Source organism: Dryobates pubescens, chromosome 12, assembly GCF_014839835.1.
Source record: "Dryobates pubescens isolate bDryPub1 chromosome 12, bDryPub1.pri, whole genome shotgun sequence".
NCBI classification, from domain to species: Eukaryota; Metazoa; Chordata; class Aves; order Piciformes; family Picidae; genus Dryobates; species Dryobates pubescens.
The window spans coordinates 22,914,858-22,986,946 of record NC_071623.1 but is presented as its reverse complement, the minus strand read 5'-3'; the positions used below and the strand labels follow the sequence as shown (position 1 = coordinate 22,986,946).

Here is a 72,089-nt window from a genome sequence, read left to right as displayed (position 1 = left end):
CATGGGTTGCTACAGCCCTAGAAGGAAGGAAGGGAGGTCTCAGAGTCCTCACTGTCTCCTCTGGCTGTGCTTGCACTGCTGGATGGAAGAAGAGCAAGGACCAATTTCCGTTTTAGCAGCCAAACAGCGTATCTCCTGCGCACAGCTATGGGCCATCCCACTCTGCTGGCAGATGTACCTTGGAGGGGGTGACAAACTGGTCACCAGTACTGGTGGCTCAGCGGTAGAATTCCTGCCTGCTACGCGGGAGGCCCATGTGTGACTCCCGGCCAGTGCAGCTGATCTTTGGATCAGGCTTGCCCTTTTGACAGAGGGTCAATCCACTGGTGGCTTCAGAGGCAGGAGAAGACAGGAAGGATGGAAACCTGTGAGATATCTCAATGGAGCCACCGTTTCAGAGTGGTCAAGGTGAAGATCTCGGAAAGCAGCAACGCTGAGGGCTGCTGGGAAAGGTCTAAAGCCAAGACCAAGACAAACAGAGGACTTTGCTGGTGGTGGTAGGCGCACAGCCCCAGGCAGGTTCGTGCGCACAGCCCCAGGCAGCAGGCAGTGCAAGGAGCTGCCGTCGCAGTGAGGCCATGCCTACATGAAACAGGCGTGGTGCTCTACAGGTAAGGCAGGGGGAGTCCCAACCCACCCCTCAGGCAGAAGGGTTGAGCACTTGACAGCAAGCAAGCAGCAAGTTCTGGTAGGACTGATGCTTCCACCCAGATGGAAGCTTCCAGTATCTTAAGGGAGCCTGCAAGAAAGCTGTTGAGGGACAATTTAGGGTGTCAGGTAATGATAGGACTAGGGGGAATGTTAAAAAACAGAAGTGGGTAGATTCAGATTGGGTGTTAGGAAGAAGTTCTTCACCATGAGGGTAGTGAGACACTGGAACAGGTTGCCCAGGGAGGTGGTAGAAGTCTCATCCCTGGAGGTTTTTAAGGCCCATCTGAATGTGTCTCTGAGCAACCTGATCTAGTGTGAGGTGTCCCTGCCCATGGCAGGGGGGGTGGAACTGGATGATCCTTGAGGTCCCTTCCAACCCTAACAATTCTATGATTCTGCAGAACTACCAAAGGTAGAAACTGTGCAGACCCTGAGCTGTGGGCAGTGCTTCAAGCAAGATGGGGGCAAACTTACCTACAAAAGGTGTGTTCAGGTAGAGGACCTCCTGCATAGTGCATGGCTGAGCTGCAGAAAGACAGTCAAAAATGTTCTGTAGTATAAGGGAAGCAGAAATGAAAGTAGGCAGCTGGACTCAAGTGCAATCTGTACTGAGCCCACAGCCTGTGGCCAAACAGCCCCAAACTCCACCACCAGCACAGCCAGAAACAGGGAAAGCCAAGGGTGAGGAATAGCAATTTGCAAGGACCTAGAACTGGAAGGAGGAAGAAACCTCCATCAGTCTGTGGTTACCCTGCAGTACCAATTCAGTGCTCTGCAGGTGGAGGACAAGGAGCCTGCATCTGGTAGGTCCACAGACCCAAGCAAGACAGCCAGATTGGCTCTCTCTTGTACGACTACTTCAGCCACAAAGAAAAAGCAAAGATGGACAGCAGTGGGTGACTGATGAGTGGCACGGAGGCACCCGTTTGCTGTCCCAACCTGCAAGCTAGAGAGGTGTGCTGCTTACCAGGGCTTGCATCAGGGATGTAATGGAGAGGTCACCTGGCCTTGTACGTCCCTGTGATTATTATCCTCTGCTGCTGTCTCACATGGGCAGAAACAACACAGCAGGGAGCAACCTAAAGGCCATCACAAGGGACTGCAAGGCACTGGGACTGGCAGTGAAGGATTCGGGAGCAAAGAAATTCTCCTCATCAATTCTCCTGGTTAAGGGGAAGGAGACTGAAAGTGCTAACAGAATGGGGAAAATCAATAAATGGTTGAGGGAGTGGTGTCATAGACAGGGCTTTGGCTATCTAAGCCACAAAATTTACTTTCAGAAATCTGGTCTTCTGGGAGCTGATGGCATCCATCTTTCAGAGAACAGGAAGAATATCTTTGGACAGAAGCTCTCCAATTTAGTGAGGAGAGCTTTAAACTAGAGTTGCTGTGGGAAGGGGCAATCAGTCCATCCCACATCAAAGCAAATGACACTAACTACCCTGGGCCTGAAGCTGGATAGCAGGCTGTGAAGAAAGCACCTGAAGAGCAAGATAAGGGAACCACCAGTCAGTAAACCAGCTTCAATGAAGCCCCAACTTAAATGCCTGTACACTGATGCACAGAGAGCATGGGGAACAAGCAAGAAAAGCTACAGACATGTGCATGCCTGCAGGGCTATGATGTCATTGGCATTACTGAAACGTGGTGGGATGGGTCCCAAGACTGGAGTGTGGGATTAGATGTGTATAAGCTCTTTAGGAAAGACGGGCAGGGAGGAGGGGGTGTGGCCTTCTACATAAAAGACCAAATGGAGTCCATGGAGCTTTACCTAGGGACACACAAGAGATGACAGAGAGCTTATGGGTGAGGGTTAAAAGGAAAGCAGGGGAAGGTGACATCATAGAGGGGGTCTGCTACAGGCCACCTGACCAAGAAGACCAAGTGGATGAGACCTACAGGAAGGCTGGGGAAAGTGTTTAGAAGGGTTTGTGGCAATAGCATGAGGGGCAATGGTTTTAAACTGGATCAGTATAGATTTAGTTTGGACATAAGGATGAAGTTCTTTAAAATGAGATTGGTAAAATACTGGAACAGGTTGCCCAGGGATGTGATTGAGGAATGTCCCTGGAGACATTCCAATCAGACTCAATGTGGCCCTGAGGAGCCTGATCTGTTTGGCGGTGTCCCTGCTGACTGCAGGGGGCATTGAACAAGATGACCTTTGAGGGTCCCTTCCAACCCAATACAACCTGTGAATCTTTGAAAGCATTGACCTAATAATTACTTAGTGCAGATAATTAGGTATTTGAATTTACTCCCTGGTCCTCCCATAATCAGCAAGTGCAGCCATACCTTCCACCTTCTTGAGGGGCTAGGGACAGAAGTGCTACCCTGCAAGCCAGAATATGTGCTGTAAGATTTGAGGGGGAAAGGCAGAAAACAGGCAAAACCAGGCCCCAAGTTAGCTTCTCTGGAGAGGTGTCCTCCAGGACACTTTAAACAACCACATACCTTTTGTGAATTCAGGCTTTTATGAATTTTTCTGTTTGGACTCTAAAGCTCTGAGAAGCTTTGCTGCAGGCAATTTGCCAACACAGGCTTGGCTAGCCCAAGAGTTCAGAATTGGCTGGGCTGAGAGCATACCCATCCATCTTGTCCTCACCTGCTGTGATGGATGTTAGATCCTATAGCTCAGAGGGGAGCAGAGGGTGTTAGGTGTTGTTGAATGCTTGTGCCTATTGATTTGTTAGTTCCATTACATCTATTTACACAAACACTTTTGCTGTCCTCCCATAACTCAGCCCTGCCAGGCTGATGCAGGTAATAAGTCACTCTACCTTCTGATTCCAGCAAAGGGCCTCTCCACGGTGGGCATCTGTTTGCTGCCTACAGTCAAACTACAGTCTGTGTCTGTGCTGGAAGCAGGGGGAGTAAAATGGCTCTGTTCCAAGCACAGTATGTATGACCAGCCATAGGCACTGCTTTTGCAGGGTTTGACTGAGCAAGGGGAGAGGAAAAATCCTTGGAGGCTGCTCATGGAATGCAGCTGCTGCAACGTTAAGTGGGTGCAGGAGCAGTACTGGCCTTACTAAATCCTGTTATGGGATTAGCTCATCTGTGTCCTAGGCATTTTGCTTTCATTTTTGAGGCAGAGTGGATTGTTTAGTGGTCTGTATAATCAAGAAATGGTATATTGGAGGAGCCAGGTGTTGCCTAAATTGGCATTGCCATCTCATGCACACAAAGGGATTTCTGTTACATCAGGTTGGTACATTCCTCTCCTCTCTGTCCTGGCAAGGTCCTACATGTTGCCAAAGGCCAAGAGATCACGTCCTGCCATTTCTGCTGAAGCTCTTGATGTTAAGTGATTACTGCAGTATTAGACAACACACAAAATACCTCTGTGCCATTCACCCTTTTTCCTCAGACAGATCAGCTGAACACGACAGAATGGTTCTGTGTTCTGCAGTGGATGGGAGTCTTTGCACCTTGTTTTTACTCAGTCTGGTGTAAGATGCCATATAAAGATCTCCTCTGTGTCCACAGCAGAATCAGAGCAGTCATTTGTACAAATATGAAGGCTTTCTGCTCTCCATTCAGACTAGATGTTTTCAACCCTCATGCTACAGATTCTCACATCCAGAAAACCATCACCTATCCTCTGCTCTGGGTTTCCTAAAGAACGATGAAAGGAGAAGGCAGGGACAGGCATGCATGTGTATAAAACAACCAACATGCCCTGCTCATCTTACTTCTTTTTCTAGCTACTCCAAATTTTGCAGTATTTTAGCCAATGAAGAGCAGTAGTGTGGAAGGGAGATTCTGTCAAACAAAACCTGGACCACTAATGCCATCCAGTGGCTGGCACACAGTAACACACTTGCCGTTGCTAATAAGCCCTGAACTGACTGAAACAAGCTCCAAACTCTTCCCCCTGCACTGTTTACAATCATTCACACAGGTTTTTTGCATTTGGTCCCATCAGAGCCTAGGCTTATACTGAAAAAAATGTAAGGAAGCACACATGCTTGTTTTAAGTAATTCTTCCTTTCACACTGCTGTTTTCTTTAGAAAGTATCATCCAGAGCTTAGTCTCTGTGAAGCAATCCCCACAAATGCTCTACATGCTGCTGAGTTTGTATCTGATCTTTCTTGATGCACCTGATGCAATAAGCTGTCCTGCCCTTCCAGAGTGAGCACCTTCAGCCAAGAGTCATGGGGGGGATGCATTAAAGCAAATTTGGGGTACAGAGCACAAGTGACTTTGTTTGTGTGATAGGATGTCACACAGTCACATACTGGTGCCCCTACAGAGTTCACCAAGCCCCTGTAAAACAGCTAGGTGCAACAGGAACGTTCAGCTGGCAGGAGCCATAGTTACAATGGCTAGTACTAGAGAGAGTAGCCCAACACCTACTGCAACATCCTCAAAAAAATTAGCCAACAACCACCACAGTAAAATCAGAGTCATCTGCATCCTGTTCTGGTCTGCTCCCCTCCCATGTCTGCTGAGTAAGAGCAGGCAGAGCTGCAGGTTGACAAAACCTCAACAGAACAAGTTCCTGCTGAAGCATTTGTGTGTGACACTTGCAGTGCACTCCTAGCAGAGCCCTAGAGGAGTCCTCTGCTTCCACAGAGAGGGAAGAAAGCAGAAAGGTAGTCCCCTGTGGGGAAATCTTCTGTTTTCAGACAGAAAACATTTCTTTCTTTTCTTTTTTTTTATGAGGAGTCCCAGCCTAGGCTGCCTGGACATGCAGGATGCTGCCTGCTCTCCTAGGCACAGAGGAGTTTGATGAGCAGAGGTTGCTGAAGTGAAATCAATGAGAAAACTGCAAAGAAGCAAAGAAGTGGCTTAAAAGAAAGAGGAGCTGAAAGTCCCACAGTCAAACCAAAGCAGGGATAGTATCTGGAGAAAAAGGGGGCATGACTCACTGACTGGCACAGAGTCATTCTGTGACAGAAGCTCCTGTGGGCTAAGGCTAAGGTCTGCATATGGATCTGAACAGGTAGGCTAATGGCTCCTTTGCTATTTCCAGGCATACAGCACATCCTGGACATCCAAATCTTCTGTGCTAGCAACAAACCAGCTCAGAGGTACCACCTAGGGGCCCTCAAGAGGACTTGAAAAGTGCTCAAGTGCTCCATCACAGAGCTAAGTCATAACCAAGACCACAACAGAGATGTTGATCAGCAACAGGACAGCATGGTGCACATAGATGATGTAGCTGACACGGCTGCACAGGAACTGCCTCTCTACAAGTTCCCACAATGTAGTAGAGGAAACTTACCACAGTGGCAGTGATTGCTCCTCCCTCAGGTGGCAGGGTGAAGACAAGTGTCCCCACAGTGACCCACGAATGGCTGCTGCAATTGCTGTTTCTCCAGAATACAGTCATGATGCTCACGATGTCACAAAAACTGCAGCAGCTCCAGGGGAAACTAGGCAGCAGATGGCTTTGCATGCTTCCCAACAGCAGCTGCTTCAAGCTGCTCTCCAGCTCTGAGCTGTAGCAACCCCAGTCAGTGGGTGTCAGGCAGTGTCAGAAAGCAGGGCTGCTGAGGGCAATGCTCACCCATTGCTGAAAGAGAGAGGGGCCCAGAGAGAATGAAAATTGAACATGCAGAGGTAGTGCCACAGAAGCAGCCCTCCATATCCTGAAGCAAATGGACTATTCTTGGTCATTACACTTCTCAGGATAGCCTGTTCCTGCAAGACACAAGAACTACTTTATGGAAGCTGCCTGGACCAGTTGTTCAGCAGTGGGATGCCAGCTGAGGCTGCAGTGATCATTCATGGGGAGGACTGGGTCTGGAGAGTTGTCTGACACTATGCAGAAAGGGATGCATTGCATCCACCTGTGCTGAACAGCTCCTTCAGTCTGCTCTGAGCAAAGGTTGCCATCGTCCCTCAGATCTCCTGTCATAATTGCACATGGAACTGCTTCATAACCATGTTACATCAGAGTGATCCCAGCCAGAAAATCCTTGCTGTTAAGTGTGCAAATTAGCCTGAGTCATAGTGACAGGACCAGATGAAGGAGTAACTATGCATGAAGCAAGGAAGTGATGCTGCTCTCCAGTAGCTGGGTGCAATAACCTGTCTTCCTCCACAGCCACGGACAGGAAGGTATAGCCAAACCGTGTGCAGGCATGTGATGTGGCTGCCTGCCAGGAGACGTTAGGAGGTTTAAATGACTCCTGTTCTGGAAGGGTTCGAGGACTGTCCCGCCAGGTGCACGCGTCCATTCACAGTCCCTGGTGCCAACACACTCGCCAGTGTGCCAGCAGGGCTGGAGACCATTCAATGCAGACACAAGTTACAGTGGATGCTGCAGCCTGCTCCAGGACAGCAACAAAGCTTGGCCCTAGCAGAGACATACAGGAAGGCTTTTAAGAGTCTCTCAGCACTTACAAGTGAACGTCGAAAGAGATTTTTCTCTTCTGTCCACCAAAACAAAGAGTCACGGTGCCCAAGTCCCCACTGAGAACTTCCACATCTGCTCTGGACACACTTTATGAAGGCATTCAAGATCACATACACCCCGAGGGGACAAGGGTTGCTGGCATGCACACCGGGCGCAAAGTCTGCAGGCTTTCTCCTCCGGTGCCCTCTGCCCTTTTGGCAAGGCTGCAGATATCCGCTGGTCTGTGGAGGGAAGATTCCGAACAGATGCCAAGTGGTCACAACAAACATTTACCACACAGTACTGTGAAAATTGCACTACAATACCTGGCTAATGCATTGTGCAGCTGCATAGCCATTTACGAATGGCTTGTATTAAAACAGCACCCAGAAGCCTCATTTCCCTGACAGGTGCACAAGGCCAAGCTGAGGTCATGAAGGAACCCAGCCGCTCCCCAGCCACCCAGCGGCCCCAGAGAAGATACCACGTGTTTTAAAATGCACATAGAAACACACCCTTGTGATTCTGCAGACCTGCCTAGATGTATTCTGTGTGGCAGTCTTCATTTCTCAGTGCAGAAAGGGGACATTTTACCCTCTTGTACCATTTAGGTATTTCCTAATTGCTTACTAATTAGCATTTTCACTGTGGTTTTGTATTGAATCAAATGATTCCATCTCCAGGATCACCCAACACAGTATCACAGTATCACCAAGGCTGGAAGAGACCTCAAAGATCATGGAGTCCAACCTGTCACCACAGACCTCATGACTAGACCATGGCACCAAGTGCCACGTCCAGTTCCCTCTTGAACACCTCCAGGGACGGTGACTCCACCACCTCCCTGGGCAGCACATTCCAATGACGAATGACTCTCTCGGTGAAGAACTTTCTCCTCACCTTGAGCCTAAACTTCCCCTGGTGCAGCTTGAGACTGTGTCCTCTTGTTCTGGTGCTGGTTGCCTGGGAGAAGAGACCAACCCCCACCTGGCTACAACCTCCCTTCAGGTAGTTGTAGAGAGCAATAAGGTCTCCCCTGAGCCTCCTCTTCTCCAGGCTAAACAACCCCAGCTCCCTCAGCCTCTCCTCACAGGGCTGTGCTCAAGGCCTCTCCCCAGCCTTGTTGCCTTCTCTGGACACGTTCAAGTGTCTCTAAAAAAAAAAAACCAAACACAAAACCAAATGAACAAACAAAAAAAACCCCAAACAAACCAAAAACCCCAAACAAACCCAAACTACCTCATCCTTTGGTGTCCTGACACCTGCTGTACTACTAAAGTGTAAATGCAGTAAATACTGAAGGGTGAGCAGGGAACAGTTTGTGTCAAGGAGTGCTGAAAAAATATGTCCAAAAGAAACTGCATGGGGAGGTTACCTCTGGCATATGCTTGTGTGGGTTGGGATTTGCAAAGCTGCTTATATATCAAGTGACATTAAGAGTTTAGTTACACTTATAAGGATTTTACAGATAATATCCTAGGTAAAAATCCAAGAATAAGATGGGTTTGGGTTTTGATGTTGTTGGCTTTTTTTTTTTCCCCTATGCTGTGAATGGAATCTTTATTAGGTCACATTTCATATAACCTATGAAAAAGTAGAGGCTTGAGGGGGGACTCTACTGATTTTTTTTATCCAGTTGATGTTTTAAATGTATTTTCCTACTATATACTTACACACACCCACACAATGCTGTGGTTGCATCCATTCAGGTGCCTCTCAGTGGACAAAATAACATTCCTAAATGCATCAACATTTTTACAGTCTCTAAACAAACAAACAAAAATCTTTCAGATGAGCTTTCTGGACAATGTTCTGTCTTTGACCACTTTCAGAGGCAGTATTCTTAGTTTCTCCTGACAAAAAATGTAATCACCAGTAACATGAAGTGTGCCTTACTCTGTAGTCTTGGTTCTGCTCCCTGACAGTAGCAGCTTTGCTAGACACCACAGAGCACCCTGACAGTGCAAATGGCCATGATGCCAGAGCTCAAGCACTCTCTGCTGCTCTTGGGCTGGCATGGGGCTGGCCAGGAGCCTGGCATCATGCCAGGGAGCTCTTCTGGCACAGCCTCAAGAGATACCTATCTGCCAGAAAAGGGGTGAAGCACTCAAAGGACTTTGGTCTGCCCTACACTAGTCATGCCAAGGGCTCCCTGTTTCTGTGATAGCATAAACCTTAACCCACTGGGCCTGACTGTTGTTCCAGCTGCAGCACAACCCTGGGGTTTGCCCACAGCTTTCTGCCCCAATGCCAGAAGCAGCAGGAGATTTGGGGTTTAGGGAGGCTGCTGTGGCCAGAGGAGAGGTGCCCATCACATCAGTGGAGTACACACCAAGGCAACAGTTTTCTGTGTCCTCTAGTTGTGGTTGTGCTTCTCTGCCTGCAGGCCAAGGTGCCAAACAAACTGCTCGAGGTGGGGAGTGCATGCACTGAGGCTGATGGCACAATGCCAGTTTAAAACAGGTACATGCAGGAGAAAAAGGCCTCAGATGACAGGTTTCATCACTTTAACCAACACATTCTTCTGATTTTTTTAAATATATTCAACCTCAGTCAAAGCAAACCAAAACCCAATCAATAGTTTAAAAGCCATTCTAAGCTTCAGCAAGGTTTCCTTCACGATTCAGCCCAACTTTAGTCATCGCTGTGCTACAGCAACAGCTCCCAGAAAGACATCAGCAAACTGTTTTTTTCTGCAAACACTGGAGAATGCATGTGTGCATCCAATGCTGCTGGTCACTGCCAGCTGCTTTGTGCTCCCAGCTTCAGCCTGTTGGACTGTTCTGATGAGGAAACTCCTCTGAGGGGTACCAGCCCAGAATTCCTCGTTTTAGAATAGAATAGAATAGAACAGAATAAACCAGGTTGGAAGAGACCTTCAAGATCATCGTGTCCAACCTATCATCCAACACTACCCAATCAACTAAACCATACAACCAAGCATCCTGTCAAGCCTCGCCCTGAACACCCCCAGCGACGGCGACCCCACCACCTCCTCAGGCAGCCCATTCCAGTGGGCAATCACTCTCTCTGTGTAAAACTTCCTCCTAACCTCCAGCCTAAACCTCACCTGACGCAGCCTGAGACTGTGTCCTCTTGTTCTGGTACTGGTTGCCTGGGAGAAGAGACCAACCTCTGCCTGTCTACAACCCCCCTTCTCACCCTTTTTTTTAGCCAGAGGTCATGCAGCCTTTTGAGCAGAAACAAAGGGCTACAGGTTCTTTTACAAGCTAGCTCTGCTCTTTAAGGCAGACAGAGGCAAACAATATTATATTAAACTAACCTAATTTAAAAAGTGTCAGCATTTTAGCACAGTGCTAGCAGCTGCTAGGAACCTGGTCTGAAGTCTCCTGGCAGTGGGTACTACCAGGGGCACCCTCTCCTGTGTTTGCTTCTGTTCTGCTCAAGCACCTACCACCCAGTTCCTCCAGAGCACACCCTCATGAGGGTGCAGGGATGAGAGGGGATGTTGAGCATCGTTTTTGCACTGCTCTCACAGAGCATCTGCTGCCGACCACCATATATCGTTCAGCAGGGGATTGGTATGATCCATTGGATCCACTGGAAATACAGACTGGGAAAACATGCACAGGCTTTAGTGGTGCATGAAATATTTCAAGTCCAACCCTTGGTGAATATTAACAAGCAAAAAAAAAACAAAAAAAAAGAGAGAGAAATTACAAATCAGTGGCTAGATCTTGAATAGCACCAGTGCCCTAGGAGGGTTGTAGTAATCTGAGGCTGCAAGCCCCAAGCTGGGTACAAAGGTCTTCATCAACATTTACACAACCTCTCCCTTGAGTCTCATGTTTCAGGTTAACTCAGTTTGTCAAGCAGTGGAAGAGGAGGGCCTTGCAGCCGACAGATTAGCACAGTTCAGCTGTTAAAAGTGAATGCTATTTCTAATGTTGCATGTTCCATGTAAAGGCTTTCCAGCTGACACTGCTTTAATTACATGAATAATGCTTTGGTTATCAGCACCACTGCCCCTTAATTGGAACAGCAGGCTTTCCACTAGGGAGCCACCATCACAAATTTTCTAGGTAAATAACACTTAAATAATTTCCACAGCACATTTCATCTTCAGAATGCTATACAAGCATACACTCAGTTAATTACCTCTCCCAGCATCCCTTAGCGGCAGGGAAGTGCCGTTACCCACGTGTAATCAAAGGGAAAGGCTTCGGTGACACATGATATCTTGTCCAGGACAACACAGAGGCTTGGGGCTCGTTTAGGTTTCTCAGCATAGGCATCTAGTGCTCTTTGTGACACTGGCAGGGCTGGCAGATAGAGAACAGCAGCTCCAGGACCCCTTTGGTAGCAGACAGGGCCAGAGGAGAAAGCCTGGAGTATCCCAGGTGGTGCTAGACGCTGATGTGTAGACAGCTGAGTCCAGAGACAAAGCTTTGGCTAGTAGGAGAGTCCAGCATCTAGACTGTGGGGAATAGAATAGAATAGAATAGAATAGAATAGAATAGAATAGAATAGAATAGACCAAACCAGGTTGGAAGAGACCTTCAAGATCATCATGTCCAACCTATCATCCAACACTACCCAACCAACTAAACCATGCAACCAAGCATCCTGTCAAGCCTCGCCCTGAATACCCCCAGCGACGGCAACCCCACCACCTCCTCAGGCAGCCCATTCCAGTGGGCAATCACTCTCTCTGTGTAAAACTTCCAGAAACAAACAAAACCCAAACAAACCTACAAGCCTCTTCTAGCCCATTCAGAATACAGAATAATGATCTACATGTGATGGAGCACTCTCCTTACTGAGCAAGCCTGTAAAAACACACGTGCTGTGTTCTCTGTGCATTAGGTGGCTCTCAAATGCAGCAAGTCTTCCATGGTGCCACAGCACCAGGTCACACTAACATTGGAAATGTAGCATCCACCTTTCCACAGAGAAATTCTAGATGACAAGACTGTGCACCTGTCCATTACTGCACTGGGGAGCTACCGCTCATCACCTTCACGAAAGAGGAGTTATTCACCTGCTGAGCTAGAAAAATGAGTTAAGAATAGCCAAAGATCAGCTCCAGGAGCAGGGGAATCCAGCCTCACTGGGATACTCAGCTGCTAGAGCACAAGGTTGTGGAGAAGAGACTGTTGTCTGCTTTCCTGCTTGCTGGAATTAGCACACCTGTTCTTACCTCACCAGCAGTCTCCCCTCCAGAGACAGACACCCAAGGACGTAATGGGCCTACAGGAAGGATTAGTGCTCAAAATGCACAGGGGGGTTCTTTTATTTTCTGTTTGCCTTTATTAGTGTGAAAATAAGCATTAGAAATGACATAAAAGCAATTTGTGGACAGTGATTTTCATAAGTAAGCCCCTATGAACATAAGGTCAGGCAATTTGCAATGATGTTTTAGCACTGCAATCTTAGTTTCACTCGCAGTTATTCCAGAAGAGTAATCAGGAGTGGAAAACATGGCACCAGGGATATGGTTGCCATAGAAACTGCAAGCCTCAAAATTCCCACTAATTTTTTAATCCCTATAAAACCTCAGTCAGACATCATGCTACTGTGCCATATTTTTGCAGTACATCAGGATTTGGGATTTTTCATTACTTCTGCAGATTTTGCTTACAAGTTCATTAGCTTCTATCTATACAGATTAGACTTCTGTTAACCTACATCACACACTAATTATTTTATTTGCCCTTTAAACTGGCAAATTAGGAAAACAACAAAGACTGTCTTGAATCCTAGCTGTTCAGAGATCCATATGTGCCTACCCTTACACGGTGACAGCAACAGTTTTGATCGTCACTAAAAACTGCTTTGCTCCCAGGCTACAATGCATATGTATTGCAGGGTGAAGAGACAAAGCTGTCTGTCCTCCCAGCCCTGCATTTGTCCCTCCTGTGTTCACTTCAACCCTCTGGGCTCCAGATCAGGTGACTTTATCAGCAGTTTGCCTACAAAAGTGTGGCTACACCCAAGACTTGGGTTTCTTCCAAGCTCAGAGGGCAGAAGCAGGTTATGGGGCAGAGAGAGGGTGATGGCAAAGAAAGAGGTGCCCGAGTTGCAAGAGATGCCACTCTTTCTCATGCCTGACAGATTCTCTGTCCTACTACCAAAGTTTGTAATCCTATCTTGCTTTTTTTTTCTCTTCTTTTTTTTTTTCTTCTTTCTTCTCTGCTTTGACACTGATACCATAGTATCATAGTATCAGTCAGGGTTGGAAGGGACCACAAGGATGATCTAGTTCCAACCCCCCTGCCATGGGCAGGGACACCCCACACTAGATCAGCCTGGCCAGAGCCTCATCCAGCCTGGGCTTAAACACCTCTAGGGACGGGGCCTCAACCACCTCCCTGGACAACCCATTCCAGGGCTTCACCACTCTCATGGTGAAGAGCTTCCTCCTCATGTCCAGCCTGAATCTCCCCACCTCCAGCTTCATTCCATTCCCCCTAGTCCTATCACTACCTGAGATCCTGAGAAGTCCCTCCCCAGCCTTCTTGTAGGCCCCCTTCAGATGCTGGAAGGCCACAATTAGGTCACCTTGGAGCCTTCTCTTCTCCAGACTGAACAGCCCCAACTCCTTCAGTCTGTCCTCACAGGAGATGTGCTGCAGCCTTCTGATCATCCTCATGGCCCTTCTCTGCACACGTTCCAGCACGTCCATATCCCTCTTGTAATAGGGGCGGATACATCAAATAGGGAGATATCCCTCTTGTAATAGGGGGATACATCAAAGAGCAAAATAATGTATAGCTACCAAACACCCTGTTCAGCTTCTTCAGGGTGGAGTTTTTCATCTACTGGTGAAATTTAAGAAAACTAGTCAAAAGGAAGTACATGGGAGCAAACAAAACCAAACCCTTTCCCTGGCTTCTTGTGTAAGAGCTATGTGAAAGGGTACACATGTAAATTAATACTTTTGTACCTGTAAAAGAAAAGAATAATGGCAACCATTCTAAATGGTAAGGCCATAACCTACATAAAATTACTGATCTCTTTCTGCATGCACCACACAAACTCTTGCGTGTTAAGTCCTTGAAATTCATGTCTCCTTTGGCCTCCTACTGCTGGTCTCTTCAACATTGTGTCTCTCAGCATATCAGCTTTGTTAGCTGCATTCTGCCTGATCTAGGCACTGGGCACCTTCACAGGTAACCTGGCTTCGATGCCTAATGTGATAGATCTCTGAAATCATTACTTCAGATAATATCATTTCACCTCTCAAGAAGCTGACATGTCTGTCTCTTGTCCATCTGTTTATCCTACATTCATCCAGAGGCACAAAGAAGGGCAGATGTTGAAAACTTACTTCCAGGAAGGAAGGAATAAACCTGCTCAATGAAAACACAGGCAGATTTGAAGACAGGGATAAAAATAAGAGAAAGCACTGCAACACAGCACTCGAGATGCCCCTCTTTATGAAAGGGCACAGACAAGTCAAGACAGTGATATGGGAAGCCAAAGGTGACTGAAAGCAGAATGAGTCACTGCTATCCCTTGAAGTCTACCAACTATTTAAAATCAAGTTAAGATTTGCCTCAAGGGCACTGGAATCTTTGCTCTTGATCTAATAAGCACTCAGGATGCTGTGTTGTGCCATGAGCACAAACCTGTTTGCTCACAAGTAACTCAGAGAGTCTCTTCTCTCCAGGCACATCAGGAATGAAATTCTAGGGAGTCTAACTCATGGTGCCAAGATGCTTCCGAGATAGGAAGCTGTCCAGCTTTCATTCTCTCAGATTCTTTCCAGGATTAAACCACAAATTTTTATCTATTTCTCAGGCAAATAGCCTTCACATCTTTAACATGGGGTTTTTTCCCCCTGCTGCTTCTTTGTCAAGCAGAAAAATATGCCATGCAAGCAGACATATTCCTGTTTGTTTCTGTCATATCACCTGAGCCATTACTCAGGCATCATGGCTGAGTCTGATGTCTGAAACAAACCTTCTGTTTCCAACACATAAACCACCTGAGCTACCAGTCATGTATACCTCAGTCACATACACAAGCTACCTGAAGTCCCAGCAACTGTGAAATCATTTTGTGCCTCTGATTTAACACATCTATCAATAACATGGCAGAACAAACAAGCAACATGAGTTTGCCAAAGGAATTAATTAAATGTCATCTGTCATTCTCAAAATGCTTGCAGGTTGCAGATCATCAAAGAGAACTGCAGAGGCATATGCTCCTCAGTTCAGGTGCTAACTTTCCCTTGGAGACTAACATTTGTCACTGCTACCACCATAGAGGGAATCTATTTTGTCATCCCTTCCCTATTTTGTCACCCCCACTTAAGATGCTTTCCACTTTAAACAGAGCTCTAAGCTGCATACTACATACCCAGGCATACCGTGCATACACGTACCCCGAGGGCAGCCTATATGCAAAGGTGTAAAAAAGGTCAGCAGCTGAGCAAGGCAGGCTTCAGGTGGTAACTTTGATGGCTTCTGTACAAAACCTGCTCTGCAAAGGGAAGGCAGCTTCAAAAGCGCACTCCCATTTTAGATGGGAGTTCTTGATGGGATGTGACACACCTCAGTCACAGTAATACTGGGAAATAAGCCTCCAGGGCAGGGAGAAAGATGCAAAGGTTCTGAAAGAAAAACATTTGCAGAAAACAACATGGCAGCTGCTTCTCCCCATGTCTACTTGAGGGCATGCCTGAAAGAAAACGCGCATGCCTGGGTGAAACCCATGACATTGGAAGCCTGAGCCTGCTCTAAAGCACACCATCTCCTTTGGCCCACGATGTGAAACACAGGCACAGAGCTCTCGAAAGGCAACGCAGAGCAGACATAAGTATGGAGGTCTAACTACTTCTGCCCCATTCCTCAGTTTGCCAGTGACGGGCACCAGCGGGCCACCAGACGAGGCGCAGGCCCTGCTCCCCTTTACCGTCACGCCGTGGGTCCCGCCCCGGCCGTGTCGCCCGCGGCGATGGCACCGCCTGTGGCGGCTTCAGCCGCCGGCGTTACACAACGCGCGCCGCCGCCGAGAGAGCCCATTGGCTCTGAAGCGGGTGCCGCCGATTGGCGCACGTCCGCGCGCTGCCGGGACTCGTTCCCCTCAATTGGCCGAACCTCGTGTAATAATTACGCCGTAACCCGCGAGGGCTCAGCGATTGGCCGCGGCGCTGACAGCCCTCCTATATAAGGACTGCGGGAGGGGCGGACCCTTAGTCTTCGGCGGCTGGTGTTTGGGGGTTGTGCCGAGTGCAGCTCTCCGGCCATTGCGGGAACATGGCGACCCTGAAGGCCGTATGCGTGATGAAGGGGGACGGCCCCGTGCAGGGCGTCATCCACTTCCAGCAGCAGGCAAGGGCCGGCGGCGGGCGCAACGCTGTGGCTCTGCTCTTCCCCCGGGGGCTTGCCTAGCCGCGGTGCTGAGTCATTACGCGGGGCGGGCGGCGCGATTCACCTTTCCCCTCCTGCCTGGCGGCTGCGGAGGGCAACGGGCGCAGCGCTGGGCGGGCTTTCCCTTGGCCGCGCTTTCCCTTGGCCGCGGCCCCGCGCTGTGCTGACGGGAGGGGGTGGGGATGCACATCTAGGTGCTGCCGGGGCCCTGAGGCTGCGCCCGCCTGGTGCTCGGAGCGTCGGGGCGCCCGGGACACGGTGTGGCGGCCTGCGAGCCTTAGCAGCGCGGAGCGGGGCTGGGAGCTTTTGCCCTGCCCGAGGGCGTCCCGCCGAACTCAGTGCTGGAGGCGGCCTTAGCCTTCCTACGGAGCTTGTTTACCACTATTCGAGCGGCGCTTAGCTGAGCTTTCATTGCGAAATGGCCAGAGCCCCCTTCATACTCATTTGTACTCCGTAAAGAAGGGGCTGTATACAGGCAAAGTTGTATCTGTGGAGGAGGGATGACTTCAGGGTTACTTGTGCTTCCAAATGGAGATACGTGATCATCCCAAAAGCAAACGTTCTGATAAAAGGCATTCCACTTGTTTCTTGCTACATGACAGAGTGTATTTTAGGTAGTGACCCAATAAATGCAAGCGTTCTGTGAAGTACTCTAGTGGCATATAGAACTAAGTTAATGTAAGTTAATCGTTCATGTAGTGAAAAGTCTGTGCTTCCTGTCGACTAGGGAGCTTGATTTGACACCACCATTTAATGCTGTGGTCATTTTGATGATAAATTATTTCTGTTAAAGGGTAATGGACCAGTAAAAATTACAGGAAAAATCAGTGGCTTGGCTGATGGACAGCATGGCTTCCATGTGCATGAATTTGGTGACAATACAAATGGTAAGATGTCTATCCACGTTTTTAAGTTACAGCTGTAATCTGTTTACTCAGTTTTAAAGATCTTGTAGTGTTGCAGCAGCAACTACTTTAAGTGTACTTCGGGTCTCATGTCTACAAATCTTGTGTAAGGAATTTCTTCCCCTTTTCTACTTGGAACACGCTTTGATTGGTCTTCAAGTTCTGATATATTAAGCACTAACCTAAATACTTGGAAAATGTGTTTAAAAAAAATCGGAAAGCTTTCACCTGAGCACAGTGTTCTAGGGTGAGTACTCCTGATTTTATTGAATTTGTAGATTTCTTACCTCCAGAGGATTAGTAGAACATCTAACAGGAGAGTAGCTGCTTCATCATTAGTGACTTTACATGCTCTGGCTGTAGGAGGATTACCTTGGTGTACTGTATAAGCAACGAATTTAAACTGGCTACTGAAAAAAAGGCCCCACAAACCCCTAAACAACTCCAAAACCAAACTTCCTATGGCTGTGTTGTGTTTCAGGGTGTACCAGCGCAGGTCCTCACTTCAATCCTGAAGGCAAGCAGCATGGTGGACCAAGTGATGCAGAAAGGTGAGTTTAATGCACCTGGCCTTTTACTGGCTAGCTACTTAAAGGAGCAGCCATCTCAGTGCTACTTTGTGTGGAAGGTCATGAACAGTGCCAGGGCAATATCAAAAGAAAACTGGTAATTCCTGCAGGACTTCAGGGGTTACTTAGCAGCTTAGATGACTTGTTGGACATCTCGACTCCAGGAGTGTGGGTGAAATGTAGGGTTTGGGTCATATTCTTGATTATCATAGCTTGGAGAGAAGACAAAATAAGGCTCCTACTGAGTGAAGGTTCTTCAGAATGTGTGTGGGATTCGTGTGTTAAAGCTTTATTTGGCCATTGTTGATCAGCTGCTGTTTCAGGACCTGTTTCTGACTACTGGGACCCTGGACTGTCAATTTTTGAGCTGTATGCATACTTGTTGCTCCACAAGTCAGGATCAAGTGGAAGGTGCTGAGGCTTCATGGGAGACTGTGTGCCTGGGCATGGTGGCTCTTTATTGCATGTGCTTGGATATCCTTAGCCTGTTTGCATAGGTACTGTGATAGCCAGTGTAGTGTGTATGCCTTGGGGACTGTGTGCTATGTCAGCACAGGGTCTGATGCTTATGCTGATTGTCTGCTTCTGTGGGAGCTGAGAGCTAGCTCTTCCCCTGGAAGCAGGTTTCATTGTCCAGTTACCTTCAAGCAACCCTTGCATCTTTGAGACCTGAGGTCTGAGGTTTAAAGAGTATGGTGACTTGGTTTGGAGAGTGGGAGGGGGCTGTGTAAGCACTGAATGCTGCCAGTATGGTAGTGAGTGGAGCTAGGAGCAAGTGCAGAAGACAGGCTGGTCTCACATGGGTAGAGTCTGGACTAGCATTGGAACCAACTTTGCATTGTGATTAGCCTTCAGATGATCGCATTGATCTCCATAACTATACCTTCTGACACTGATAAATTCATACCTGAGGATCAGTTGCATGCTGGACCAAGCAAGCTGGCTTTAGTCATCTGTCTGGATGACAGCAACATGAAATGGTGCACTCACAGGCTTCACTAGCAGCAAACTGCTCCTGTGCTAAAGGTTGAAATTGCATGAACCATCATGGCTTTTGTTTCTTCTGCTCCATCAAATCCTGCTCCTGATGTAACCTGCCTGCACAGGCGGCTCTAGTCTGCTGTACCCTTAGGGAGGATATAAGAACTATCAGTGTAGGGTTGAAACAATTAGACTAAAACTTCTTGAAAGCTTAAATCAAGAAAACTTCTAAAGGGAAAACTGCCTTGACCAGACCATGTGGAACTTTGTTAAAAATAGGAAATGGCTGTCTAAGAAGCTGGTAGTCAGCATTCAGTGAGCTGAGCTGATCACCCTGCATGCATGGATAGTTCTAGAAGCTAGTTGGTATTCAAGATTCTGAGTATGCATAGAAGAGTCTTGCAGAACATCATTGTTTGAACAGTTTCTTTGGGTTGGATGTGTAGGGACAGTATACTACAATGATCCTAATAAAGATTAGTTCTGATGAAGCACTGTGGTAGGGTGGGGAAAAAGCCAAACAAACTTGAATAGTCACCCCTGGTACAGAAGAGAACTTAGCTAGCACTTGATGCAGCTGCTTTTGACCTGTCACTTGATAGACTGCTTTTACTAATCCTATTAAACCTAAAGCCTGCAGCTGCTTGCAGAATATCTGATTTGTGATAGACATTAAATGCTCTTAAGAACAGCAGTGGTGTTTACACCAAACCTTGTATGTGCAGGAAAGCTGTTTTGCCTAATTTGAGAGATGCTCTTTGCTCAGAGGGAGACCCCATCAGTGTGAGGGAACTCTTGACTGTGAGAGTTGTACACCATTGGTTTGACTTGTTGGAGTGGCCTGCCTTTCCCCAGAGCTGATTAGCCTTGTAGTTTCAAGTTCTAAGACTGAATTTTAATCATCCCTTGAATGAAGGAGTTGAAATAGTGGAAGGGTTCAAGGTTAACCAGGGGTGGTAGAACATACGTGCTGTTTAAGGTGGTAGAGTACATGACTGTGGTGTTGTGCAGGCCGTCACTTGGAGCTTTCAATTCAAACAAGTTCTCTATGGGTTTCCCTGCATCTCTGTGTAGGCATGTGGGAGACCTTGGCAATGTGACTGCTAAAGGAGGAGTGGCAGAAGTGGCAATAGAAGATTCGGTCATTTCTCTTAGCGGGCCGCACTGCATCATCGGACGTACCATGGTGGTAAGTGTCTTGGTGCCTACTTGGATGCTTTAAAGAACTCTGGAGCAGATTTGACTGTGCATGGAGACTTTTTGATCCTGGAGGCCAGTCCCTGGTGTTTGTTGTAGAACTTAGTGCAAGATTTCCAACATGGGGAGTTCTTTGGAACTGTGTGGGAGTCCTCTGTAATAGTATGGCACTTGGGTGTCATGAGATCTTTAGTTTTCTGTCTGCCTTCAAAGATGTTCCTCTCCATTTAACTTTGCTTCCAGCTGAGTGACTAAAGCAGTCTGATTTGAGGAGGGAACTGGCAGTCTGGCTCAAAAGTTGTCACTGAAAAGGCATGGTAATGGGCTCTTCAGGACACTGGTAGCTAGTGGTGGTCTGGTAGCTGGTTGCATGACTTGTCATGGCTGCAGTGGGAAGGAGGGAAGCGAAGCTGGAGTGGACTCAGCCACATGTGGGAGTTGTCAGTCTTGTTTTCCTCAGGACTCTGGGTGCTGAGGCCACTGTGCTTGTGCATGAAACAGGGAGCAGGAAGATGTGTAGTGGAGTGCTTTGGTGCAGCCAAGGCACTGTGCCTGCAGTAGAGCAGTCAACCTTGTGTTATGGGTGACCTTAAGTCCAGGCTTGCTTTTGGACTAGTAGGAACTTGAGATATGGGAGTGTAATGACTTCCAGTTCAAACAAGTTGCTTTCAGCTGAATTTCTTTTCAGACAAGCCTAGTTCTAAGCACTTCAGCCAGTGTCAGTTTGGCTCAATGCCAAATACAATGCCAGTTACAATAGGTGCTGTTGTGTAACACCCTGCTGATACCTGGCAGTACTGCTTGCCACTGCTGCTAGTAAGGTGAGTAGTGAAAAATGTGAAGTAGCTATGCAATGACATGAATTAAGAAATCTTCAATTCTCTTCTAGGTCCATGAAAAATCCGATGACCTGGGTAGAGGGGGAGATAATGAGAGCAAATTAACTGGAAATGCTGGTCCTCGTTTAGCTTGTGGTGTGATTGGGATAGCGAAGAGCTAAGTATTGCACCTGAAATGCTTAAAATGACAGTGAAGAATGGGCTGTATTTCATTGCAGATGTTGCACTTGCCCTTCCTTGTGCAAACCAGATTTATGACTTAATCTCATTACTACTCTGCATTCTGGGTATCACTTAAACTGGTGAAGACTGACTTAATTTTGTATGATGTATGTTGCAATTAAAGTGACCCTGATGGAATGTCTCTGTAGCCTTCTGCTAAAGCATCTGTTGTAACCATTAAGTATAAATTCACTGACTGGACTCCTGTTCTGTGTAATGGAAGATGTGTAGTAGATCACAACCTGAGCAGCAGAACTTCTAGTACACCATGTGATTTGGAGGTTTAGCCTTACGAGCTTTGGCAAGACTACTCACCAAAGAGCAGTAGGCACTGTATGTATCAGGGCTTCCTCCTGGCAAAGTTGCAGCACTTGTAGGTTTCAAACTTGTGTAATAAACTTGCTGGGCAAATGTCTTGGTCTTGCTGTCTATATCAGAATAAACCTACCTGCTGACTTCATTGAATGAAGTAGGCCTGTACTTGCTCATGTCAGTAGCTAACTTTCTGGACACCAGTGGCATCCAAGTTGCTTCCAGACAGTCATCCTGGAATATTTAAGACCTGAGCTCAGTCAGGCCATTTGCCTAGTCATGTTTGCTTGTGATAGAATCCCATCAGGCACCAACCTGACATCCTCTGCATGTTACAGCCAGTGGTTTTCTCTACATAAGGGCACTTGGTGCGTTGCAGAAATGCTTTCTTGCTGTGAAAGGTAATGGGGAGGGTGACAGGTATGATTGCAGCTGGGGAAGCCTCGAACACACAATGGTCTGGCTAATGTGTGTCCTTGTGCCTCTCTGCACCTCTGGCTGCAGGGTGGTTGTGCAGTGAAAGCCTGGATGTGTTGAAGAGAACTCCTTTCTTCAGCCTCTGCAAGGGGTGTCTCATGTGCAGTGGGTCTTTCCTTAAAAAGGAGAGCCAGAAGTTCCATACTTCATAAAGCTTCCCAGCAGTCTAATCACTGTATACTGGTGCCAGCTTTCATTAGTTTCTTGTGTGTACCTCTTAAACACAGATCTCCAAGTCTTTTAATAGGTATTATTAATTTTAATGAAGACTTGTATCAACATTCCTTTATCTTGTACAGAAAAGATATTCATGGAAGTAGTTGGTTGTTGATCTAGACACTCAAGATTCCAGTGTAGCATGTTACAAATGGCTTTTGGTAGTATAGCAAGAATATTGTAAAGAAACACTTCAAACTTACATTCATTGCAGGTGGCAAACACTGGGGTGTACACTCTACCCACCTGTACCTCCTCCCATGCATCAGTCTATGCTCTGCTGCTTCTCCTGCAGCAAGATAAAGATAGCAGCTGCACCTTCCAGCTCCTTTAAGTCTGGGCATGCCAAATACTGAACACCCACAGATACCACCTTCACCTCTTTGCATTTCAGAAGTTCAGAGGATGGTTACATGGTCTTCACTTCCCCCTAAGGGTGGAAAACAAGTAATGTGACAATGGTAGGCTGACCCATAGTGCAAGGAGAGCTCTGGACACTCTTGCTTGCTGCTTCTCCCTTGCAAATCTCAGTGCTGACCCCTGCTGCTCCAAAAGCCTGGTATATGCACAGCTTTCCTCCCAAACCTGTTAGATGTCTGATGGCATGTTAGCCTAGATGTCAAGGCTGTATTGAAGGACACAGGAGTAATGCTTGGTTCATGTACAGATCACTGTAACTGGCTGCCATAGGCCTAATAGCCAAGGTGTTAAATAGCTAACAGTGTTTATCAGCGCTGGATGCTTGCACTGAGGTAATTAATCTTTACCTATAGATTTCTGGTTTGTCTTACTTTAAAGCCAGAAAGGTGGTAGTTGTAGAAGGGGTAGGGCAGTTACACTGGTGATGCTGTAAAGATGATGTATTGCTAGTCGGTTTATTACAGAGTCACTGCTTCAGAAGGCAGCAAGAAACTGTTCCACAGAGGAGATCCATGGTTTCAATGGGCTTTGTTTTCAAATTCCTAGTAAGGGAAAGAGCGAGGTTGCATTTGTGTGAACAGATAAAGCCTTCTGTCTCTCTCATTCTTTTCTTCAAATCTTTTAATAAAGTGTATTTGCTTTTAAAAAAAATCTACCTCCTTACAGAATTATGGCAACTTTTACTAAGACAAGTCTTAAACATAAGACAAGTGTCTGGCTTTGTGTGAGAAAAAGTTAGTTCCACTGGCCCAGCATGAAACAAACATTAAGGACACAAATTTTAACACATGGAAGTTGAGTTCACTACAAGTATGTAAACAGGTTTTTTTCTCTCTTTATTCTGCTATTGCAAGAACATAAAAATATATGTCCTCTCCCCAGTCCATAACTCCACATTTGCTTTCCCACTCCCCTCCCCGCCCCAGAAAAAATTCCTCGGCCACAGAGCAGCTGTCAAAAAGTACTGGTGTAAGAAAACAGCTGCCCTTCACTTAAGGGCTAAAACCCCAACTTTAAAAGTAGAACACACCTATATCAAGGAGAAAAAAAAATTAAATATGCACAGGATTTGTACAATTTTTCCTCTACACTTCTAGAGTTAAAACAAGCTTCGAGGGAAGGCCTGGTGCTGGCTGAGCAATGGGGCCACTACGTGTGAGGGCAGAACTGCCCGGGCTCTGACTCTCACAACTGAGCCTGGAGAGCCCACCAAGGTAAGAGCGTCTGCCCTCTTAAAATCTGACAGCATTACCTGACTGATACGGAGAGGAGATGGTAAAAGTTAACACAAATGCAAGAATATGCACCCTTTGTCCATCAGTCTGATTGGGTAAAAATTTCAAACCTACCTCTTGCGGGATTACAGGAGGTAGACATCACATCGTTAACACACAGACAAGGGCAGCAACCCAGATTCACGTGGAGGATCGAGAGGCAGCATTGCAAACTCCTCACACGCCCTCCCTGCCTCCCTTCCCTTCCCCAGCCCTGTTTAAAAAAAATAGGTTAGCATTTTATAGCTGTGTTTTGGTGCCTTTGATTCCTCTTGCCAAAAAGCAGCGATGCCAGGTATAAAAGATGCTGCACCGGTGTGCTTCCGAGCCCGCCGTACGCAGCGGTTGTGTAACATCACAAGCAACGCAGACTTAAAAGTATGCCTGAAAGTGTCCACTTCCTTAAAAAGGCAAATTAGGGCAACATCTACCACAGACCCAGTTGGGAGGGAGGCAAAACAAAATAAAAAAGGAGAGGGGAAAAAAAAAAAAAACCAAACTGAAGAAAAAAGGAAAACCAACCGATTGCATTGCGAACACGAAACGGTTAACTCTTCAATGAACAGTTTAAAACCACTAACTTTCCCCTAGCATGGTCAAGTAGATCATTTAAAACGCAGCAATCTAAATGAAAAAATAGTAGTAGTAATAATAATAATCAAGATTACTATCACAAATCAAAAACTTTGCTTCTGTGAACAGCTACACACAAACACAAAAGATGTATTCCTTTCCACGGCTACGCAGAGAGCAGTCTGGTTCAGACCGCGGGGGTACAGCGTTTCTCGTTCACAGTTCGGACTCCGGGAAGAGGCTTGGGAACACTCCTGTGCCGCTTCAGTGCAGGGTAGGAAGAATAGCACACGTTAAAAGTTTGTTACGAAAATAGAGTTTATTAAAAACACATCCCTATTGTTTCGAGGAGCTTTCACCCTTAACCTTTTTCTTAAATTAAAAAAAAAAAAAAAAAAAAAGAGGGGAAAAAAAAAGAGAGGAAAAAAAAAAAAGGAAAAAAACTTAAAAAGAAGAAAAAAAAAAATAACCCTAGAAAGCACTTCTACCTCTGATTATTTTTTTTTTTTTTTGTAAACTTTTTAAAGTCAAAACTTTAAAAAAGTTACACAGCAAAAAATGGGGAATAGTTTTAAATCATCTCTTCAATAGGGGCACGTTATGTTGTGGCTATTTTAAATAGAAGGGAAAGCAATCAGATTGCTTACAGTTCCCCGCCAGCTACTACCGAGGGGGCTGTGATATGAGCAGAAGCAAATATAATACAGCAGACTGTACAACTCTAAAGCTCTACACTCCCCACAAATGTCACTGTCAGCTTTCAGCGCGTTCCAGTCGCTAACGAGGAGCCTCCGCCACGGAGCCCGTATCCTTGTCTGCCTGTTCCACAGATGAGGTAGCCTCGGGTGTTAACTCTTCAACAGGTTTTACGCTTGCAGGTTCAGACTCTCCCGCAGCAAGTTCTGAAACAATGTCTGCGTCTTCTGTTTTGCTGCTATGAGATTCGTGGTTTTTGTCACCGTCTGCCCTGTCTGTCACCTCTGGTTTCTCCTTGCCTCGGTTTTCTTCCTTGTCTCTGCGAGACTCCCTGTCTCGCGAATCTCTCTCCCTGTCTCGATGGCCGCTGGACCGCCTGTTTCTGTCCTCCAAGTCTCTGTGTCTCTCCCGCTCAGGGCTCCTCCGTCCCCAGTCTCGCCTGTCACGATTACTGAGTCGCTCGTGATCTCTGTCATCGTTGCGGTTACCGTAGCGGTCACGATCGTTTTCTACCCGATTCCCAAAAGATCTCCTTCCAAACCTTTCCTGGTCTCTGTTAGGCGTGAACGTCTGCCTGTCATTCCTAAACTGCCTCCCGTCTCTGTTCTCCTCGGGTCCGCCCGGCCCCCCACTTCCTGGCATTCCCCCAGGTCTCACAAAGTGACCTGGCGGTGGGAAGGGGGTTTTCATTCCATGGGGTGGAGGCATGCCAAAGCCCCCCGGCCCCGGCGGGGGCCCTCTGTGCATCATGTGGGGAGGCATGTGTCGAGGGGGCATCAAGGGAAACCGCTGCAGAGGAGGTGGTGGCATTCCTGGCGGACGCTGGAGAGGTATCAAACCAGGCCGGGCACCCAAGAGGCCAGTGGATGGAGTCTGCAAGCCAACAACAGGGGCTGGTGGGGGTGGTGCAACTCCTTGAGTGCCTGAAGCAAACAAGAACACACACAAAGTAAAATCAGAGGCTGGCAAGAGCATAAAGAAAACAATTTGCTTAATTACAAAAACATTCTGAAATTATTTGACGAACTGAGGGTGGGGCAGGACAGCAAACCTTCCTGTGACAGCTTACAGACTGTGGAGCACAGTCTTGAAACAAAAGTGTGTCACGCTAGAAGCCATCACTGTTTTGCAGGTCAGAGCTCTTCCTCATCTCCAGCAGCTCTGTGTCTTGCCTCCTCAACTGACTGCTAACAAAACACCTTCCTAATAGGTTATGCTTCCCAGGCTTCTAATGAGAGACAGATCTCCTCCTTCAGTTAGCTTTTAAACCTTTCTCTTCTCTTACAAACCAGCAAAATCATCTCTAGTTAAAATACTTGAACTGGTCGTCAACAAGATTTTCAACACACAGAAGAGGTGACAGGTACAGCAAGCTGCAAAGGGAGGGGTAAGGTCAGAACAAGGCTGTGGTAGGAGCCCTGAAATCACAGAGAAGATCAATTCACTGTTCCAGAGAAAAGGGATACAACAAAGTTTAATTTCAGTAGAATAAACCTTGGAATGTAAACTAAAAGGAGGTGCACCAAAGTAACTTGTGGGTTTGTTTGGGTTTTATTTTTTAATACACCATTTTCCATCCTTTATAGCACCTAACCCAGCACCCAGCTATTTGGCAGTTTTATTCCTGGACTTTGTTTTTACCATGGTTGTCACAAGAGGGGGAAAAAAATGAACTCTCTAAAAGTAGTTTGAGAAAACTCATCCCAAAGGCAGTTGATATCAACGTGAACAAGGACTACTGAGCTCCAGACAAAGACTTCATACTGATAAGCATGTGGCAGCTTATCTCCTGTGCCTCCTTTTGACTGGACTATTAAGTGTTGTCTTGTGCTCTCTGTAGTCGCTCTGCTGCTCTTTCTGCTCACTAGCAGCTATTTACCTGCAAACAAGCTGCTTCTCTGTGAAAGCACATGGTGTTTTTCAAACTCCCCATCTGAAATTGAAAGGAATCAAAATTTGCCAGCAGGTCAAGCACTAATCTCTCCTAATCCATCCTGCATTCCTTTCTCTCTGGTGAGACTATAATGTTTTATTTCCACAAAGAATGTAAGTTTCCCTGGGTGAACTGGAATGTGAAATAACTAGAATCATAGAGTAACCCTGGAAGAGATCATCAAGTCCAACCATAACCTAACATCTCCCTGTACACAACTGTTAGATCATGTCCCTAAACACCTTGTCCAAATGTCTCTTAAAATACCTCCAGGGATGGTGCCTCTACCAGTTCCCCAGGCAGCAAGTTCCAGTGCCCAATGACCCTTTCAGTAAATGTATTTTTCCTCATCTCCAGTCTAAACCTCCCCGGGTACAACTTGAGACCACTTCCTCTCCTCCTGTCACTTGTCACTTGAGTGACCAGCCCCAACCATACTACAACCACCTTTCACATAGCTGTAGAGAGCAATAAGGTCTTCCCTCAGCCTCCTCTTGTCCAGCTCTTCTCCCCAGCTCCCTTAGCCACTCTTCACAGGACTTGTGTTCATGACCCCTCACTAGCTTTGTTGTCCTCCATTGGACATGCTCCATCACCTCAATGTCCTTCCTACAGCAAGGGGCTCCAATTCCAAAATCAGTACTTGAGGTGCCACCTTCCCCTAACATCCTGTGATCCTGGGTGAGCTGTGATCCTGTGAGTACAGAACTAAATACTTGGCACTGTCACTGGTACAAACTGCACTTCGCTTTGAGATTAATGAGCGCAGTGGGGCCAACACCCCAATAACCTTCCCCTCAGCTATTGTAGCTTCCCTCTTCCTACACAGGATTTGTTTGGCATTTCCCTCCCAAATATGGCTGAGCCTTCTGAAGGACACACATTGCTCTTTCACCATGACACTTCTTATGCTTAAGAACATCTCTAACAGAAGCCGTTTTTACTGGAGTGCTCATTATGTTCATATTAGATGGGAATTACATTGTGCTGATCAGGAGAACTTGGTGATCTCAAAGATCTTTTCCAACCTGGTTAACTCTATTCTATTCCATTCTAACTTGGGAAACAACGATGTGAATATTCTTCCAGTCCATGGTATCACCTTACCTGCCCCTCCAAGTGGTCACTTTTAAGACATGGCTCGACAGGCCACACTCCTTGAAAGCAATGTTCCAGCATCAACAGTGCATTTTTGGTTGGATTTTTTTGTTTGTTTTCCTTTTAATTTTGAAATGCACAGCCCTCCCCTCTCCTTTTTTCCATAGCAAGGGCTGTATGTCACCTAAACTCCTCTCATGACTTCACAATACAGATCTGACAAGACAGACAGGTGGCTATTGATAGCTTTCAAGATTGTTAATTTGCTCAATTCCAAAGTTTTGGATATTTTCATCGATGAGTAAATTCTTCCACGGAAGGTTCAAAATAAGGCAGGAAAGAGTAACTGAAATTAATGAGCTGAAGAGAATAAGCATGTCCATGCTTCTGCTCCATAGCAGCAGATGTACATTACAGCAACACCAGCAAGAGGGAAGTATGCATAAGTTTGGTTAAGTTTAACAAGCAGAAGCAATTTCATTCCTTAACCTGATTTCTACACAACATGCAGTGCAGCAGCAGCGTAAACAGTATCTGAAGCTCCTCTTTCAGCAGGGTAGTTGAATGCATTTTACTTTGTCAGGCCACTCAAACTGTGAGGCTGAAGCAGACTGTAGAAAGAACGATTCATTTCCTCGTGCTGACACATCAGGCACCCAGTCAGAGTTTACTCTCAAAGAGCCATCCAAAACCACATCCCAGTTTACTGAAAGCACTCAGTGAAATCTGTGGTACAGACTGCAACAGCTAGGAAAATTAAGAGCCCTTTGTTGTCTGATGCTAGAGGAAGACAGCAGATAAAACTTGGGACAGTTTCTCAAACTTGAAAGGGATTTAATGACTCTCTCAGACCTGTGCAAACAAGTGAGGGAAATCGTATGCCCCAGCCTGTATTTCTCTCATTTTTTCATAACTCTAAGCCTTTGTGTAGTAACTAACCTTGCCTTCTTCTTATGGACATGAAATACAACCATCCCTTGCACCAGCTGCTTACTCTGCATAACCTGGCTATGACATGGCTTTCAATGCTGGAGATACAACCCTCAGACCTTGCACACAATACATTATTCTGTCAAATGTGTAAACACAGACCACTTTCACAACTTGTTTTTATTTGCAGCTTTTACCAGTGATGAACAGTGAAAGGTCCTCAGAACTTGCAAAGAGTGTTTAGTATGAGGAACACAGATGCAAGTGTACTAGGCAAAAACACTGCCAAGCACAAGTGTGGTTTCAGAGGTGCAAGTACAACCACCCTATGCCAAAAGTTTCATCATTTCACTTTACTCATAAGGCATAGCCCCAAATGTTACATCTGTCCCGAGGAAGTCTTCTATCCACAGAGGTCACAGGAGCGTCATCCTTACTGTTCTGACAAGTAAGGTAAAAAGCCAGATTGCTGAGTCACTGTAATCCCATTTCTGATTATCTTCTCTCCTGGCTGGACAAAGCCCATGCTCCCTTGTGACAACTCTCAGTGTTACAAATGCTGACAACAACAGAGAAATGCAGCATCTGAGTTTTTAATTTATTCTTTTTGTAACTGAACTCTGCTCAGTGTCTCTTACCCTCTGTTAAATTATTTCCCAGCTGTGCTGTTACAGCAAGCAGAGGAATGGTGTTTTCTGCACCTGACACAGCAAACCTCCTTTTCAAATCTGATGGAAATACCAGAACAAGAGCTTTACAATTCCAACAGAATAGGCTAAAGGTTTACACTTGGAGTTTGATGCTGATGTTCTGCAACAATGAGCACGTCACATTAATTCTCCTGTTGCTCTCCCATGGGGTATATGGCATCTTAAAATGAGAACAGTTTTAAATGCTATCTGGAAATTCTTGATAGTGAGACAATGTTGTAAGTCTTGTGTGTTTTCCTGCAATTTGGCACTGAATCCTTTAGGCAAGGCCAAGATTGTAAAGAAAGCCACCTAAGATAGTGTAGTCATGGCAAGTTTCTGTGCTTTTTTCAGGGTAGTTATTGTCCATCACTGAAGGCAGTAGGAGCTTGCTCCTAATTAAGATGCTTACACAAGGACATGAAAGTCAAAACACATTATGTGTGCAGTGTTAGTTACCCATACTAAGAGTTCTAAAGATCCTGCTTTATAAAACAAATACTGAACTGATCCTGGTCAAGGGAATCTTCAAGCCAAAACTGGATTCCACGAATGGTGCTTTGGAGTTCATATTCCCTTACCTCTGAATTCTCATGCAGTAGCATGATGACAGCAACAGTCACATATATGATTAGCAAACACAGAGTTTTGTTATGCTTTTAAAGAGGGCTATCACAAGGAGATTTTTTTTTATTCCAGCATGAATAAAAAAGCTCATCCTCCCTGTGAAGGAGGAAGTATCCACTCTATGACACAGTCATATCCTGATAAGCTCAGAGAAAATTGTGTGTCTTTTTATAATTCAATACAGTCAGAGAAAGGCCATGTAGTTACTTAAAAACAAAGCAGTAAGGAAAGAATATTTCAGCGTGCAGTAACAGGAAATGAACACCAAGTTCAATGAGAACTACAGTATAATTCATCTTTGAGAATATGTCATGGTCATTTTAAGATTTCTGGTAAAAAGAGCACTAAACCAGGACCTACAAACTGCAATAGTGTATTTAATCAAGATAGCAGATCACAGAATCTGAATATTCAAGAGACAACACTCACAACAGCAGTTTATTACTGGTCCAAACCACGGCATTTGCTCAACACTAAGAACAAGCAGGCAAATAAAAAATGATTTAAAAGCCTGTCACTTTCTGCAGTATGCACATGTGAAGGGAGTCTAAAAATATCTGCTTTGCAGATCACTTAAAAATGACATATAAGCACACACTCACGAAACCTGTTACAGTCTGGATAATCTTGTTCAAATTCAGAACAAGCCGTAACAGCAATGAGTATGATCAAGAATATAGCTAAATCAAAACAACCCAAGGGTGGTTTTCAGAAACAAGCACAAGAAAATTCAGACACAATGTCCACAAGGGATCACTCCTCTGAAGCACAAACATGTCTCTGTTGGTAGTGATGAAAGAATTACATTGGAGGAATGAATGAAACTAGTGGTGATGGAACAGAAGGTAAGTTACATTACCGAGAATGCATGTGAAATCTTACAACAATCCATTGTGAATTACTTTGTAATGTATCTTCCATATAAAAACTGGACAGATAGATAAGCTTCATTTTGAAGTTACAAAAATTAGAAGAGAGTTCCTGTGTTTATACAGGTTACATAAGGTTCAAGCAAGGTTAAGTTTAGATTTCTATGACAGTCTCTTCAGAGCAATCTTCATTCCTTGACTTCAGCCTGCTGAAGTTCTTCTATCCTGCCCAAATATCCAAATAACATTTCTTCCTTCTTCATGTTACACTGCTCAAGCCCCTTCATCCCTATTTCCCCAAGCAGAGTCCTCACGATGCTGTTAAACAAATCTTTCTTCCACCTTCTTATCTCAGCTTGGAGCGCCACATCATGGGAATGTTTAACAAGCAGTTTGAAGACTTTGTGAGAAATCAGTCACACAATCAGTCATCTATTCACATTGCTAAATCATATACTCGTGAACATGAGGTCCTTTAGTCTGAAGTCTTTGATGTCCCTTGTCTGCACTTCCCCATGGCTAACTGAGGGTGATGCTGTGCCTACTCATTTGCTTAGTCCAGCTGATTTGCCTCTGACCTGTTCAAGACTATAGATCAGACACTAAGGCTACATTTACATTGTCCAAGCAGCAAGTGCTTCGGGGCTCCGGGTCTGGGATGCACAAGCAGATCACATCTCATGTCCGTACACGTGGTGAAACTCTGACACACTCCATTTCCCATGCTTTGATTTCCCTAGCAGTGAAACCTGACACACACAATGAAAGGACTGAATGATGATGCAACCCTGGCCAGCTCTTGAACTCAAGAGGATGGGAAGGGCAAGACATCAAGGGACACTTCTCCGCTACCTAGATCAGCATATCACTTCTCTACTATCTAGATCCGAGCGGTGGAAAACATCACTGCTTTCATGGTTTTCTTCCAGCAAAAAGAGAGACCAGCTCTCAACTCTCACATGCAGGGCTAAGCTCACTTGATAAGTGAATCCAAGTGGTTTTAAGAAGATAGTTTTGTTTGTGTTAGCTTACCACATGTTTTAAAAGCAAAGCCAATAGAGACTAGCTTTTTATCTTTAATCATGTAAAATATTCCAACCTTCCTCTAGTTTTCTTGTACCTGGTAAGAGAGTTTGTGAACAGCCCCCCTTTAACTTCCAAAGTCAGGATGGAAGGGTTTTACCTAACTCCTTGATTATAAATTACTCCTTGAAATAAGATGCTCAAACTAAAATGTTATTACTTAGGTAAACACACAGATCTCTAAGGACTAGTGTGTAAGCTCACACATGCAATTTCGTGGAAAGAAAATCTCTCCTATGCCCTTGTGGATGAGACCAAAGGTTGAGAGAAGTCACTTTGACCACACATCTGCCTCAACTACTTTGTAAACAAGTTCATAAAACAAGGCAAGTTCCTGGTCTTCAAATTTATCCAAGTCAGCTTCCTTGAATTTGTAAGAATTGAAAAAAGCTACCGTGCAAGTAACTAATATGAGCAGATAATGGACTTCACCCCAATCTTCATTTTGTAAACTCTTTTCTGATGTGATAGTGATACAGCCAACTGCAGAGCCACACAATACAGTCCAAAGTCTTGGAATGCCTCACAAGAAGCAGTATCGTGAAACTTCAAGAAAAACCTGGTAATACTGTGTTACAGTTATAAAAAGTGTAACTTATTAAGATGTGAATGTCTTAAATGCATAGTCCAGTAATTCTTATCACTACAGAAGTCTCTCAATCCATGGTGTCACTGGATCTATTTTTTAAGCTTTTCTCTCTTTGCCAGGTGTCCATGATTCTCTAAAACAGTTAGTTACAGGCTTTGCATACTCTCCTTGATAGATTTTAACAAAGCAGCTTGACTTTCGGAGACAAGTAGCTCTTCACGTTTTGAAACGTGCCTTACCACGAGGCTGGTGGGAAGCCTCGAGCACAGCCCTGTGAGGAGAGGCTGAGGGAGCTGGGATTGTTTAGCCTGGAGAAGAGGAGGCTCAGGGGAGACCTTATTGCTCTCTACAACTACCTGAAGGGAGGTTGTAGTCAGGTGGGGGTTGGTCTCTTCTCCCAGGCAACCAGCACCAGAACAAGAGGACACAGTCTCAAGCTGCACCAGGGGAAGTTTAGGCTTGAGGCAAGGACAAAGTTCCTCACAGAGAGAGTTGTTAGCCATTGGAATGTGCTGCCCAGGGAGGTGGTGGAGTCACCATCTCGGGAGGTGTTTAAGAGGGGACTGGACGTGGCACTTGAAGCCATGGTTTAGTAGTCATGAGGTGTTGGGTGACAGATTGGACTTGATGATCTTTGAGGTGTTTCCCAACCTTATTGATTCTATGATAAGTTTCCAACATGAATGATCCAAAAACCACTCATCACGGCTGAAAAATTTAGCCACCAAATCCCAGAAAGCACTGAGCTCTCACAGAGACAAATTGTTGGGGTTTATTTAGTGTGTGCTCTGAAGTTCTGGGCAGAATCACACTAAAGCAAAATTATCTTTTTTGTTCACTTATCAGACACTCATTTAGAGGTCTGAAATCCCACAAACATAATAATCTCATTAAAATTGGTATAATTTTTGTAGAATGTGTATAAAACATAGTATTTTGTAGAATGTGGATAAAACTCTTGAGTATATTCATGACACTGACCTCTAAAAGGCCACTCTAAACATGTATTTAGCTGACCTCTGCAACATTGAACAGCATACACTCTCTTTACAAGTCCAACCAAGTTCACATCATATCGTGAAAGACAATCCATGTAAGATAGCTGAAGTTTGCCTGGTTTTGCTAATCAAAATATCAATTTGTAATATTTAAATAAATACATTGTGGAAAAGGATTAAAACCCTGTAATACTGCATGGATGAATAAAAGCATTTGGTTTCATTTTATTAAAAGAAATTATGTCATACATAATCACAGAATCGTCAGGGTTGGAAGGGACCACAAGGACCATCTAGTTCCAACACCACTGCCATGGACAGGGACACCTCACACTAGATCAGGTTGCTCAGAGCCATATCCAGCCTGGCCTTAAAAACTTCCAGGGATAGGGCTTCACCTCCTTGGGCAACCTGTTCCAGTGTCTCACCACCCTCATGGTAAAAGAGTTTCTTCCTAACATCCAATCTAAATCTACCCACTTCCAGTTTTGCTCCATTCCCCCTAGTCCTATCACCACCCAACACCGTCAACAGCTTTCTTGTAGGCCCCCTTAAGATACCAGAAGGCCATAATAAGGTCTCCTCAGAGCCTTCTCTTCTCCAGAGTGAATAGAAACAACTTTCTAAGACAGTCTCCACAGGAGGTGCTCCAGCCCTCTGATCATCCTCATGACCCTTCTCTGGACACCTTCCTGCACATCCCTATCTTTTTTGCAATAAGGGCTCCAGAACTGGGTGCAGTACTCCAGGTGGGGTCTCACCAGAGTGGAGGAGAAGGGAAGAATCACTTCCCTTGACCTGCTGGCCACACTTCTTGTGATGCAGCCCAGGATGTGATTGGCTTTCTGGACTTCAAGTGCACACTGGTGGCTCATGTTGAGCTTCTCATCCACCAGCACCCAAGTCCTTTTCTTCAGGGCTGCTCTCAACCCAGTCACTGCCCAGCCCATAGCAGTGCCTGGGATTGCCCCAGCGCAGATGCAGGGACGTTGCACTTGGTCATGTTAAACTTCATGAGGTTGTCTTGCGCCCACCTCTCCAGCCTGTCAAGGTCCCTCTGGATGGCATGCCTTCTGTCCAGCACGTCAGCTACACCACACAGCTTGGTGTCAGCAAAATTGCTTAAAATGCACTCATTACACTCAGTGTAAGTAGTATACTGTATTTTCACTGATTTTAAAAATACACTAAAAAATATGGGATTTCTGTAAGCTAATTTTACACACGTGACAGTTGAGTCTAAAACATAGTTTGTGTGTCATATAGGTGTTTTGTTGCAAGTTAATTTTCTATAGGACATAAACTACAATTTTTATAAGACAGCATTTTGTTCTGTCTTAATTTTGTGACTTTAGTGTTAGGGGGTTTTTGTGCCTGAGAGAACAAATCTTCAATGATTGAAAGAAAAACAATTACTGCTGCTTCTGTGCAGAAATCAAGCCTCTTAAAAAATTACTTAACCCCCCCTGAAAGAGCAGAAATTTCACTGTGTTTAGAAAAACCTGCTTTGCTTTCCCACAAACTCTAAGTCAGTAGCAAACTCAAAATTGTGTTTTCAATTCAGGGAACAACAAACTGAAGAATATACACAGACATGAACTTACCGAGAAGTGGGATAGCTTGGGTGACAGGAGCAGGTACGTTAGTAGGCGCTACAGGAGGTGGAACAGTCCCATAGATTTTGGAACTATCGGTAGTTTCACCAGTCCCTCTGGCTCCAGAAACCACTGTTGGGATGGGATTGCCTACAGATGAATCTTTTGTAGTGTCTTCATTCACACCAGTTGCTGTAGCTAAGAAACAATGCATTGAGATATTAAAAAGGAAAAAAACAAGTCAGTGTTTTTGCTGGCGTGAGACTTTCCTCCTACTGCTGCAGGCCCGAGATCTAAGCACTTACAATTTGGGATGTTTACTGCTGGAGTGTGAGGAACAGATACTGGAGGAGTTATAGGTGGTGGTGGTCCAGGAGGAAGAAAGCCTATAAAGGAGTACATATTAACAGTCATTATCACTTCACCAAAATGCATTTGTACAGCTTATATGGCAGATGCTTTTATTTGCTACAGAGTCAGAGAAAGGAACTAATAGTCCTAAAATATATATAAATATACCTGGTGGTAAATGCATTGGGTTGAAACCAGGGCGTAAAAATGGAGGTGGTGGTGGTGGCGGCACTCCAGGAGCAAATCCAGGAGGTGGGATTCCTAAAGGTGCTGTGAAAGCAGGTGGTTGGAGTGCGCCAACCACAGGAGGACCTGAAGGATGTGGCGGAACCTAGGAGAAAAAGAAGGGGAAAGAACTGTTACTTTAAGACTGAATGGATTATTTGTTGTTTGGTAGTGGACTGCTGTCTTCTGTGCTTTGTCCACCAAAACAAGAAGCTCCCTTAAATTACTCTGCAACAAAATGGCTTACATAACTCATCTAATTAACAGTCAAAAAACTCCTACAACTCAAAATCTATCAACACTGATCTTGTTCACCGCTGTTCTTAAAGCAAAAATTTCTTCTCTGTGGTAAATCGATATTAATTTATGCTGGTAACTCATTTAAATACACCCTTTACGCAGCAGCTGGAATTCATTTTACCATCCAGCATGATGCACTGTAATGCACACAAGTTTGGAGCAATTAAAAACTGTTCCCTTTTTTCACTACTTGAGTTTGTAGATTATATTATAGTGACTACTGTTTCCTTGCCTTTTTTGTTTGCTGCTGTTCTTCTTTTAATTCTTATTTATATTAGGCTTTGAATGAAAAGTTATTTACATTAAGCTGGTCCTTAGCCTCATATTTATGAGCTTACTACAAAAACTACATTAAATGGGTGGGAGTCAAAAGGAAAAGTTTAATCAGAGTATGTTCTACATTTGAAATGGATCTATTAAAGCAAAGAAGAGCTGCGTACTCAAGCGATCACGACTAACTCGCATCTGTGACTGTCACATTTCAGAACTACTATGCTATTTCATAACTAAATTTTTGTTTCTAGAGTAAAGGAAAAGCTTTTACTATTTATTTTATTCTCAAAACTGAAAGAACTGGCATTAAACCAAAGTCAGAAAAATAGTCTCCTTAATGCTGGAGAAGACATTAAAGCTGCCAAGCACCTAATACCGCTTCAAAGTTCTCCACTAATGGCTAGGGAGATGAGGCACATGAAAACTCACACTGTTTGAATTTTAAAATCAATTGATTACAACAGACTTGAATTCATCAGACTTTAGTGTAGACCAACGCTTTTCATTTTGAGTTTTAAACTGATTGCTTTTTTTGGTTTCCAATAATCTGCTGATTAGGCCCTGGTTAAACTTAAGCTAACTGAGCAGGATGTGAGAAACTAATAGATGTGGTACAAGAAACTGCCAGATAGGACAGGTATCAATGTGAGAAGGTGAAAAAAGTGACAGAAGGCACCGTGGGGGATAGCTGGATTCTGCAGGTGGTTAAGGAGGTGTTAGGTGAACAACAGCCAAACTTCAGACAGGAGTAGAAAGGCGCACTGTGGACCCTGTGGGGATCAGGGCCCTTGCAAAGCCAGCAATGCACTGGTAAGCGTATCTAGGAGTACCATTTAAGGCCAAGACTACCTGGATGAACATTAACTTTCAGTAGCCCCAGTGGTGTTTCTGTTAAGTGCAGTTAAAGCTTTAGAAAAGGTGCTCCAAAACCACAGTAACCTAATGGTCTTGGTAGGGTTTTCTTTGTTTTACAGGTCATTCATTCAAAAACCAGCAGCTAGACATACTGACTGATCTGCCGTCACAGTAACGTGCTGTGAAGCAAGCACTCAGGTACTGAGTATGTATGCAGCAGAAGGGATTGAGGAGGGCTATGGAGAAGGTAAAAGGGTTTTTTAATAAAAAGGAAGAGTGAAAACTTGCTAAGTGCTGTCAGTCCTTAGGTAGTTAAAAGCTGAGAAAACTGCATGAAGCATGTGTATGCAAGGTCTGGAGAAGTTACAATGAACAGTGCAGTATCGTGACAGAACCGGCATACGAGTAACCTCGAGGGAAGCTAGTTTAGAATGATATTAGAGGATATTCATTGCCTAATTATCCAAGTTTAACTGCTGTACTACTTTTTTTTTTCTAAGAACTTGCTGCTTTATTTCTAAAAAGTGAACCCTCTTAATATGTAATTGTAACATGTTAAATCCTTTCCATTAAGCAGAAAGAAAAAAGGAAGGCCACAAAAATCTGTGTATAAAGATACTGTGTCACAGTATCTAATTTAAAATACAATTTGAAGTGTGAAGTTTCTCTGTTAAAGAGATGGAACCAATGGCTAATAAACATTGACAGATAACAAACACAGAGGACTGGTGAACAGTTTCAGAAAAACAGCTAATGAACTGGATAAAACAAAGTAACAAAAAAGCTACAGGAGATACCCTTTTTTGATAGGGAGACAAATATGGGGAAAACCTGGTTATTTTACTAGTAATATGGGAAATTGGAATAACTAACCTCTCAATAACTGTAATGCAAACTGCCAGGTGCATCTCAATGAACATGTCTTGAGGTCTGGCCTCTGTCCAGGTACAACTATTTCTTACTGCACACCTCAGACTGAGACTTGAAGGAGAATCACTGGCCCTGTGAACTAAAGGAGCACAGTTTACCTATGGTGCTCCAAGACAAGTAAATACGTATTTAAGTGCACCTGGAGTCTCCAGCGGGAAGACTGGAAAGCAGGAGTCTGCCAGTTTCCGTAAGAAGGGGATGGGATGGGTATCAAACCAATGCACCACTCCCACATCTATTTATAGGGAGAAGGAGCACATAGGATTGAAAAATACATCAGAAAATTTGAGAGGCATACACTCAACTGGAACCTTGTTTTTCTGGCTGAAAACTCATTAAATGAAGAAAAGGAACATTGGGTTGGATGGGGAAACTTACGGAAAGGGTGGCCACAGCAAACCCCTTGGACTTCAATGTATAACCCTGGCAAAGCCTGAGCCATGGTTCACTGTAAAAGAATGGCAGTTTTGGTAGAATAACACCAATTGCCCAAAACTTGGTCAATGAACGCACAACACAAGTGGTATCACAAGTGCTACTAACTGAAACTGACTCTCAATAACCAAGTAATAGACTGAAGTTGATCTTTGACACTGCAATATAACTTAAACACAGACCTACCCTCAGAGAGGACCACAGAGATGGATTACTCAGACCTGCAGGAGTAGGACCAGATTCAGCAACAGCTCAGAGATCTGAATCTATAGGCAAGAAAAGGGCTCACTCCAGCAGCACGACACAACAGAGGTACTTCACCTATCTTACCAACAACCCCGAACCCTGTGGCTGAGGAGATGCTGTGTGCACCATTGAGGCCAAAGAATCAGACTTACCTACACAGTCTACCACTCTTACAAGGATGTTAGTAAGTGCTTTGCTACACAGAGGTTGCATTCATAGGCCAAGGTGATACTGGCAGTAACAGGAGCTCACTCCACAGTTAGTTACAGGTAACTAACTCACAGGTAATGACCAGCAGAGCAGGGCTCCACCCCTATGTGTCCAGCCCATACTGCAGGGTAGCACAGAAGGCCCATTAAGGCTCTCTCGCAGAAAGCAGTGATGCAGCTCCTTCCCATCATACCTTTAAGTGTGGAACTTTAGGACTGTAGGCAGATCACAAAGTGTCTGAATAGGTCCTGGCCTGAATTTAAGCTTCATGATAAAGGCTATTAAGGGCACTAAAAGCTACTAGGCACAACATGAGAAACTGCCAGTCAAGAGAGAACAATGTGAGAAGCTGACAAGTCAGATAGTGGCATAAGGGATGGCTGGATTCTGCAGGCAGGTAACAGTATGCTTCATGATCAACTGCCAAACTTCACAGATAACCAGAAAGGCAAACTGGGGATCTTATGGGGAAAAGGATCTTCCTTGTGAGTTCAACAGTGTGTATGCACCATATTCCAGGAATACCATACAAGTACTAATTAGGTAATACTGTAATAAACAGTAAATCTTGGTAGGGGTTTGGCAGGGACCAGCATGGAAAAAAAATATTTAAGGGAGAGTTGTTAACTTGTGAGGAGATTGGTGTGGAAAAGAGGAGAAAGCACAACAAAACCAAAGGCCAAAAAGTCAGAAAACAGAGAGTAATGGGAATCATGCAGTCAAATCTGTCTAAGGTCATCTGTCAGGCAGCCTTATGCCTGTTCACTGCAGCTTGAATCAGGACAAAGCCTGTTCTGACATACCACACACATCCCATCTGTTTCTCCAGTCAGAGGGACCAGAGTGGGAAGGTCAAGAGAAAAGACTGACAAATTTGGCATCACTGTACCGATGCACATTCCAGCTGCTGATGCTGTCCAGCCTATACTGTGCTCCCAACAACCTCTCCACCTCTTACAGTCACAAACACTGAAGCCAAATACAAACGAAAGCAGTTCTGCTAGTATCAGAGGACAAAAAACACATCAGCTAATTAAAATGCAACAGTACCTCACAAAGTGAAACAAAAGAAAGCGGAAAGTAATGAGCTTTTTCCCTCAGGTATTAGGTCATATTTGCAAATTACAGAACATGCTACTTTCACTACTAACATCGCTGCATTATCAGAGCTAACGTTTTAAGAAGTATTGACAAATTAAACAATTTCAAGTTTATGGCCAGAGAGGACAACTGAATTGGTGAAGTATGACAACATTCAAAAGTTCACAGCAAAACCAAGGATGAAGACTAAATACAATTCTCTGATCCTAGCCTTAATCTGTCACAACAAAAGTTTCTCTGACATAGTAAAAAACTGAAGCTGATGAGGCTGAGACAAGCAATCAGCACACTCAATATATCCTGTAACTGCTTGGTTTTTTTTCTTTACACTTCCTTTTCAGTATGGGTTTACAGAAAGCAAACAAAAGCACTACTATTTAACATAGCTAATGACTATTAAAAATCTGAATTTAGAACTCTGACTTATGTGTTCATTTCCTAATAATAACTTACAGCATTTAAAGAATTCTGTGCCAAAACAACACAAAATTCAATATACTATGTTCTCAGATCACATAATTGGTTAAATTATGTATGTCTTCAAATAGATTGATTTCTTGACCTTTTCTGAGTGTCTACCATGTTGTAGTCTATAAATCATATTTTCACAAGGTGTAAAGTGGTTTTACTCACGCTTTCTCGCATTTGGGAGAAAGCATGCTACTACTTTAACAGTGACAAGTTGAGCTAGAAGAAATGGATTATGAAACACTGGAGGGAGTACTCATTATTACATGATACTTAAACTAATGGTAAATGTTCAAAGTGGGCTTTTAATGAATGAACAGACACTGTCAGTTTTGACTGAAGAACCATAATAACAGAGTATGAAAATGTTCACATTCAATTCCCATGGGCTGTTGAAAGACAGCATACACAGTACCAAGAAACATGAAAGCAATGTGCATACTTTTAAAAGTCTACAGCTTAAGCTAACAGTGAAGAAAATTAACTGGGAAAACAGGAAATAAATATGCAATCATAAAACCAAAACGATGTAAGTCAGCTCATTAATAAGAAGAGATCTGAGAGAACAGATACTAGAAGCACAGTCCTAACAAATAAAGATTTGGCAGGCGCACACACACACTCTGTCTACAGCAGCAGCAGAGAAGCAACAAGGTTTTGGAGCAAATCCTCCATTACTCTCAGTAACCACATAGTGACTCAGTTCCCAGGGCAGTTCTGGTACATACAAACTTTATCACTTTTCTGTGAAATCAAACCAGATGCTCAGTTCTGGCTGGGCACAAAACACCATCTGAACCCTAACTCGGGGCTTTTTTCCCCACATCTTTCACTGCCACTGTGACTTAAAAGGAAAGGAATATTATTCTATGAGGCTGTATGGCTGTTTGGATGAATAATGGATTTTAGGATTTATGGCACAGAAAAGTTATCTTCATCAATGGAAAGCACAGCAGTCTGCTAACAAGAGCATTTTTAACCAGGGACAACATTAACAAACACGTACACAAAATCAACTAGTTACTGTTCATTGTATTTCTTCCCTGTCTTTAACTTAACTACTCTCATACTGAACTATTATTTAAAATAAGGTTTTTAGATATCCAGAGCACATGGGAAGCAACTCTCACCTGTGGAGGAGGTACTGTTATCGGTGCAGGCATGGGAACAGGAATTGGAACAGGTAAAGCTTTAGGTATAGGTGACACTGGCTCATTATGTGCAGCTTCTGCTCCGTTTTGAGCTACTTCATTTTCAGATTTCTTGGGAATTCCCTTCCACTCTACATCAAAAAAAAAAAACAAAAACAAAAACCCCCAAACAAAACAGCTTAGTAAGAATTTGACAGGCAGTTAAGTACTGGCACGTAAAACTACCACACTTTTGTGAGGTTTACAAAAATGACATAATTGAAAATATTCAGGTAGTAAGAAGCACAGAGCTAAGATGCATTTAAATATATTTCTGACAACGAGAATGCCAAATTACTTTAAACACACCACAGCAAATCACTGGAAGACAGCAAGTAATTTTATTCTTTCCTTTAGTCATTTAACAATTCTTTGCACTGACAGCATTTATACATGCCCAGGACTCTGAAACACATTATCTGTAACAAAACCAGCAAGGCTATTTTGGGACAAGCTTTCAACAGATTCATTCTGTTGCTCTCAAGCAAGCAGGCAGCAGCTTTTTCATTAATTTGAGAAGTCATTTCTGAAAAAAAGCCAGCATTTTCCAGTTCTGAACAAGGAAAAGGAGAATACAAGAGTTGTAGCAAAATGGAGACATTACATACAGCTTCAACTCTTTTTGCAGAAGAAATGTGGCTTCTGCTGTTTGTCAGAACATTCTGGGAAAAACAGCTAAGCAGAAAAATGGGATCACTGAAGAAGCATTATGGGAAAGAGAACGGTATTAAGACTGGAAAGTACCAAGTTATGTTTACTATTTGTTAAACTTTTATTTAAAACACATACTGTATTTATTTTCATGTTTTTATTGTGAAGAGATCATTTAGAATAACCACCATCTCATCAGGGAAAACTGGAAAGAATGGCAAAATCCTGAAATAACGTTTCAGTAACTAGACAGCCCACTACCCAATGGCTAAAACCAGCACAGTCCTCTAGAGTACCAACTCAAAGAACTTAATGTAGTTTCAGTTTTTAAGTACTGCATCCACTTAATACTCCTTATTCAGTTGCACCAGACAGCACACTAGTGACTCTATATTGGTTTGGAGTCTGCAATTGCTTTGAAGCGGCTGCTGATAAAGGCGTTGTTTTCTCAGTACAACCATAGACGCCTGCTATTTTCACTCCTTACATACAGCATAACAAGCAATCTATTAGGTTCCTATTAATATGAGGCTTGCTAAGTGTGAAAACTATAGGCACTTTAGAAATCATAAAGTTGCTGCCACCTCAGGAGCTACAAAGGCAAGCTCCTTTGCCAAAGGGTGTCTCACAGAAACTGTGTGGGAAGACACCAAGCTGGCTCCGAGACTAAGTACAGCACTCTTGAATGGTGCACTACAGTGAAGGGCAAACACCAGCACAGCTAACAGGTCATCTGGTATCCACGTGCATTCTTAGCCCTCTTAACACAGCTGCACAACTCCTGATGAGCAACTGTCAGGCTGTCATTAACTGCTCTACAAATTCTCCAATGTAGGGGTTGTGTGTGCTGCACTTCTTAGCCATTTTAAGGAGTTCATCTGCACCTCACACCAACTTCAGTACCTCAGCACAAAGGACATTTTACAAACAGCATTTGAATGTAGAATTACTTTACCTGGACTAAGAGTTTCATTGTCCAACATTCCTCCTTCACAGAAGCTTTCAAGATCTTCTGGTTTCACTTTGTCCCACGGTATGTAAGTAACACCTAATTCTACATCCCAATACTGCTTGTAATCCGGCTTTATTCCTTTATTCAAAGCCCATGCAATCTTGGGGAGGGAAAAAAATACATGTAGTCAGTAAGATGTTTCCATTTTAATGGATTTAATACGTAGTTTTCACAGGATAGCAATACCATTTGCAGCTAAAAAGCAAAAATACTGCTGTTCCCCAGTCACAAAGGTTAATTCTATTTCCATTCAAAAGGCAGGGTCACTTTCTAATACAAAGCGCTACAAAAGGAACTATTTATTAGTACTCTTTGTAGGATTGTCATATCTCATCACACTCAGTTATAAGACAAACAACCAGCAATAAGAAAAATGTAGTTACAGTCCACAGTCATGACTAAAAGAATGTAGTTTTTGTTGGGTTAAATGGACAGTTACTGGCAGTCTTTCAAGGTCCACCAGTCACAGAACAAAATCACTGAAGTGGTCCATTCACAGAAATCTACAGAATGCTGCATCAGAATACATAAAAGGCTGTAATACCCCAAAGTCTGTAACAGATGAAAAAGGATTGCAATAATTACAGGAACTTTAAAGCAGCTTAATATTTTCCCAAAAGTACCTTTATAGATTTCTGATTGACTTTGAAGTTTCCTCGGCTCAGCTTTTGCAGGGCACGGTAAGCATCTTGCCTGTGAACCATGACAATATAGGCACATCCTCTAGGCGGTATCATCTGTTTGTGTTTTAAGGGAAAAAATGGGTTTGTTAGCACATTAAAGTAAACTGGAACATCAGCAGGTGTTTAAAAAAGGATTATGGATTTAAGGAAGAAAATGGTAGCTTAGGAGGAAGATAACCAGCTTAATATTCTGGAAATATAAATTTCTAGCAAATGAAAAACAACATCTGTGGAAAATGCTCAACTCTACTCCACGTGAGAATATGGATGCCTGTTGCATATTTAATCCTTTAAAACTGTTAAACAGGAGCATTCATATAAATGCTGTGGTGTGGCAATTAGTTACTTTGTTAGAAGAAACAAGACACTCGAATACCCCACTGCATTCTGTGTACCACAAGCTGCCAGCTGCACCTCCACATTCATTTGTATCTCCAGTTTTGTAATTATTTTTGTTATTTTTACTGCATTAGAAAACCAAACCAAACCAAACCCACCACTTTCATGCTACTTCACAAAACTTAAGAATAGAAAATTACAGTAATTTCTTTTTCTTTGTTTGTTTAAAACACATTTTTACAGCCACCAGAACAACTACCATTTAAATATAAAAACATCCTTAAATACAGTGAGGCCCAGGGCAACCAAGCCTAGTTGAGAGATGTCCCTGCCCATGGTAGGGGAGTTGGAGGTCACTTCCAACCTAAGCCATTCTATGCTTCTCTGTGTTTATGAGTTAAAATGACAGAAGAGAAACAAGTGAAAAACAAGAAAACCAGCTGGCTGTCCAGAGTTCTATAATCAAACAAAATGGAGCAGACAAGTACCCATCTCTTCAACAGCCCTTTTTTCAATGACTTCTCCCCAGAAAAAGTATGCTTTTTATGAAAATGGGATCATCTTCTCCATAACCTGAAGAGTAATTCTAAATTGCAAGAATCCAAAGCAACTGGCCTCTCAGTTTTCTACAGAGCAGCCCAACTTTTACTCTACATGATAAAAACCACAACCACAGGAAACTAGAGCTCTTGACTTTTTTAAATGCATCCAAAGTCAAGCTGACTCTAAAAAGTCTGAAAAGCCTTTCTGTAACCAAAGCATATGAAAATAGTTTAGATTGCACCATTTATACTTACATTTATTGATTCAATTGGGCCAAACTCCTCCAAAAGGCTTCCAACATCCTGCTGAGTTGTCCTTTTGTCAAGCTGTCCAACCCAAAGCGTAGTACTACACACTATGAAGAGTTATACACAGATTGTAAGAGCAGGTGAAAATACCCATTTCACAAGACAGAACACTAAAACAGTCATTTTAAAATAATTAGTTATCCAAAGCTGAAAACAAAACCAATATCAAAATATGTATTTTAATCTGGCAAGATGGTAACTACAATGTTTATGGTGATACACCCACTACTAGCAAGATTTTTCACCTGAACCAGGTGATAATTAACTACCAAGAGCAACCAAACTTTTAACCTCTTCAGTGACCTATTCAATGCCATTTCTTTCTACAGTCAAGTGCAAAACTATTGATACAAGTTTTTTCTTTCAGGAAAGAGCAAACAACATGCTCATCTCCCTTCATGCTTTAATAAAGCATCAGATGAGATCAAAGTATCACATTTGCTGAAGACTACTATGGCAACATTTACACCTCATCTTTGTTTTCCCCACGAAGAGCTATACAACTTCAAACCCAAAAAGCATTATGTGACAGAATCTGGGAGAGATGCTGGCAAAAGTACATCTTAAAACCACTGCTAGTGAGCTACTAAGTCTTTGCATCCTGTTAAATTAATGGCATTGTCATTTAAAAGGTTTTGCCTAATTAAAACTCTAATTTTTGCCCGTCTTATATAAAAAAGAATGCTCTAATTTTATTTCATTACTCCAGAGAACATTCTGCACTCCCCAGGAACATTCAGAAAGCAACTACTAAATTTTGTCTATAAAATTTTGTCTGAAAAAGCCAGGATTGTTTCAGAAATGTGAACATTAGCTTGTGTGTTTTCCAGGGCAAAGCTTCCCTACAGATTGAAGAAACACCCAACACTGAATCATTAGAAAAAAAATCTTAATGATGCATTCAGCTTCCTGTTGTTCACTTTGTTTTACCTTATATGTTTTGAAGGAAGGAAAAGAAAAACATGGTGTCAAGTGTTTTTTGACCCATTTTACAATCAAAAATATACTGGAGACATTCCAAAAGTACCAAATTGTCTACTATGAGTAAAGGCAGTGCAGGGAATGTGTGGTGAATTTAATTCTTACCAGATCTACAACAATTCAAATCAATCAATCAGTACAGTTTCCTTTTTGCTCTTTTTGGACCAGCCTTGGAACCCACATTTAAATAACATTAAACCCAAGAAAAAGGAACAAAAAAATTTTTGAAGTATCACATTTCAGTTTGAGCTGTCTTCTGTGATATTCCAAGCAGATGCCACACACTGGTGGTAAGTGGACTTGTCAGCATTGAAGTTTTCGTACAAAAAAGCCCAATGGATGCAAGAAGTGTATTTGTTTGGTGTTTTGAGTGTTTCTAAAATACCTGTCAGTCTTCTAAGCACTCCAGCACACACAAGCCTAGTATCTACTGTAACACCTTACATTTCACAGAGTTTGCGAATGAAATTAAATACCAGGCCCAGGAAGAAAGAAAACGTGTATCAAACAGGGAAGATGCTGTGCGTCCAAAAAGAGGTATTACAAGAATTTGCAGAGTTACATCAACAAGAAAGAGAAGGAGCAAACCTACCGCTAACAGTTTCTGACTTGATCTGAGGAAGGCCTTTTGACCTGCGCTCTCTCTCCCTCTCACGTTCACGTCTTTCTTGTGACCGAGACTTAGGAGAGTGCCGGCGTCTATCCCTGGACCGAGATCGAGATCGGCGATGACGTGACCTTCGAGACCGGGAGCCTGATCTTGAACGTCTCCTTTTCGGTGACCTAGTTTAAACCAACAAACATTTATGAGCAATCCTTCTGACCCAGACAATGAAAGGCAGACAACTATTCCAGATACCTATTTAAATGATCATCAAGAGTTCAGTCAGTAGCATGCAAAAAATATAATCCACATTCATTAACATGGATTTAGGATGAGACTAAATTATTACAGAAGGTTATTAATTCACTCCAGATGAAGATGATTATTTTTCAATTTAGCTTCCATTAATTTTATATCAAATTTGACTTTCAAACTATGTCCACATTAACATAGAAAAGAATTCTCTCTCATTCAATGAGAAAAATGTTTATTGCTTTTACAAAAGAATAGCTAAAAAAAAAAACCCTCTAAAAAAATCCTGCCAGTGAAATTGCACTTAACATCATGTTCAAGTTTTAAACCATTCAAGGTCTGGAAGACAAAGAAAACCTTCAAAGAAGTCACATAACGCTTGGCAAAGACGAAGTATCCCAAGTAACCAGATAACTTCGCTTTAATGCTGGAGCCAGATTTGTGACAGGCAAAGTCATATAGTACACCAGATCACAGATTTCTTCATAAGAACACAGACAAAATATTCTGCTTCCCTAAAATTTACTCAGTTTTGGTAGACATGGAAGTTAGTTGCTACCAGTAAAAGAGAACTGTATAGATACCCAATTCTCCTTAGAAGGTAGATGACTTTCAAGAGGTTTGCATGTCTTAGGAGTCACTAATCTTTCTCATTACCACTGCACTGAAGCACATCCAACATTTATCTAGGCTGCACCTTGAGTACTGTGTCCAGTTCTGGGCCCCTCAGTTTAGGAAGGATGTTGACTTGCTGGAGCGTGTCCAGAAAAGGGCAACAAGGTTGGTGAGGGGCTTGGAGCACAAGCCCTATGAGGAGAGATTGAGGGAGCTGGGGTTGCTTAGTCTGGAGAAGAGGAGACTCAGGGGTGACCTTATTGCTCTCTACAACTACCTGAAGGAGGGTTGTAGTGAGGCGGAGGTTGGTCTCTTCTCCCAGGCAACCAGTACCAGAACAAGAGGACACAGTCTCAGGCTGCGTCAGGGGAGGTTTAGGCTGGAGGTTAGGAGGAAGTTTTACACAGAGAGAGTGATTGCCCACTGGAATGGGCTGCCTGAGGAGGTGGTGGGGTCGCCGTCGCTGGGGGTGTTCAGGGCGAGGCTTGACAGGATGCTTGGTTGTATGGTTTAGTTGGTTGGGTAGTGTTGGATGATAGGTTGGACATGATGATCTCGAAGGTCTCTTCCAACCTGGTTAATTCTATTCTGTTCTATGCACAACTGCCCTCAGAGGTAAGAAATCATATGGGTCTCTTTTTATCTCTCTTCCATAAAGGGAACTCAAATAAAAACTTTGTCAGTTTTGACTATACCAATAAATTTCACTAGTGTTGTTCATAGGGAGAAGGTAAGCCAACAGTAATTTATTGTAATTAATCGTTCAGTTAAATTGAAATGCATTTTTTTTGCTAAATGTGTCTTCTGGAATTCAGTCATAGAATCCAAATTGCACAGCATAAATGAGCACTTACAAGAAACAACCTCAAAGGATTACTGGGCAGGGCACAAAGTACAGGTAACATTATCTATGTCCTAAGATGGCAAAAATGAGCATCACCAATAGTTCAAGAACTTGGCTCACCTCTCAGAAGTTACCAGCCCCACAGTAGATTAGCCACACACACCAGATTCTCTGAGCTCCAGATAACCAGCATAACTCTCCTCAGTACCCATGCAGAATTAGTAAAGTGTTTTCAGGTCTTTAATTCCTTAAGTAACACTAACTTTCCTTACATTAAAACTCAATACTTAATACTTACCCCCTCACTATAAGAACTTTCATTAATTTACCTTGATGCAGACCTGGATCGTGACTTTCTGCTGTCAGAAACGTGCCGTTTTCCCTCTTGAATAGGTGGCTGTTCCACTTCCATATCCTAAAATATTAAGTTGACTGATGTTACAAGTGAGTAGCACAGGCATTTTACTTCATTGCATGCTTTGACTAAATTGCATAACACTAAAATGGTATCAGATATTCACATATGTAAAATAGAATGTAACAAAACTCTCCTCAGAAGCGTCACCATTACTTTGTAGTCACTAATAAGGAGTTAGTTCAGTACTGCATGAACTTAAAAAAACCACTGCAAAAGTCTCATAATTTACACAAAATTCTCTTTTGCAATTTGCAAATGACTGGTTTTCCCTATCTTAATCAATCTCAGGACCATTTAAATCCCCCCAGAGTAATTATACTCTTCAAAGTCAGTGGATCTTGCTCTGCCATGAAAATCACAGGCAAAAGTAGGAAGAGTAGGAAGGTCTACTATAAAACTTCTCCCCAAGACATTATAAAAAACCTAGTTTAAGCCCATTAATGCAATAAATTGGAAGAACAAGCCAGTAAGTCATCAAAACGACACATAAACTGCAAGAATCTGCTTTAAAAAACCACAACCAAGTAAGTTCAACACAGCTCTACCTTCCCACTACAAATCATAGAATCAACCATAGAATGCAGTGGATTGGAAGGGACCTTTAAAGGTCTTCTATGGCTTCCCACTCTAGAACACACTGTGTATTGCACAAAACTTAAAATAGTCTTCATGATGCAACCCTGGCAGGGAACACCCAAAGAAGCATTCTCTCAGGATGTACTGATTCACCAGAATTCAAACCTAAAGAACTAACTAGAAAGATACACTTGAGAATTGACCCTCTCTTCCAAGTGAAAAGCAACAACATTTCCAGAATCTGTAACATCACAGGTCACCACACAAGGACAGCTTGGTATAATCTCTATTCCTCTTTTGAGGATTTCCTTTTCTTGGAACAAAAGAGGAAAATGTATTCAAGTGTGTGTTTGTTCCCCTAAAATATGGCCTCATAAACAGACTTGCTCTTTGATTTCTTCGTAGTAGCGGCCATTTACTGAACCAATAATATCCTCCAAAATCTTAGGAACAAGATTGTTTTTTATAACCTTTACAGACTTCTGAGTTCATTTCCACTATAACAGCTATTTATGACTTCTCCAAATAAATTCTCTCCAGTGTGCAAGTGTATTGCTAGAATTCCATGCATATCCTGAAGCATGATGGGGACGGGTAAGGGAAGATGAGTTAAAGTGAGAAGGGTAAAATGCAATCCAATGTCTTTCAAACAAGGAGGCACGAAGCATATACATGGTGGTTTTGCTAGACTTCTGAAATACCAGACTCTTCATGTAGTATTGTAGATATCCAACTTTCTCTCACATGAGCTACCCTCCCAATCATTTCTGTCCATGGTTATCATGAAATTTCCTCTCCTGAACAAACTATGCACATTTGAAAAAGACATGTGTTAAACCATTTAATTTAGTCTGTTTACTGCAACAGATCCTCACCTGCTGATGTGGTTTTTGCATGTGTGATTCACTCTGTACTGGAAAAGGAGACTGGAAAGTTTGCTGCACAGGTGCTGCTGGTGGAATCACAGGCTGAGCCATGGGGGGAAACTGTGGGGTAGGCAGGAGACCAAAACCTGGCATTTGCCCATTAGGAGGAAGTGGAACCTTTGGGGAAGAACACAATAAAAAAACTTTCAGTTAAGGAAAAAAATAAAATTACATTAGCTTTCCCAAAGTAAAAAGTACTTCTGCTCCAAAGTCACAAAGATCAGAAGCCCCAAAAACATCAAGTAGGTCAAGTATTTCAAGTACAGAAAAATAAAAATCTTGTTCTTCAAAGCTTTACTACAACAGAGCACAAAAATGTGTTTCCTGAGAAAGCTGGAGGGCTAAGCCATATTCACTCTGCACTAACAGGAACACCACTTACTTCTGCACCAAAGACAACAACAAACCATAGAAAATGCAAGTAACGCAGCAGAGGGACAAGGGAAAACCCTGAAGTTACCTGGTGGCGCATTGGATCCTGCTGTATTCCCATCATGCGCTGCTGGAAGGGATCCATATTTGGGATTTGAGGAAATACTGGCTGCTGTACACCTTCTCCTGGAAATCCACTAAAACCAAGAATATTTTGGTTAAGCCAGTATGTACATAAATTGTCTGCCTTTATTTTACAAACTTCTATGTATATTTACACATTCTTGCTTCAAATTTAGACAGAAAGTTATCTTTATTATGGTCCTGTTTCTTCCCTAAAAAGTTAAAACAAAACCAGAAAAGATACCTTCCTTATCTTTTCTCCACTCTAAGAGATTACCTCTTAAAGAAATGCTACATAAAGGTTTAAGCCTCTCTTCCCCCTGTATTTATATGATCTTGCTAAAGATCTCATTCTGTGGAAATTTTTCATGAAGGTTGTCTGGCTTAGGACAATTTTCTTCCTTTCCAGCTCCTTCTTTTGGGAGCAAAAGAAGCAAGCCTTTTCCTCAAGAAAAATAAACTGGCCATATTTTCTGGCAAAAAATGCTTTAGTTTGGGAGGAACACAGGCCAGAAGAGAAGGGGATATATCACACAAGGATTATAGTAATGCCATTCACTTCCCAATTCAACACACAGAATGGACAGTGCTCAGGCAATTAATGAGGTCTGTGCAGCTAATACAACCTGTATGCAAGATGCAGTTTGTGCAAGAACCTGAACAGGACTTTTAGGAGGGTAAAATAATTTCATGGAGAGGGGAAATGGAATTTTGTAGTATTTTAAAACACAGGTTCCATGCAATTCTTACATGATTCTGTACAGATCAGTTTCTCATATCGAGTATTACTGATTCTGCATGCTCAAAATGAGACTATTGGAATCTAATCTTCAGAGGCATCTTACACAACTATATGGTAATAAGGACAGAGGCTGTGAAGTGCTGCAAACAGAACATAAACATGCTGAAAAGCTTATTCCAATGATCTCTAGTTGGGCATAAACAAGCAGTGCTTATATTTGACCTACCTCACCTTTCTGTACTCTACAGTTCCATCTGTATTACAGGGAAAATACTACCAATTTACTTAAAAGGCATTCTAATTAACTAATGTTTGTGGAACACTGAAGTCCTCAAGGCAACAAACACAGTAAGAAAGCTAATGACAGAGTTAGTGAGGTTGCTTCTGAGAGCAGGGGTCAGATGGCATATACAGCAAGTAAGACATGGGGCCACATACTGAAGCAGGGAAAAAAGAAATATTGACTAACCCAGGTATTGAGCACCATCCAGCCTGTGCACTGAATGAGAGAGAGGTCCTGTGGAAAAAACTAGTATGTGATCATGTAATTTAAGACTTTATCATAATGCATATCAAAAGGGAAACAGGAGTTGGTGTTAGTTTGCATGGGTATTTAATGTTTGAGAATGTACAGCTGCAAAGCCAATTTTAGTTTTTTTAGTAGCTAAAACTACCAAGTTAAAATGTTTGGAACAGCACCCTTTCCCCAGCCAGCAAAACAATCTAGCTGATTACTAACAATGCCCTGACACATTTGGTTGTGCAATAAATTAACACAGAATTCACCTTGAAACCAAAACTGAGTTTTCTTCTACAGAACACATTCCTCAGTCAATGATGCAACATGCCTACATGGGATGACTGAAGTAAAAAGACTGAAAAAACCAACCCACCAGAAGTTGTTAGCACCATTCTAACTTTGTACTATAACAGTTAAGCATGGAATTAACTTGGAATTTTAATTACCATTCTAAAGTAAAGATTACATTTTTTTAGAACAAAGATTTGTCAACTTAATTATGACACAAAACTTACAAAGCTGGCTGAGAAACTGAGGGGGAAGGAGCTGAATCTTCCTTCTTTGAATCTTCTACTGCTTCTGGTTCATCATCATAGTCAAACCGATCTAGCAGCTTCTGTAAGAAATTAGATTGAGCCAACTATGTTTCTGCATCTTACACATAATTGGCAGCCAAAATAGCTTTATTAATGAAGCTTTTCTACACACCAAACAGCTCAGGAATTGAAGACAAAGGACTACATCAGAAAAACAAGTAATAAACACCATATTCTAATACAGAATCAGAAACTGTCCAAAACTAGTTTACTCAGCTTTAGGAAATGCAAAGGCTACAAAACCAGCAAAGCTGACCTCCAAACTGAAAGAGAAGAAACAAAATTTGAAGCATTTTTCTCCTCACAAATGAAGGACGCTGCAGCATCCGTCAGTCTTGTGCTGAACTTAAAAAGTTAAACACAAAGAGCAAATGAAGACTTACTTTGTCAAATGATGTTTTTTGCTCAGGTGGTGGGAAAGTAGCTTTTTGTTCTGGTGGCTGTGCTGCTGTAGTTTTCAACTGAGCAGTAATAGCTTGAACCTGAGCCATCACAGTGTTATCTATGACTGGTGACTGGGGTTTTTGAGGCTGTTGAAAAGTCTGAAGGATTTGCTGAAGCTTCAAAAACATATATAGTATTAGGTACATCCTTAAGCACATAGTATTGAAACAGTTGTAGGACACAACATCAAACTGGACTATGGCACAGGATGAACACCATCGAAAACCTGACTGAACTATCAAAGAACTTGCAGCAAAACCAAAAGTCACTTTTTAAGTATTTCAGTGGCAAAATTGAGCATGTCCCAAGATTTCAGTATTCAGGCCTGTCACCACTGCAAATGGTTCAGTGGACTGAACAACAGAACTCAACATTTTGCTTGATATATTCTGCCTGTGCTTCAAACTTTGTAACTACATTCAGAACAAACTACTTAGGAATTCTGCAACTGATTTTTTTCACGAGCACCATTAATTGATGGATAGAAGGATCACAGATCATTCACATACTGCCTTTAACCCTTACAGGTTTTCCACTGAAAATGTTAAGGAGACTTTTTTTTGCTCCTCCCCCTCATTCAACATAAAACCTGGAGTTCGAAAGGAGGTAAATAAAAAGAGGGTACCTGTTGTCCTTGCGTTGTTTGAAACAACTGAGCTACCGCTGCAAAGGCATCAGAACTGGGCAACTGTGGCACAGTAGGTACTGAGTTAGCAGTAACTTGAGGGGGCTCCGAAGGAACTTTTGCTGGAGGGGGTGGCGAACCTGAGAGTTTCAGAGGAATTGAGAAGGAGCTACGTTACTCCAAAACATTCATCTTGCTCTTCAGTGCACGTCTACCTCCTCAAAACAAGTGTCAACCTACTAAACTCTGGTTAACCCAAAAAGTCTTATTTAAACTACCCCAACTGCATATTCTATTAATTCTCCCTTCATCTGCTCCATTTACTGCTCACATCTGCACATTATATACATTAAGAAAGAACACAAAGATAAATGGCCTATCTAAAACCAGCCCAGCATGGTACTTTAGATCACAAGTCTATATTTAGAATTGTACCATTTTAGAAAGGAGAAAAACAACAAGCATCAATCTTCTTAAGATATTAGCTCTGGTTACAAAGTTCTGGGCTCATTCTTTCAGATGCACATTTCAGATCATCTAATGTTTAAGAGCAACTGAGTTTCTCTTAATCACAGAATCACAGAAACATTCAGGTTGGAAAAGACCCTCAGGATCACCAAGTCCAACTGATAACCCTACTCTACAAAGCTCACCCCTAAGCCATATTCCCAAGCACCACATCTAAATGACCTTTAAACAATTCCTGACCACTCTTCCTGTGAAAATTTTTTTCCTCATGTCCAGTCTAAACACTTTCTGCTAGATTTTTTTTCTGAAATCTCTGGTAATACAGGATTTTTTTAATATTTTGTTATCAGCTCCCATAAACAATTCTTTTTCTTTGTTAACAACATCTTATCACCTCAACATCATTGTTCACATGCCCCTTTGCACAGTCACATGCCAAACATGCATCTGATAGATAAATCTTCCTACCACAAAAATAATGTTTGCTGTTCTTTCAGGGAAAGACTCCCATTTCCATGGAGCTTTAGTAAAATGATGATCACATTTGAAGACATGCTGTTAGCTTTGTCTACATGTACATATTGTAATGGACTACCAGAAAACTGAAAGCTAAAAAATAAACCCATTAATAGAACCATTTTTTGAGTTTGAGACACTAAAATGTTTGCCTCACAACGCCAGCTGCTTTAAAGGTATTCATCTGTCTGCAGTTTCAATAACTGCACTGTTGACATGCAGCAAGCAAAACCAAACATACTATTTTCCCAAAAGTCAGATGCTACATAAAAATCCTGCAAAAACATACATGACTGTTTTTAAATATAAACTAATCCCCAGATTATTCCCTGTATACATTCACAAGGATATTTGCTTACTCAAGGGGGAAAATTTGCATTTCTCTCTCAGTTCTATTTTTTTGGCTAAGCAGACTCTGTAGCATTACCAGCTAAATAGATTCTACTTCACATAATGCATTAATATATTTATTATTATTCATTAGCATATTTATTTCAGAGACAAATTATCCCCTCTGGTGCATCCAAATAATTTCCTTGAAATCAGTATTTCTGTAGATGAAAATCTAGGCAGAAGGTATCCAACCTTTTAGCTACTAGTGATGAGGCAAAGATGGAAAAAATAGTGCTGCTCATCTGTCATGTCAGAATGAAGTAGTATAGCCACCAGTCTGCTCAAATGCCAAGACATTCTCTCCCTCAGCCCTGCCATGTTTATAAAGGATGTCAATAGAATACGCTTTCCCTAACACCATTGGAAATTATTTCACTTATGCTACTGTGCATCATTATTTTGTTGTCTGCCACCACACTGCACCCACTCCATTTAATTTTTTACCAATCCTACTCCAACATATTTGAGTGCTATATGTAAGGAGGTTACCAAAGCTAAGTCTGAAATACAGAGTACAAACTCAAAAAGGCAGCCCTCTCAAGAAAAGAGAATTGTGGTATGCATATTCTCATCCACAATTTGGTAACCTCATTACCAGCTTTTTTATGTGGCATAAAATGGGTCAGTGAAAATACTGTGGGCAGGATGTCATTATTTCAGTCTTTAGGTCAGCAGTTTTCAACCAGTAGCCCATGTAAAAGCCTACTGCCAGGCATATATTTACTGTTCAAGAATTTGCATTTTGAACAGCAGTTAAAATGTTTCAGAGCTGCATCCTGAAAGAGACTGACAGCTGCTGCTTTCAGATAAAAGCTGATTCAAAGAAAAGATGTAGCTCTTAATATGCAAGATCACACTTATCCAGAATTTAACATTAAAAAGATTAGAATTATAAAATTGATAATAAAAAAATACTTCACACCAAAAATTGAATGTACATAGGCATACATCACGTAATTTCAGATGTTTTCCATACAAGTGTTCACATCCTGGTAACTGAAGTATAGTACCAGTATTTATTTAGAATTCTGAGTTCAGCCACGGCACACAATTGTGACAATGGAGTTCAGTCTCATAGAATCACACAATCATTAAAGTTGGAAAAAGCCTCTAAGACCTAGTACAACCATCAACCCAACACCGCCAAGTCCACATGTTTTTTGAACACCTCCAGGGAATGGTGACTCCCTCTGGGCAGCCTATTCCAATGCCTGACCACTCTTTCAGTAAAGAAATTTCCCCTTGATACCTAAACTAAACTTCCCCTACTGAAACCTGAGGCCACTTACTCTTGTTCTATCCCTAGCTCCTCAGGAGAGGAGACCAACCCCCACCTCACTACAACCTCTGTTCAGGTAGTTGTCTCCCCTCAGCCTACTCTTCTCCAGATTAAACAATGCCAGTTCACTCAGCGACTCCTTGTAAGACTTGTTCTCTAGGCCCTTCACCAGCCTCACTGCCCTTCTCTGGACATATCCCAGTAACTCAGTCTTTCTTGTAGTGAAGGGTCGAAAACCAAACACAGTGCTTGATCTGCAATATGCTTTTAGCAAATTTATTAATGTTGAGACTAGTACAATCACTTTAAAGCAAACAAGCTATTATAGCTCACCCTTTTAAAAGAAGCTATAATGTAAGTCATACCTTCATTATTAGTAGCATTTTCTGTCACTGGTGCAGTGGCAGTAGTTCCTGCTGCCATATCCAAAAGAGGCTGAATTATTTCTATTTTAAAAACTCCATTTTTCTGCCACAGGTTCAGGACACGGACTATTTTACTCTGTGAAAACAAGGCAAGCATTAACACTAAATATAGCTTTCCAAGTCCACAAACTCCGTATTTATCTTCCATATGTTGAGAAGAAAGGTTTGAACAGTGCAGGACTCCAACATGATTTGGCATACCTATTTAACAACACCCTATGCTGTCACATAGGTCAGAAAGATCTTTTACATGGCAAAGATAGAAACTGATGACTTGTTTTACTATCCACTCTTGTAAAAAGTGACTTGTGCCACTTTTCTAAAACTGTTCTGGCCAGCCAGAAAATGCAGATTTGACAGACAATAGAGGAAGTCACATCAACCCCATCATTTATTCACGGATGGTCATAAAGGTGTGAAACGTACAACAAACGTGACAAACAAGGTAAGAGAAAATGAAAGGCAGCTGGAAAATTCATCTCAATGATGAATCAAAAGATCAGCAAAGCAAGTGGAAAACATTCCAACTGATCACTATAGAAAGATTAAATCAAACTCTCTGACTGTCAGCTGTTATTTTAAGCTCACTTCTTTTTTTAACATTAAGAGCAATGAAACTTTCAGGAACAAGCTGGAAATCAGTCTTTCCTTCATAGCCTAGTATTGAACAATAATATCCAATCAGATGTGCTGTCTCAGTTGGAAAACGATGTAAGGAAGCAAAAGTCAGAGTACATGGTAATACAGACATACCTCTCCTTTCTGCACACTTAATTCACCTGACTTGCATACCCATACATTTTAAGTACTTCTACTGTAGCTGGCTAAGAATGAAATGCTTCTGTTCTTTCTTGTTTTAACAATATAATGCCTTATTGTGACTCAGTTACATATACCCATGCAAATACACCTAGACTTCCATACACTAAGTGATTAAAAGTTTCCAAAAGTACTTTCTACAATAAGATAAATTCGAGAGAAATCCAAAATGGCTATTTTAAAACAAGATTTTAGTCTGAAAAACAACTTAAAACCAGCAGCATTATTTGGCATTGGGTACACTATCTCTCCAGAAAACTTGAAAATAATATGGAAGTCAGAAAAATGAACAAAAGTAATACTCTTGTTTTCAGTCACATTATTAATCTTACAGAAAGGCTGTTAGAAAAAAAGGGTAGCATTCTCTTTGGGTATCAACCATAGCTGCTAGGTACTGCAGATCAGACATGTTTACACACCGAAAATTCATAAAGCAAGCAGATTACAAATAGTGTTACCCTCCCTAGCAGAAATCTTAACTATTTTAGCAGTGAGGTTATCAGGTAGTTGCATGAATGAGATGGATAGTCTAACTAATTTAGATAAACAAAATGTTAACTACAAATTCAGAAGGAAGGGGTTACATTATTTCACCAGTGTATTAACCCAGAAGCTCCAGAGTATCAAATTCAGAGGCTAAAGGTCTAAATGTTCCACATTAGAAAACCAAAGAGCATTAAAGCTTTTCAAAAAGCTGTCAAAAGATTAGGTAAAAAGTCAGTTAGCAAAACAGTATTTTATTCTCACAGAGTACAATTAAGGAAAAGAGAAGCTAGGTGATTTTATGGAAACCAACTGGCACACTTATCTGGGAAGTCTTTTGAAATTGTTCTCATAGAGGACGCGCAAGCTATCTTCTGTTGATGGCAACCTGGGCCATCATGAACTCACAGTACTTTCAGAACCTCTGTTCTATCAGGAAGTACACCAAAACTAAGAAAAATGAGGCTTTAACCCAGTCTCGCAAATGAAATTCAAGTGTGGAATTTTTAAAGACTGAAGAAATCAGTATGGTGATTTTTAAATTGTTTTTTTTTTTTTAACTGTGTGAGAGAAGAACCTTCACTGCCTACAATACCACAGCTTCTTCTGTAACACTTTATTTTTGTGGAAGACAAACACCTTCCGTTGTAAGTTGTCCTGAAGGAGCATCAAGAAAAACAAGGTTTAGCATAGTCACACTGGCGAAATGTTTGCATAGGCAAAAGAGAAGTGATTAAGTTAGGCAAAATAAATATCTTAACTAGAACTTTCATTTAACTTTCACCTTGTACAATCTTTCTCAGCATATTTTACCACTTAATACAGTAACATTCACTACCATGGACATGAGAATCACTAACTCAGCTTTCATGTAAGCAGAAACACCAAGGTAGCACTGATAGCAATTCACAAAAACACTTGAAAAATTATAGTTGTACCTTGTCTTCAGATGGACAGAGATACAAATACTGGAATGTGGCAGTAATATTCTTAGAGAATCTTGGCCCAAAAACATCTTTGTCCGTTCCAAACTGGTGACGAGACTGACGAACAATGGAGTCAATAACGTACAATCCAGGGACTTTATATTCCGGTTTGCACTAGAAACATAAAAATAGTCTTCCATTAAGCAATGATGCTAACAAGGTAGTATATATTCCCTCATTCCTTTACGAGAAACTTATACTTGGTATAGGTGGGTAGAAAAAAATGTTCATAGGTTTTATGTAGAGTGCTTTGGTTTTCTGTACAGCAATGGAAAATAAAGTAGAAAAAGTGTGCTTTCACATTTGGGACAGAGTAGAAGAGAACAGAATTAATCAGGTTGGAAAAGACCTTTGAGATCATCAAGTCCAACCTATCACCCAACACCATCTTATCAACTAAACCACGGCACCAAGTGCTTCATCCAGTCTCCTATTCAACATGTCCAGTGACGGTGACTCCACCACCTCCCTGGGCAGCCCATTCCAGTGGCCAATCACTCTTTCTGCGAAGAATTTCTTCCTAACAACCAGCCTAAACCTCCCCTGGCACAGCCTTGAAGAAGCTGTTACCTTCTCAATCACTGCTTGTGAAGTACCTTTGGGTTCACAATTTGTAATCTCAACAATAGGTCTACTAGCTTACAGTACAGCCTGTCACAATTCTGCTATTGAATTATGTAACACTCACTGGACTGAAATACATCCAACCAACTCTGTTCTCCAGAATTTAATGGCAAGCCCTTCTCTTTGGAGGTCTCTGAAGGACTCTGAATGAAAAAGGGTATTTTTCCTGTTCACTCACAGTTTGGTTTTAGCAAGCATTACATTCTAGTCTGTTGTTCTACATGCCTAGGCAAGCATGAAAACTGTTTTCTCAAAATATGAATTATCTTAGCCCCTGAAAATTCATTTCAAGTTCAATTCCTCCAGCTTCCTCCCCAGCTGCTAGGTAGAGAAGAAAGGAGGAAATTGACAATTTTTTCTCCACTTCTTAATGCACTACTGAAAACTCAAATTAGGAGATTATATACAAAAAGAGGTATGAAAATGTATAAAGTCCTAACAAAACAGAATTTTCTTTCTTGGTCCCTGAATAACACGAGGCTTTTTGGTTATTGACTAGCGTTATTAATAACATCTAGCAACAGATGCAGACAGTATCAGTAGATTCTTTTTTATTCTTACCTTTTTAATAAACTTCTCTACAATCTGGACAACATGCTTGTAGAGCTGGAAAATAAATTTAGAAATGAATGTATCATCTACTCAACAGTGGCACATCATTTCACAAGTATTTTAACTCTTTGAGCTTACTAGCATTTAGGAGAAACTACAAAACACTACACTCACATTCTAAAGGAATGTTATTGAGCTAATTAAGTCATCCTTTCTGTCCAAAGTGTGTCAGTATATACACAAAAAGACAGACTGCTACTACAGTTATTAGTGAGAGCTTTCTGGATTTACTTTCTAAAGTAATTATTGCTTCAAAGCAAGACACCTATGTGCTAGTTGCATCCTGAAACATTGAAAATTTTATTACATTGAAATAATAACACCCTAGTGAGTTTAGCATTAAAAAGCAATTACTCAAAAAATCCAGCTGGCAGTATACTACTAATTAGTCTAAAACCAAGAAATTATATTCACCACCCACTTGTATGTGGATAACATTCTTAACACCAGCTAGAATGAAACATCCATGAAGCCAACACCAGGAAATCCAGAGATGAATTTACTTTGAAGTAAAATAACAAAACATTGCTACTGTTATAGTTTTGTGTTTGTTCTGCTGTACTTTACCTTAATAGCTTTAATGGCAGCTTTTGTGATGAGAATCATTTTTGCTCGGGAAATAGGAGGTTTCATCTCCATCAATGAAAAGAGCTAAGCAGAGAAAACAAATATTTAAAATATATTCTGAAGTTTAGGCAGTTAACAAAAAAGGCATTTCAGACAATTGACTAACTATTGACATTCCACTCTAGGTATCCTCACAACGCTGGCTGTCCCTGGAAACAAAAAGACTAAGGAGCAGATCTTTCTTGGCAATGTTCAAAGTTGTCTTGCTTCTGAACCAAGCCATATTCACCAATTTACCAGATTCTGATGAGGCTGCTCTCAAAGTTCTGTTTGTGTCTAACAATTGGTATCGGTTACCTTATGGTACAGGCGCTGCTAGTTTATGGCATGGGAACCTGAGAATTTACAAAACCAATAGACATCAGAAATAACTGCAGCTTCATTTACATTTGTCTGGAGTGTCTGCTTACCAAATAGAAATATTGAGGGTGGCATTACAGACAGCTAGGCTAACATAATCCAAAAGTATGACAACTTTCATCTATTGAGCTGATCAAATCAATACTGACTTTTCAAATCATCCTGTTATACACAGGCATTGCAAACGTCTTTTATGGAGATGTTTACCATTTCACTTGCTATGACCATGCTGTATTATTACCAAAATGAACTGCACTGACTGTTTCGGAGACTCCTCTGCATTATTCTCCGTATGAATACCACCCACTGGAAAATTTAATTCTTTATATGTGATGTTTTGAGGCATTCTGTGAACCCAAATTACAGAATAATTCTTATCTTATTCCTATAAACATAGTCCAGGCATATTATTTCAAAGAGCTGTAATCAGACATTAAGAAGAATGCTATTCTGTTAAGAGCATTAAGCACAAAAAGGGATTCTGCATTAGTAGACACTTTTCTTTTTTTTTTTGCTTTTCAAGTCTGAATTCACAGAACACAGACTCTAGTTCAGCTCTTCAAATCTGAAAGTGTGACTCCAAGCAAAAAATCCCTTCTTTTCACAAACAGCATCACCATGACTTAGGTCTCATGCCTGAGGAAATTGATTACAAAACATTTTCAAAATGTCTTGAGCCTATGCATTCAGAGAAGACACTGCTGTCTTCCAGTATTGACCATAATTCTGAAAAGAAGAATTAGTTTCACACTGCAGAAACTGAGAAACTAAAACTTGCCCACAGGACTATCAGAGCTGATGAAACATCAGTGAAGGGTGGACTATAGAAAGCTGAGGCGTCAGTGATGCATTTTCCTCAAGACACCAATACCACATGAACAGCATGACATTCTTACTGTACTCTGCTTCCTGTAGAGCATTTTAAGAGAATAGGGAAATGAAGGATTTGGGGAGTTGGTTTTGTTTTCTGGGTTTTTTTTAATTGTTTTGGGGGTTTGTTCTGTTTTCTAATACAACAATCTTACACTCGTAAGCATGCATGCACACACTTAGAAGACACCAAAATCCAGTGCACATCTCACTACTTCCCAGACCACTTCACCTACTCTGGATCTACAGTGAATTCTATATGCTCCATAAGCTGTTGCTGTAATTCCACCTCATAAAATAACCAGTTGCAAAAGCTACACAGTATACTACACTATGTTTTTATGGCCTACCCTGCAGAGTTTTGTTCTACTGGTCATTAGACACAGAAGCATAATTGACTTGTCAGAAGCACTCTTCTCCCATCTTCTAAACAGAAAGAGAAGTGAGGATATTCCAGTACTACTATTAATTTCTCCTGTTATGTCACAGCTCATGGTTAGGTGGTTCTGCTTCATTAAATATTTTTTATTCTTACCATAACTTCCTAGTTGAGCTGTGGCTTACTAAAGGTAGAATCATTATATTGTCATGTTTTTTTTACCTCTAAAATATTCCCCATGAATCACAAATAAAATGGTATTGCATTACATAATTTCCTTTTGCTCTTCACAGTAAAGAAAAAATAGAGCCTATGAACATTAGCCAAAAATGTGACCACAAAGCAAAATAAGAGAATAAAGTATCTTTATTTGACAGCATAATGGAAAGTAAGATGTCATTTTAAAACTTATCTCTTATTTTTCTATTAATGTAAAGGTCCAAGATTCTTGTGAAGTTACCTACTTACACAGATTTATCCACTGTGTCAGTTATGGAATACAACAATGGAGAAGGTAAAAAAAGTCTGTCCAAATATTTAAAAGCAAGTCATAACAAGACTTAGTAATACAAAATGAAAGCCTTACATCAATAAAATATGAAGAGTAGGCAAGAAGGCATTCTCTTGCTTAATTCAATTCCTATTCCAGAAGGTATGAAAGAAGAAAAATTACCCTTCAAGACAGTGGCAGGCAGATACCTTTTCCAACACCAAGTCAGGACTATGACTTTTTCATTATTAATCTTCATAAAAGGCAAGTTCTAATGCCAGGATGTTTGATTTTTAAAGCCATTCAAGCTGTAAGAAATACTTCAGCTAACATCCCTGACTGCTGAGAAGTCACAGTATGAACAAAAGCTGTCAGAAAATAGAAGAGGAAAATCTGTGTGTTGGCTTGGTTACTTTTTTTCTATTTTTCTTTTTTTTTTTTTTTTAAAGGCTTGTTAGATTTTGAATTATATTTCTTTAGCGTAAGTGTGAAGATGACTTCTGAGGAACAAGTCAGCGATGATATTAAACCTCAGGAAAATCTGTTTCAAGAGGTAACAAAAGAAAATAACAAAAAAAACCTGAAACATCCACAAACCACCAGCAGAAGTTCAAAACATTAGTTAGAGGAGCCAACATTAAGACAGGCACGCCATACCGTTTCCTTCACACGTGGCAGCAACTGCTCCTGCAGAAAAACTAGCCAGGCCCATATAACAATAACTAAGAAGCCAGTGTGAAAGCAGCACTTCAGCATTTGTATTTCAGAAACAGATAAACTTAAGCGTCTTAAAAGAAATCCAAAAAGATGACATTGCAACCAGGGGAAAAAGAAGAAAAAAAATCCAAGGAGAAAAACTGCCAGAGGGCAGGAAAATGAGAAATCAGCTGGATGCATGGAAGCAGCCAGGGAGAACACAAAGAATATGGTAGCTTGAAGAAGTCACTAAAAACTACAAGAAACTGCAAACTTAGGCTAATAAGGTTGGAATAAAAAAGATCTTTGGAAGAATATGATCGAGCAGAGCACTGCAAATTGTTCCTTTGCTGTTATAGACAGCACTCTGGGCAACAGCAACAAAAATTCAGTAAAAGCAATGAAGTCAGTACACACAGATATTTCCAGCTCAGGATGAACTACAGCTGACACATGCATCAAAATGAGATGCAAATACACATGTATATATAAATATACCTGAACACATACACATATATGTATATGCATATACATGTCTGTGTCTGTTTATATATGTGTATTCTGCCTTCTCCTTGGACACACACACACACACGCACGCTATCTCTTGGAATAGCACATCAAGATTTTGTTGCCTTTTTCAATTTTAGAATACCCAAACGGCTATTTTAAATTCTTTAATTTGCAGTATCATAGTTACAGGTGTCAAAACCATGTTTTAAAGATGGCTAAATCTAAAATTTAACTACCTTACTAGCTCCTTGTGGATTGTGTTAGAAGAGGAAGCTGTTCATTACGACATGTGTGTACATTTCTGTAAGTTGCATTAGACTTGGAACGTCTTCCATACACATTTACCAAACCAATGTATGAGAAAAAACCCTCTACATTCAGAGGACCACGCTTCCAATAATACTTCTAATTTCTCAAAGACACCATGATCAGATAAAAAAACAACTCAGATGCTTTATAAAGGATCCTGTCATTGGAATGCTCTGTCCTGTAAAGCTTGACTTGCTAGAAATTGCTTTCTGATTTTACTGACCACAACTGGATGTTTGGAGAAAAAAAAAAAACCTGCTCCTGGGTTTTTTCCCTACCTTCCTTCCCCATGCAGTGACACCACTGGCTAAAAGAGGCAGCAGGAGTTAGCTTTGTCTCTATTTCTGGTGTCACTGTCCCAAACCCATTAATCTGGCAAAGAAAACCAACCAGAGTATCCAGTTGGCTGCAATGGGTTGGGGGAGAGCACCACAGGGCAAGAGACAGCAGGGTAAAAGAAATTAAATGAAACTTTATTTTTATACAAGATCTAATTAATTCAAGGACCATTCAAGGCTTGTATCTTTACGGAGTTTTGATCATTTCAAGACTTTAGGAAGAATTATTTCCTGCTGTCTGGTGTGGATTCTTTTATACGTAAGAAAAAAACACTTTCTTATTCCAGTTATAATAGTCTCACCTGTTCAAAGTAGGAAAGAAGTGATGTCATCCAGTGAGACTTATCCCATTCACACAGAAGAAAAATTCAGGCTTATATCCTTTGGCGTGTCTTGAGCTTGATGTACAATCTTAAATCTATTTATCTGTTTTAAGCATGAGCTAGCAGGTTGGTAAAATATCTTTTGAGGCTTGAACTGACTCCCCTGGCTTTGCTCACTGGCTGAAGTTTCTTTGACATAAGAAGGTCTCTTTATTTGCAAAATAAAGAGGTAGTGCTCCATTTTACATATTTAGTAAATAAAACCCACAGAAAAGCAGCACCACAGATAGAAACACGATCTCCTGAATGAAACAGAGCGTTTAGTCATTAGTGGATATCAGCCACCCGGGTCATTGTTACAATACTCCCCTTCAATTTTCTCTAATTTTCACAGAGCAATCTAACATGCCCTCAACAATTTTGTCAAGTCTTATGTGTCCAAGAACATTGTTCTAAGCAGGCTACACACACACACACCACAGTCAGTACTCTAAGCATTCATTCGCGTATTTGTTCATGTGTCTACAGAGTAAAACCATGCTGGAAGATGTGACCAAGAAGCACAGATAGCACACTATTTTGTTAACAAAACACCAATGTGTGATTGTATCTTTAAAAGGCCAGATGTTTTAAAAAGTACACACAGGTCCAAAGAAAATCTGTTAGCAACATACATTTTCCTTCCCCTATAAAACTGATTCCCTTCCCCTTTGAGGTTCTTATTCTGCCTTGAGTAACTAAGAAAAGGAGAAAGACAATGATGTCTACTAAAACTGTCATTAAGCTATGTCTCACAGGATCAATGTAAGTTTTAAATTCTTGACCATCAGCTGTGAAGCAAACCAAGTATTAGGTGCTGCTAAAGGCAATAGAAGGCCAGAAATTTCATTGCTGTCAAGCTACATTCTTCGGAAAATAAAGTGAGATTTAAATTTGACCAGATATGAACCTCAGGCAGGGAAGTTAAATAGTACTTTCTCAACTAAGCTATTTCTGTGGCCTAGAAAGACCATTGACAAATTCTGAATCACTGGGAAGAAACACCTTTACAAAGGACAGTCACATGAAAATGACATCATTAAAGTACAAAGAACAGATTTTTGTTTTCTACACAGAGAGTTTTGAAACTTATCTGCCTTTCTGGATCAGCGCTGTGCTCCTAAGTCCAGCATGTCTCCTGAAAAGCTGTTCATCTCATTTCTTCTCCATCAAGATTCTCTACTAACCCTAAACCTAATGCCACAGCTTTCGGTATTCCTGGAAACAGTTCACTTAAGAAGCAACAGACACAGCTCTTTCAGGATCACAGTGATAATCACACTTCAATTACCATGATACAGTCATAAAAAAACAAACAAGCTTTCATCCCCAAAGAGCTGCACACTACTACTATAACTTGTCTGGGCCTCGCAATCTAAAAAAAGTACTAAATTCTATCTGAAACACTAGTAGCATTTGCCTATATTCCTCTCCCTCCATCCCATCCAAATGCATTTGAACTGCTGCTTAAGCACTCTCACAAAGCATATAGAAGCCAGCACTGACTTAAAAATACAGCCTACTGTACCTACTGGAATTTTAGACAGCCACAACAGGTAGCAGCTTTCACTGTTTTCCTCAAGGAAAAAACGGTGCCAAAATCCACAAAAATACTATGCTAGTCTTTCCTCCAACCACAGGTACTGGTAACTGTGTCCTTGTCATACAACAGAGGGAATCTAACTGGGGTTCATGAGTTCCAGGAACTGCTGAAGAACCACTGCAAAGGATATCCTGCTAACCTCTATTTATAGGATGGGGGGAGAGGAAGAACAGGGAGCAACAGATTGTAATAGAACATGCAAAATGAAGTCTTGCCAGTAGAGTAAGATAGCTGCACTAGATCCAAATTACAACTCTCTGGTTTACTGAATATGGATAAATAGTAAAACTGCAACTATAAAGAAACATCCCACAAAATACCTATCCTGATAGTGATTCAGGCACATTTCAGCATGATACCAGTTGTTTCAGTGGTACAGATTAACGATTACCAACCTGAGACTTATAATTAATTGACTATATTGCATTACTCAATACAAACACAAGATTATAAAATAGGAAACTTGACTTTGTTCTACTTCCAGAAACAAATCTGTGAAGAAATCTCTAACTTTTCTAACCAGGACACTATCCCCAAATTTTCCAGATTAAAAAAAAAGGAAACATATATCTCTTAAATTACAACATGACAAGGATTAAAACTTTTATAAATCATGGCAGATGTATGGGTTTGGGTTGGGTTTAAGAAAACTCCTTCCTGTTTTCTTAAAAACAAAGTTTTGTATCATCATTAAGTTACCTTTTGTGATTTACTTATACTGTACTGTTAATTTAACACAACACACGCACCTAATAGTACACAAATTCTAACTCATTCTTCCAGGAAACACTTTAAACTAGTTACCACAGGCAAAATACAATATACTACATAACTGTCAAATCCCACCTATTCAGCTGGAAATACCTGCTCAGAATGCAGTTGGATAAACTGACAAACATGTCTAGTCAACACAAAAGATGTGTTTGCTCCTGTAGAAAAGTGAGAATTTTAAAGAGGCACATTTATTGAAAGAATTGCATTCAAAGTATAGGTGCAAAGAACAGGACTCAGGGAATGGGCAAAACAATCAAACATGATCAAATTACATAACCTGTGTAAGTTACCACCCACTGACAAAGTCAAACTAATTGACTCCTAAGCATCCTTTCCTAGCCTGCCACAATTGCTAAGTGCAATATGCCAGCTCAAACCTCTATATTTAAAGTTTTACCTTACAATTCCAATGGGCAGTTACGATCACACGCTCATCACAATTAGTTGACAGGCAGAAACCTGTTACTTCACAGCAACATAACCATATACACTGTCAGAAGCCTATAACCCAAAGGGCAGAAAATGACCTTACAAGTAGAACTGGAATCTAAGTCAAAAAAAACTACTAATGGTTTCTACAGGGCTGGAGGAATAGCTCCAGCCAAAACAAAACAGCTTAAACTGCATAAGTAAAGTGTTACTAGTGCTTTTCTCATCCTCACCAAGATCTTTTGTCCAAGAGGATACCAACCTAACAGCTTCAAGGATGCCTTACTTACAGCCACGATTCAAACTTGGACCTCCCACCATTCAAGAAACTGCTATAACTGCCAAACCCACCCCAAAAAAAATCCCTAATGATCACATCACCTGAAGGAGTAAGTGGCATCTCCTCCTTCATGTAGGCTGACAAAGGAGCTGACAGCTACAACCTCCACAGAAGAGACAGTAAGCCTGAAGCACATCACCTCTAGCATATATGGGCAGTCCAGCAAAAAAATCAAGGCAGCTGCGGTTACAAATTCTGCCTACAGTAGTAGTTGCAGCCAGCAAGTTCAGGAATTCTTGACCTACAGAGTATTTTGTAGATACCTTGATCTTCACCGCTGAAGTTATTCCATGCTCAATAATTATTCAGTGAACAGAGACTGGTACTGCTGTAGTTCCCACAACATCCATGCACTCCAAGTTTTACAAAGTGAGCTCTCACACTCACTACCCTCCTCTATTCCCAACACTCTGTGCACAACGTTGAGATCTTCTGTAAAACAGCTCTTTCACTTTCTCCACTTTCATTGAGAAAGCCCAGAAATGGAACAACATCTGACTGTAAATCTTACTGTCCTCAAGAAAGTTTGAAATGTTTTATACTTTATTTTAATATGTATTGTTTTCCATGCACAGCTTCAGACAACATGTGCTGGTAAGTTAAGTAAGTAAGTTTAAGAACTGGACTTAGATTCTTAGCCAGTATCATAAATGCCTCCTGAGAACAGGACAGTAAATTACATAACCTTTGAATTTATTATCATGCTAGCTTTATACTAAGTATAGAACCAGTCATACATAGGAACTGATGCAGAATAAGGATTTTAGCTAGTATAGTTTTCTTCCCCATTACTGATGTTCCAATGAAACCCAGTGTTTCACTATCATTGAACAGCTGGCCATTAGAATTTCAGTCAGTATTTCTCATTGCACCAAACAACAGTACCACACTTCTGTATCTTAGATGAAGACGTATGAAACAAAACATGCACACCTCTAAAACTGTTTAAGTCACTAAATACCTAAAAACACTGTTTTCACTCTAAAGTCACACATGCTTTTACCACCAGATCAGCAAAAGGAGTGAGTTTTATTGTTTGAGAAACACTAAGCACTGTCTGTACAGGTTTTATCAGGTAGCAACATGATGAAATGAATGAAGTGAAAGCAATCATCTACTAGAACTTCCGTTGATACTTCAGCATGTAAGAATAATTCTGTTCTCTGTTTACAGGAAAACTGAAAATGCTGCATGTGTGCCATTCTATTTTAATATATGGGAGAATGTTGCTCTGTATCCTTCCATATCACTGGTTCGAAACAGCAAAATACACCCAAAACATAAGCAGGTAAATAAACCCAGTAAAACCGTTAACGAGGGGTGTATGCCACCTGCTTTTCCCTTTGCACTTCCAGAATTCTATTGAATCGGTTTTCAGGTGTGCGCGTGTGTAGGACAAGCAGTGGCAGAGTGAACTTTACACAGCATGACTTCATCACATGAGAGTAAGTCTGCCATTTTTCCTGTTTCTGTTCAGCAAACATGCACAGCAACCTAACCTTCAGAAAGTATTAAACGTTCTGGAATAGGTTCTGGTCTAGCTTTAGCAGATTATCTCCAACAAGAATATGCATGTTCTATAGTTCATACAGCATCTGCAAAAGTCAGACTGAGGCAGGAGTGTTATCTAATGTAAGAATCATTTTAAGTCATGGGTGGAAAACTTTGTTAAGTAGAGGCTAGCGTATCTTGTGTATTACGCAAAAAACAATCACGATCCATTTTGGTTCCGATTCCTATCGGTTTATTAAAGAATTAAAACAAAACAAGAAAGAGAAGACGAAAGGGACGTTCTGTGTAGTATGAAAGGCGACTGAAAGCCTTAGCCTTTCCAACCTAACTACCATCTCCTTAACGCTGGGGTGTATCTTAGTCACATCCCCAAAGAGTTGTTTCTATACAAAGATAAGCTCCCTCGCAGTTTTTCCCTTTCTCGATTCAACCTCCAGCCTGTCCTGCTTGCTGCCTGTTCACATGGCAGGTCTCTCACCAAACCACTGCGAGGAAATAGAACTGCTTCGCGCCCCCAAACGCGGCTTCTTCCCCCTCAACAACGTGCATGCAGTGGGAACGCCTTGTAACAAGGATCCCTGCTCAGACGCTCTACAGTGGGGTGAGGAGAACACTGACGGGGAGGAAAGCACAGAGGGAGGCCCGAAGATTTCCTCAGATACCCCTCCTGCGCCCGGGCCCGTGCGGGAATCTGGTCTGCGGCGTTGCTGAGGGAACGCTCCAGGCCGTTGCAACTGTCGCGGCGGGCCTAACGCTCGCCTCCATTTTTCTCAGCAGACCGATCTCCCCTACCCTTTGCCCCTCAGGCTGGCGGGAGGCCCTGGACCAAGCCAGGACGAGTGCTGCCCAGTCCCTCTCCAGCACAGGCCTCTGGAGGCGCCGCACCGGGCCCGCGCGGCCCAGAGCCGGAAGCCGAGTGCGGTTTAGGGGAGAGCGATGGCGGCTACCGTGACCCTCCCTGCACCACCACTGTTCCCAGACCCGCTCTCCCGTCCTCTCCCCCCCCAACCCCCACCTTCCCTGGCTCCCACCTCCTGGTTAAAGGCGTTCACGGCCTCCATGTTGGCGGCGGCTGATGCGGGCGGGCGCCCGCGCGGGGGAGGGTAAGAGGGGAGGGCGAGGAGCAGCAGCTCGGTCCCGCTCAGGGGCTGCGCGCGGACATGGCCGTTTGGCGGCGGCGGGCCCCGCGTTCTCCCCTCGCCCTCGCTAGCGTGCTCGGTGCGAAGTCTCGCTGGCAGGGCCCCGGTACAGACGGTCTCTCCCAGTGGGATGGCGGAGCCCACGCCGCGCACAGCACCCTGGGATCGCGCAGGCCTCCCGGCCCCGCGCCACCCACAGGAGAGAGAAGGGAGAGGAGGGGGAAGGAGAACAGGGTGAGGAGAAGGGGAGGGGGGGGGGGGGGAGTGCGCGCGCCACGCACCACGTGACCTGTGGCTTGGTTACTCCCCGCGCCCCACCATGTCAGCGCCGGCCCCGCCCCCGGGGTGGGGAAATGGCGGGGAGGAAGCAGCCTTCCTCCTTGCCCGCCCGACCGCGCAGCTGGCATTTGGTGTTGGAGTCGGCGGCGGTGAGGTGTTGGAAGGGTCTTCCTTCATCCGCTGGGTAGTGGTGGTGGCGGTGACGGCAGCAGCAGCAGCAGCAGCAGCGCTGCTGCTATGGCCACTTAGATAGGGCCGGGAAGTCCGCGGTTTGTCCCCTC

At 42.4% G+C, this 72,089-nt stretch overlaps 2 protein-coding genes across 2 annotated transcripts; one reads left to right on the top strand and one right to left on the bottom strand.

Annotated features, from left to right (window-relative positions):
- The first annotated feature begins 16,177 nt into the window (after positions 1–16,177).
- On the top strand, positions 16,178–21,462 carry SOD1 (superoxide dismutase 1). Its single transcript, XM_054165991.1, has 5 exons — positions 16,178–16,297; positions 17,130–17,223; positions 17,723–17,792; positions 19,866–19,980; positions 20,878–21,462. Exons 1-5 carry the CDS (start codon positions 16,223–16,225, stop codon positions 20,986–20,988), a joined length of 465 nt encoding a protein of 154 aa, XP_054021966.1. The 5' UTR covers positions 16,178–16,222; the 3' UTR covers positions 20,989–21,462.
- A 3,407-nt stretch (positions 21,463–24,869) lies between these two features.
- SCAF4 (SR-related CTD associated factor 4) lies at positions 24,870–71,701 on the bottom strand. Its single transcript, XM_054165877.1, has 21 exons — positions 71,422–71,701; positions 61,359–61,442; positions 60,741–60,785; positions 59,508–59,669; positions 57,208–57,343; positions 54,187–54,326; positions 53,501–53,677; positions 53,037–53,137; positions 52,471–52,518; positions 51,225–51,333; positions 50,714–50,881; positions 49,174–49,259; positions 47,122–47,312; positions 45,495–45,595; positions 44,299–44,412; positions 43,619–43,775; positions 41,953–42,104; positions 35,948–36,110; positions 35,734–35,814; positions 35,438–35,626; positions 24,870–25,940 (listed from the first exon to the last, which is right to left on the bottom strand). Exons 1-21 carry the CDS (start codon positions 71,449–71,451, stop codon positions 25,099–25,101), a joined length of 3,276 nt encoding a protein of 1,091 aa, XP_054021852.1. The 5' UTR covers positions 71,452–71,701; the 3' UTR covers positions 24,870–25,098.
- Positions 71,702–72,089: the final 388 nt, after the last annotated feature.

Coding starts and splice junctions, on each gene's coding strand:
- SOD1 (XM_054165991.1), top strand. CDS start 16,223: ATGGCGACCCTGAAGGCCGTATGCGTGATGAAGGGGGACGGCCCCGTG. Junction 16,298..17,129: donor TCATCCACTTCCAGCAGCAG/GCAAGGGCCGGC, acceptor TTTCTGTTAAAG/GGTAATGGACCAGTAAAAAT. Junction 19,981..20,877: donor TCATCGGACGTACCATGGTG/GTAAGTGTCTTG, acceptor ATTCTCTTCTAG/GTCCATGAAAAATCCGATGA.
- SCAF4 (XM_054165877.1), bottom strand. CDS start 71,451: ATGGAGGCCGTGAACGCCTTTAACCAGGAG. Junction 44,413..45,494: donor GCCCAATTGAATCAATAAAT/GTAAGTATAAAT, acceptor AAACACAAACAG/ATGATACCGCCTAGAGGATG. Junction 25,941..35,437: donor CCAAGCTATCCCACTTCTCG/GTAAGTTCATGT, acceptor TGTTTGCTTCAG/GCACTCAAGGAGTTGCACCA.